Genomic DNA, 71,472 nt, shown 5'->3' on the forward strand with positions numbered 1-71,472 from the left:
TGAGGTGGGGGAAGAGGAGGAGGTGTGATCTACTGCTAACAGTGGGAACAGTTTTGACAAGATCAGCAAGCTGAGGGAAGAGGGCCTGTAAACACTGACAGGGCACGAGGTGTGTGGCCCAATGAGAAGGAGGTCCAACTCTTCATTGTCAGATCTGAGGAGGCACTCACGCCAATATCGCACACAAGGAAACCCAAAACAAAACTTTTAGACAGGACTTGGAGCCCAGGAACCTGCTCTGGGCAGGTCCAGCGGAGCAGGCTCAAGGAATTTCTCCAGCTCCTGTATCTGATGTTCTTGTGTCTTTCAGATGTTATACTGAGACCCAGGCTTGCCTCTCTAATGGATGTAAAAGATCATCGGGCATTATTTCAAAGATGAGCATGAAAGTGTCCTGGTCAAAGTTTATCCCTCACCCAACATCACTGACAACAGATTATCTGCCGGTCATTATGGCATTGTTGTTTGTGGGATCTTGCTGTGCGCAAACTGGCTGCCGTGTTTCCTCCATTACAACAGTGACCACACTTCAAAATGTCTTCATTGGCTGGAAAGGTCCCAAAGTTATGAAAGGCACTATAGAAATACAAGCTTCCCTTTCGGTGCCAACCCGCACCCTTCTTCCCTCCACACGTCTCCCTCCCCCCGACAAATCCATCTAGTTTCTGCCAAGCGGGGGCCGTTAAAATCAGGACTGCAGTGTCCCGTCACAGCCCCTCATATTCAGAGAATCCCTACAGTGCAGAAGGAGACCATTCAGCCCATCGAGTCTGCACCGACCCTCTGAAGGAGCGTTCTATCTAGACCCATTCCCTCGCCCTTTTCCCACCTAACCTGCACGCTAAGGGGCAATTTTAACATGGCCAATCCATCTAACCTGCACATCTTTGAATTGTGGGAGGAAACCGGAACTCCGGGAGGACAGACAGATATTCAAATGGTAATAACTTCTTGTTCCCTAATGATGCTGTTTACAAATTGGTGACAGATGAACAATGAAAATTAATTCCACTGGTTCGCTCAGCATCATTGTATCTCTTTAGGTTTAAAGAAAATGAAATCTATATTTACACCAAAATCACGCAAGCTCTGAAATTGAAGCTTCCAGGTAACGTCACAAGTCACGCTGTCTGTACGTTCTTCAGCAGAGTTTATTAAAGTAATTTACAACCTACTATTTATAGAATAATGCTGTGAGGAGATCGGCCCGATATTGAGATGAAGACTGAGAATTACTTTAGCTCTTCGGCCCTCAGTTGGAAATGTGTCACAGTTCTTCCATCATCAGTTACTGAAAACAAAATAGGGCGGCAAAATGCGAATTTTTATTGAACAAATGCTTTTCCAGCCTTTTGCTGGGCAAATGCGCTAATTATTGAGGAACAATCTAGCTTGCGTGCAATGTCACAGTCGACATTAAGCAGGTGGAGATCCTTCAAATGCCCTTGTCCCAGAGCTGAACTGTGGGCGTTCTTTACCTGCTTCAACATGTTGAAAGCGAGTTCACCTGGAGTCACTGATGCAGGAAAACTGACAGAAATATGCAATGCAATTCTGATATTAGGAAACACCCAGAGTCCAATTTGGGGTATTTCTTGAAGCAATCCCTTTGGCTGCCAATCCAGAGAAGAGTGTTTTAATTCTGAGGACTTTATAGAATCATAGAATTTACAGTGTAGAAGGAGGCCATTTGACCCATTGAGTCTGCACCGGTCCTTGGAAAGAGCACCCTTCCCAAGCCCACAGCCCCACCCTATCCCCGTAACCCAACCCAACCTTTTAGCACACTAAGGGCAATTTAGCATGGCCAATCCACCTAACCTGCACATCTTTGGGCTGTGGGAGGAAACCGGAGGAAAGCCACGCAGACACGGGGAGAACGTACACAACAGACAGTGACCCAGCCGGCAATCGAACCTGGGACTCTGGCGCTGTGAAGCAATTGTGCTAACCACTGTGCTACCATGCCGTCGTTGAAAAACTATCCATTGTAAAGAGTTACTGCGAATGAACAGTACGATAACCTCAACCATGTGCTAGCTCTGTTGCCTTAACGTAAAAACGTACTGATACCTGTAGTGATCTTTACATCTGTACATACATCTGCACATACACCAGGGATTGCAGACAGATGTAACAGCCACAGCATCACTAGAGGGCATCAGAGACGGATATAAAGGGTAATCAGAGACGGATATAAAGGGTCCAGCCCAAGGTAGGATCCGCCTCTCTTTCGGAAGGACAGGGCTAGTGAGCAGCAGCAGACAGAGACAGCTCAGCATAGGCAGTTTACCTTAGTTTCACTGGTCATACCTCTTGACTGTATTATATCTAGTTAAGCTCTGGAAACAGAACAAACCCATTGAATAAAGTATTTGTGTTAACTGGAAGTCTACAATCTTTATTCAGACTTAGAGAATAACATAATACCATCCTTCACCCCCCGATACGATAGGCTCTGCAGACGCTGCCTGATATACAATATGGTACAGCAAAATGTACTTTATTTTCCTATATTGTTTTCTCATGCACATAAGAACACTTGTCAAATGCCAAAGAATTAACAAGTGGCCAAATTTTAAGCCCCCTTTGACCCATGCCAAAGGCCCTCTTACTCTGACCACCTCCCTCCCCCCCGCCCCCTCCCAACTCTGATTGAGCCTGCTTGTTGGAACGACTTCACCACACTGAGTGCAGAGGTTCAAGCGTCTCAAGGTGGAACTCAAGCTGAGCACCAGATAGATGGTGGCCGAGGCAGCCATGCCCGTATGCTGAGATTATTATTTTCTAGACCAGTGGAAGCAGTTTAACCCCTGGCTTTCCTGGTCACAGTACCTGGGCCGATAATGTGGATCCGAACTATGGTTCTGTAAAATCAGCTGTCAACTGCAGTTAGATACAGATTGAACAACAAAGGATTAATTTGAGTTATTTTAGAGAGCCAGTATGAGCACAAACGGCCCAATGGCCTCCCGTTCTGTATCTATTCGGTGGTTAGCTGATTGTGGGAAAAGGGCAATATAATGTTGGCCATTAAAGTCGAGTCTTCCTTCCTTCCCCTTTGCTTATCAAGAATCTATCTACCTCTGACTTGAAAATATTCAAAATGACTGCTTCCAATGCCCTTTGAGGAAAAGAAAAACACATGACCATCTGAGAGACTTTTCCCCCTTTGTCTCTGTCTTTAATAAGAATAAAAGCTCAGGAGGTCCGAGAAGGTGAATTCAAATGGTTATTTATTCTAAGCCAAAGAAAAGGTCGCAATGCGGCGTGCAGCACAAAGGTCCCAGCTGGGCCTATCGATCATGCCGGTCCCAATCTGGGCCAGCTTTTATGAGATCATTTCTACAAGTCCCAGCTGATGGGCCTCTGCCCTATAGCGGTGGTGCTCATAGTCCACAGGTTCCCCCAGGGAGATCAAGCGGGTCGTCCCGTGGGCCTTGTAAGGGTCCTTCCTGTTTATTCCCTGATGTCCGCTTTCTTTTATTTTGCGGTTGCCATTTCTGATCCATGGAAGATTAATGGACATACATCTTTAAGTCAAGCAGCAGAATTCAGATGTTACAGGAGAGAGGTCTGCTATTTGCTGCTGGTTTGAACAAGAGCTGTAGCCTCATCGGCATCAGTGAGTGAGACGGGGTGGGATTCAGTTTGATTGATTGACTGGTGACCAATGAATTGGCCCAAAAGGCCGTACTCTGCCCGGTAACAGGTGGTGATTGAATCCTATCCACTGGAATGATTTTTAGAGGCCCAAGGAGTTTCAATTTTGGTTCCTGAAGGCACAGGAAGAAGACCCCTCTCTCTCTTCTCCGTATCTCTCTCCAAAAAGACTACGATTGCTGCATTTCTGAACTTGCAGAGAACCTGAATGAATCTATCTACAGGGAAACCATTACAGGCTGCAAAACAAAGATAAGGACCTTCAGTGTCTCTCCAGAAAGTGTGTAAGTACTTTCTGAAACTACAGAGGTCTGAACAAATCTATAATAAACACTTCGAACTGACAGTATAGTTTGAAGAACGGTAAGGTGCTAAACAACCACCTTCTGAAACAAAGGCTCTTTTTCCCTTTTACTTATGATTTATTTTTACCCCTCTATTCCCCTCTGTGTTTGTCTGTCTGGTGTGTGTGTGTGCGTATCGAGGGTGTGGGACAAGTTAAAGTGGAGAATTAGGAATTAGATAATAGTTAACCAGTTGTATTTGCTGAATATTTCATTACAGTTCTTGTTATAAATAAACAGTAATTGTGTTTACATTTACAAACCTGGTGACTGTAATTATTGGGCGGCCAAGGGCCAAAGACTTTGGGTATTTTTATAAGAATTAATTCACTTTGTTAGATCTACCTTGCAGATTTAGCGGCACTTTGCGATCACTAGAACTCAGTAGAAATTTGAGTTAAAACTTCTCAGGTGCAAATAAGCATCTGTTTTATTTATCTCTATTGATTACAATTGAGAATCATTTAAAGTCTTATTCTCTAATAAGCCCAGCTAGCAAAGGACTCAATAGATGCAATCTTGTAGACAATTCAACTTTCAAGTAATACAGAAATGATTTTCTTGCTTACGGCAAACAGCTTGCAATAACCTCAAAAGGTCAAAGTCAGAAAATGAAATGTGAAAGATAGAGAGACAGCGAGTAAGTTAGACCAAAGTGTAGATCATTCATGAAGTAAAAAATGGCCGCACGATCTATCACAGTTATACTAAATCATATCAGACTTTAGCCATCTAGCTGTACCCCGATGTAATCCTAATTGGTTTGGGTTAGAATCAAATAAGTTTGATTCGATGTTTTAGCTGTCTGTCATTTAATATGCAACATTAACTTAAATGTATTCTTGTATGAGCTATGGAATGCGATTCTGCTTCCTTATCGCATAAACTTGCTTGTTAGGACAATGGTCTCTATGCTGTTGCCATGGAGCTTGCCTTGTCCTTGGGTTACTTTATCTTGGAATTTTTTTATTAGCTACATAGGAATTCTGCTGTTCTGTGTTCTGTTGAAGCTATGTTCTGAAATGCAGAATGTGAGAGACCGATTCATCCGGCGGGGTATCCTCTGGAGTGGGCTCCCTGCCCTTGAGGTGGTCCATTTGCTTATGTACAGTCCTTTCTCTGGTTTTGACTGTATAGAGATTTGCCCCGTTTTCTCCACTATGGTCCCCGTAATCACCGGGCTCCGTCTGCAAAACTCTGGGCATAGACTGGGTCCCCTGGTTTGAATCCTCTGTCCTGCTCCCGGTGGTTGTGAGACCTCTTCAGGAAGTCTTGTTCCATTTCCACCTTCCCGCCAAGGTTTGGAAATGTCAAACTCAGGCGGATCCGGAGATGTGGTCCCATCAGTATCTCCGCCAGTGCTACGCCGGTCATAACATGTGGCGTCGTCCGATAATTGAATTAAAAATGTGCCAGTTTTATTTCAACTGACCCCATAGTCTGTTTCTTCATTCCCCGCTTACAGGTTTGCCCTGCCCGCTCAGACAGATCATGCGAAGAGCAGTGATACGGGACGTTCGAATGTGCTTCACCCCATTAGTTTGCATAAACCCCTGAAATTCTTCACTGGAGAAGGGGTTGCCGTTATCGGTGACAAGCACCTCTGGAATACTGTGGATGCTGAAACATTGGCATAGTTCCTCTTTGGTGATTCATGGGTGGTAGGAGGAGTCCGGTGTAAATCCATCCACTTTGACTGGGCGTCAATCAGGAGCAAAAACATTGACTCCAGGAAGAGGCCCGGCGAAGTTGGCATGTGAACATACCCAACGGTGTCCCGACCACTCCCAAAGGTGGAGCGAGGCTGGAAGGAGCTTCTGATGCTCCTGGAAGCTGTACACTCCCCTCCCATTTGATCAATCGAGCTCCAGCCACCAACCATGTACCTCCTGACGAGAAATTTCATTTTGGAACCCCGGATATCCGCTGTGCAAGTCCTGCAGGATGGTTTCCTGACCTGGCCACACGGGATGGGCACACGGGCTCCACACAGGAGGATGCCGTCCTTTACCCTGACCTTCTGCTGTTTTGTTGCAAAGGCCCACAGTTCCTCTGGGAGCTTCCCTATCAGTCCACCACGTGCTGCAGTTTTGCCAACGTGGGGTCCTTTTGAGTCCATGTGCTGATTCGTGCGGCCGTAACGGGTAACATGTCCATGAAATTTAGTGCCAACACAATTTTGTCCGCTTCTGGCGGGGACGGTGAGCATACAGGCATCGGGATTTGACCGAGAGCATCCGTGTGGGCAATCTGTGCACCTGGATGGTACACAATGGTATGCCCATCTGCTACCAACAGCAGCGCCCATTGCTGGATCCTGGCCAATGTTATCGGCGGTATCATTTTATCCTCCTTGAAAAGGCCAAGTAAGGGCTTGTGGTCTTCACGAATAAGGGCAGGGAGTCATGTTTGGGTAGTTAGGGTTTAGGGCTGGGGGAGTTGGGTGTGTTATTGCGGGGTTTTTGCGGTGTTGGAACTCTGTTGTTTGAAATGTTAAAATGTTAAAATTATAAATGCCTCAATAAAATATTTTCTAAAAAAATAGGGCTTGTGGTCTGTGTTTATCGAAAAATTACGTCCATAGACGTATTGGTGAAACCCATTGACTGCAACGATCATGGCCAGTCTTTCCTTTTCAATTTGTGTGTAGTGGCGCTCCGTGTCAGCCAAGGTTCTTGATGCACAGGCTATCAGCCGCTCTGTTCCAGCGTCCCACCAATGGGACCAAACTACCCCAATGCCAGATGGGGAGGTGTCACACATGAGGATAAGTGGTTTCATAGAGTCATAATGCGTCAGCAGTCTGGAGGATAGTAGCTGCCACTTCACTCTGCCAAATGCTGCTACTTGTGGAATCTGCCACACCCACCTTTGATGGATTGAGTGCAGGCATGCCAGTATGGTAGCCAGATCAGAACAAATTTTCTGTAATATGTTATTGCCCAGGGTTTAGAGAATCCCAAAGTGTATCAGGGAGTTCACCTGACCCACAAGTTTTAATAGATTGTGGTATGGGGAGCACACGGCTCACTCTGCAGGTGTGGTCCAGCAGGAAATGGACCAGTGGTTTATAAAACAAAACAATGTTTATTCTATGAACTCAAGTTAGCCTTTTTAAAACAAAGTGAATATCTTAGCAACCATTAATCCAAATACCCCACCCCCAAAGACTACAACACTAAGTAACCTGTATGCTGTCCTTTTATCATCCAAAAGACTGAACAAACCTTCAAACAGGAACACATTAGGGTTTACATTCAAGACTGAAAACATTTATAATTCTTCTGAATTCACCAAATGATTAAGAGCTAGTCCTTCGTGGCAGAGATCAACAGCAGTGTAGCTCACAGACACATCCAAGCCTTCTCAAACTGAAACTAAAAAAGCCGAAGTAGAGCTCAGCTCCACCCACACTCTGACATCGCTCCAGTAACATGAGCAGCTCCATTTCTTAAAGGTACATTTCGTAAACACCCATTTCTTAAAGGGTACTCTCACGTGACAAATAATTGACATGCCCCAGGAACTACCTTAACTCTGTCGTGTTCTTGGGTGTCGGGGACGCTTGATGGTTCGGAATTTCTCCTTCACTGGGTGCAACCCGTCTTTGTCAACCTGGTATCCCAGGTATAAACTTCTTTCACCTGAAAGACCCTCTTCAGGCAGACACCTACCTCTGAAAATTGACAAAGGACGTCTTCCAGATTGTCCAGGTGTTCATTCTTGGTGGCCCCTGTAATGAGCACATCACCCAGGTAATAATAATAATAACCTTTTATTGTCACAAGTATGAAGTTACTGTGAAAAGACCCTAGTCGCCACATTCTGGCACCTGGTAAACAGCCACCCTGGCGAGCCCTTGGAGGGTGCCTTCCATTACCCACTGGAAAATTGCACATGCAGACGACACCCCAAATGGGAGCTGGATGTACTCACACAATCTCCTGTGGGTCTTCATGGTTACCTATTTTCTGGATGCTGTGTCTAACTCCAACTGGAGGTACACGTGGCTAATGTCCAGCTTCGTGAATGAGTGGCCCCCGCTCGTGAGTGAGCGCTGCCCACTCTGTGAACTGGACCGGGCTTTCAATGCCCAGGTTCTCCGGTTTATTAGTCCAGTGACAATACCACTGTGCCACCACCTCTCTGGCCGGTACACAGTACTCCAGGAGTGGTCTCACCAGTGTCCTCGACCACTGAAGCATAACCTCTCTACTTTTGTGTTGAATTCCCGTCACAGCGAACAATAACATTCTATCAGCTTTGCTAATTACATGCTGCACTGGCATACTAACCTTTTGCGATTCATGCATTGTTTAAAATTACAGATGTGTTAGCTTTGTAGTTAGCTGAGTTACTGGACCAGTCCTCCAGAGTCCTGGATTTGTAAACTGGAGATTTGGGTACAAATTCTACCAGGGAAGTGGGGAATTTGAATTCAATTATTTCCCCTCTGTACAGCTCTGAAGTTTAATCGTACGATGATACTGAGGATTTTTGCTTGGGTATTTTTTAACCCTAATGCGAGGTACTGCTACACAGCATCTTGTATCATTTTGTATGTGTCAGTGTGTGTGGCTTCACATTCAATTTGATACATTCCAGTCACCAGCGATCCATGCAATCGACTACTGATAACCTTTTCTACCAGGGAGCCGCAGCTGCCTTATTTTGGAGCCTTTAAACAAACAATGCATGAGGCCAAATAGTTTTGTGAAGGAAAGGCAAAGCAATGTTTTCAATCAGATTAATAGCTGCACTCTCAGCTGTGACTAAAACTTCTAAAATGATCACTTTCATCGTGTGAAATACACTGGTAGATTTTTATTCCATTTGCGTCCTTGTGTTCACAGTCCCTCCATGGCATTGGGCCTCCCTATCTCTGTAATCCCCTTGGCACGCAACCCTCCGAGATATTTCCTTCAACACTGGTCCCTTGAGCATCCCTGGCTTCTATCGTTCCACCATTGGTGGCCCTGTCTTCAGCTCTCTAGGCCCCAAACTATAGAATTTTGTCCTTAAACCTCCCTACCTTCCTCTCCTCCTTCCAGGTGTTACTTAAAACTTACTTATTTGACCATATCTCCTTATGAGACTGACTATTAAATTGTTTCATAATGCTCCTGCAAATCACCTTTGGCCATTATATGATGTCAAAGTTGAGGCTGTTTAGCACAGGGCTAAATCGCTGGCTTTGAAAGCAGACCAAGGCAGGCCAGCAGCACGGTTCAATTCCTGTACCAGCCTCCCCGAACAGGCACTGAAATGTGGCGACTCGGGGCTTTTCACAGTAACTTCATTTGAAGCCTACTTGTGACAATAAGCGATTTTCATTTCATTTCAAGTTGCAATGTGAACGCAGGGTTGTTGGCGATTGTCACTGACTTTGGTGAGATTACTGGGCTCACGAAATGTGAAGCAAATATTGCCACTTGCGCGTCTCGGGTAACAGTCAATTTACCCTGAGTGTAAAACTATCAGTGCTGGTCAGACAGAATTATAAAAACCACTGGATTTTCCTTACTATCCTCCCCCCATCCCTCGCTCATTATTTCCTGCAAAACGTATGCCACGTGATATTGGCCCAAATTTTCCTTCAATGGAGCATCTCACGGTGTGTCGCATTAGCTAGACTTTGGGCAGGATACTACACCCCCCCGCCCCCCCCCCCCACCCCCACCCCCCTCCCGCCCCCCCCAGCCGCGAGTTTCTCAGCGGCGCACCGTTCGCTGGAGGCGTGATTCGACCTTCCCACCATTTGTCAATGGGATTGCCCATTGTACCCAGCCCACGCCACCACCAGGGTGGGGGTGCGTGCCGGCAGGAAAAGTGAATGGCAACGAGCGGGAAACTCTGGCCTTTCTCTCTCACCTGCACCGTAAGTGGCTGGAAGTGTGAGCCAAGAACACAAACCTCAGTGAATGCCAGGACCAACGGTCTGTCATCTAAAGAGATTGGGACTGGAGATCGAGAAAGGGACGGAAGAATGACGGAGAAGGAAATTGGGTGAATTACAGTGTGAAAGAATTACAAGCAATGTACATCGCGGAAATAGACCATTTGGAATAATCAGTCTGTGCTGGCTTGCGGAAGAGACAGAATGTGGAAAAGAGTTAAAACTTTTTAAATGTGTAACCTTTAAAGCCACTTGGGGCGATTAATTACCCATCTTAGTGGGCAGCATGGTAGCACAGTGGTTAGCACAATTGTTTCACAGCTCCAGGGTCCCAGGTTCGATTCCCGGCTTGGGTCACTGTCTGTGCGGAGTCTGCACGTTCTCCCCCTGTGTGCGTGGGTTCCCTCCGGGTGCTCCGGTTTCCTCCCACAGTCCAAAGATGTGCGGGTTAGATGGATTAGCCGTGCTAAATTATCCTTGGTGTCCAGCAAGGTTAAGTGGGGTTACTGGGTTACGGGGACAGGGGGGAGGCATGGGCTTGAGTAGGGTGCTCTTTCCAAGGGGCCAGTGCAGACTCGATGGGCTGAATGGCCTCCTTCTACACTGTAAATTCTATGATTCTAAACAAGAGTCCACATTTCAATTTTTTCTTGTCTGGGCAAAAGAGATTAAGTTGTGTTGTAGGATCATAATTCTGCCCTTTAAAAAGGTACTTACGCTCTTATGTGCCAGCCCTAACTTTCTGTGGAAAGTTTCACAAGTAATTAATGTTAGTGCAACAACTTCCCAAAACACATGGTGAGGCTAATGGCAACTGGCGCAAATTGTTCTGAAACTTGGGTGATACCCAATTCATGGGACAACACTCCCTCGCCTCAAGATGCTGGACAATTTGCTACTGAGCAGTACTACACTCCGTATGCTTCACCCGATGCCTGTATCTATGTATTTACATTGTGTATTTATTGTAAGTCCTATGGGGGGCGATTCTCCAATATGGAGCCCAAGTATTCGCGCCGTCGTGAACGCCGTTGCGTTTCACGATGGCGCAAACCTGGGCCCGGGTATGACCGATTATGGCCCCCGCCGGCAGCGACCGGGGTGAACGGCGCCAGCGGGACTCTGTCGGATCCGCGCGGCCGCTCGGCCCATCCGGGACGGGGAATCGGGGGCGACGCGCCGACGCAAATAGCGCCGATTCTCCGCACCTCAGAGAATCGCGCGCCGGCGTCGTGGCGCGGTTGCTCTGATTCTCCGGCCCGGCGCGGGGCTCGGAGAATCGCCTCCTATGTTTTTCTTTTTTTTTACGCTTTCAAATCGATCGCCTTTATTTTTTTCTCTCTAAACTATACGCAAGTGTAGGCGAAACTACAAATGGCTGTCTTTTCCAATCACTATTGCACTTATCTCGTTTATCTCTAGGTGGAATTAATACCCGTTGGGTACTTTCAAACTGGAAGAATGCAGGCTTTAACGTTAGATTCTGTTTAACTTTTCTTTCTGTTGGTATCCCATGTGTTTGACCAAATCTGCAGCACATACGACTCTGCCATTCTCTCCTGCTTGGCCGTGGTGTCTCTGCCCCACCCTGGAGGTGACTGAAGGACGAGGTGGAAAGGCCACTCTCCACTTGCTCTATGTTTTTCATGTATGGGGCGATCTGTCTGGACTGTACGCAGAAGAATACTTTTCCATTGTACCTCGGTACACATGACAATAAATTCAAATCTAAATCATTAATAATGGCAAACGTTTCTAATCTCACCATTTCTCTGGCAGCAAAATCTGATGAAGATGTTGCCCCTTTAAGATTAGAAATGCTCTTTGCTACATTTCTGAACATGCTGTCATCAGGTAAGAAACTGTCAACATGGAGGGCAGTATGTGACTCACAACAGACACATCAATGCTTGCAATCTACTGTTGTGGATTAGTGATTCATAGCACAGGAGATTGCAAGCATACTGCATCTGTGCAGAAATATCACACCAGTCACTCTGCAGGCATTTTCCCGTCCATTATGTCTCATTGCCTTATCACAGAGGTATTCCCATTTAGCATTTTGTACGTACCGTCCGCACCACTTACACCATCCGCCTTGATCATCTGTTCGCGAATGAGGTGCTACAGAATGTGCCGCTTTAATCCGCTGGCAAGCAACAATGAGCTTGTTGTATTCTTCCTGCCTCCCAAGACTTGCCCCCTGCTTCATAGAACATAGAACATTACAGCGCAACACTAAGGGCATTTAAATGGTCATTGGATAGACATATAGACGATAAAGGAATAGTGTAGATGGGCTTTCGAGAGGTTTCGCAGGTCGGCACAACATCGAGGGCCGAAGGGCCTGTCCTGCGCTGTAATGTTCTATTGCCCTCTCCCCCTGTGAACTTGTTTGGAGTGAGATTCTGAGGACCAAGCAGGCTCCCTTTTCACATTCAAGGTAAGTGAATTCGGCCGGTTGTGAAGGTCGGCCAGTTCGCAAAAGTGGTTCCCGGGAAAAACGCTGGTTGAAACTTTCAAGAAATGGTGACTGTCCTTCCCTCCTCTGTTGAAAGATCAAAATACAACAACAAGTCCAATTGGAAGTGCATTGCAAACCGACGTGGCCCGCTACGATACTGGCTAACATTGCCAGTCAGAATCATACAGCTGTGCATCATGGAATGAGGCCATTTGACCCAGCACATCTGTGCCAGCTCTTTCAGAGGACCATCAGACTAACCTTTTTTCTGCTGAAATGCTATTCTCTCTCAAGTATTTATCCAATTCTCTTTTGAAATCTACTATTCAATCTGTATCTGCCAATCAGGCAGCGTATTCCAAAACTAATCTACTTGTAGCATAAAAAGGTTTCCCCACGATTGCCTCTGATTCTTTTGCCAATCATCTTAAATTCTGATGAACTGAATCTGATAAGTTATTGATTACAATAAATGCTCTTAAAGACCAAAGTTCCTTTGACAGTACCTTCCAAATCTGTGACCTCTACCATCGAGAAGGAAAGGGCAGATGATGATGGGGACACCACCACCCTCCAAGCCACTCACCATCCAGACTTGGAAATATATCTGCTGTTCCTCCCATTGTCACTGGGTCAAAATCCTGGAACTCCCTTCCTAACAGCATTGTGGGTGTACCTACACCACCTGGACTGCAGCGGTTCAAGGAGGCAGTTCAGCACCACCTTCTCAGGGGGCAAGGAGGGATGGGCAATAAACAGTGGCCTAGCCAGTGAACGAATACATTTTAAAACTCTAACAAATGGCTACAATTGTTCCTCGTTACCCTTAACTGTGCGATTTGATGGGCCATTTCTGAGGGCAGTTAATAGACAACCATGCTGGTGCGGGCATTATATATAGACCAGAGTGGGTATTAACGAGCAATCTTAAACTAGATGGGTTTTAAAAAGACAATTGGGAACTTTAAAGATGCTTCACTGACCCTAGTTCTTAAATTTCATGGGTGGGATTCTCCATTGCCCGCTGCCGAAATCATAATTGGCGATTGGGGCGGAGAATCAATACCGACCCTGGATTCGGGGCCGGCACCGATTGGACGGCAATTCTCCGCCCATCCCAAACGGCGTCATCGTGACGCACGCTGCGCGCCGCTGCTTGGCCGTTGGCGCCTCACCGGCCAGCCCACCTGCGATGCTCCGCCCCCAATGGGCCGAATTCCTGAGGGTGCGGGACATGTGTGGTCTGAGCCGGCAGACTGTGTCCAGCGTCGCCACACCCGGCCAGGATCCGTGCCACTGGCCGGGGGGAGGGGGGGGGGCGCTGCTAGGGCTGGGGGGGCTGGTGGGGGGGTGGGCTGTGGGGTTGCGGTTTGCGGGTTAGGATACGCGCACGGCCAGCGCCACGCTTTAAGGCGCGACCGGTGCAGGTCATCAGCCATGCGCATTGGCGGCCCGGGACCAGGCCATTCTCTGGCCGCTTTCAGCGTGAACCGCGGGTGTTTCACTCGCCGCTGGTGTTCAGCTCCTCACCGGTACCAGAATCGGTGAGAGGTTTGCTCCAATTGGCGGGTCGTGAAACACCACGGGCTGGATTCTTCGATCCCCGATGCCGAAATCGTGTTCGGCGATGGGGCGGAGAATCCCCGATGACGCCAAAATCGGGGGTGCCGCCGCCTGAAAAGCGACGTACTCACAGATTACGTCGCACGCCGTATCCACGGCCTCCATACGTTACCTGAGGCCCGCCCCCCCCCGATGCTCTGCCCCCGACTCTCCGAGTTCCCGACGGCATGGGACACGCGTGGTCTCACCCTATTTTGCGGGCCGGGTCCGTGAGCGGCCTCCGCCATGAAGCACGGCGCGGCGCCGCCGCCTTGTGGACGCGCGGCCACTGACCCGGCACTACTCCAGGCTGTATCGCCAGCTGGAGCCGGGTGCTCTACGCTGCCTCCCTGCTAGCCCCTCCGGAATGGAGATTCGGTTGCTGTCTCACGACGATATTTCCATCGTGAAACGCCACCGTTTTCACGGGGGAGTGGGGACGTAGTCTCCAGAACGGACAATCCAGCCCGACGGGCCTCACGCCGGCATCGGCACTTAGCCGCAGAAACGGAAAATTCCGCCCCTTTGAAAAGCTTTTCATTCAAATACCCAAATGTCTTGATCGGATATAAACTTAAATCCTCTCGATTATTAGTTTAAAACTCAGGATTACTGGTCGGGTAATATGACTACCAGATTGGCGTACTATATTAGCCCGGTATACTTTCTTTCTCTGTTGTGGTGTTTATTTACTCTCAATAACAGCCCTTCAATCTTGAATTGATTAGATCAGATAGTCTGCGCTATTCAGGCCCCCTCCACCTGTCACTTCAATATGGAATGTAAGACGGCAGTGTGACATATTTTTGCATGTTCTGGAGCACAGCCAAGTCTTCAGAGTGAAAGCTTATCTATGATGAGTACATTTCCATGTGTGCGAGTTAAACAGGACCAACGGCTTGTCCTGAAACAGAAATGCCACTCGTGCTTTAGAAATACCTTCCAGCCAACGTTCTATATAAAGCACCTTCATTCAGCCTTTGGGTTAAACGGCGACAAGGCTGAACTTTCAGTCCCTCACTCTCGGTGCTCCCCACACAATGATGAACACTGAGCCCAGGTCTCCAAGACCAGTCAGCAAAGCCATCAAGAAATTCAGGTGTGTCTCTTTGGTGGGCAGCTTGACCAGGAATTGGCAGAAATGGGCAAATGAGCATTCGCATAAACAGAAAGCAGAGCCTCAAGGCTGGTTACCTGACGGATTTAAAGATGAGGATTCTGTCAAGCAAGACACAAGCAGAGTCACCAAGGAGCCATGCTCAGTAAAGGTGGCCACGTGTAAATCACAGAACACCTTCAGCTGTGGAAATGCGGATTCCAGCCAGGGACTGAATGGATCTCAAGGAACTGAATCGACCATCAGAACCATTCCAGTCACTAAAACAGTTGGCACCAAATCCAGTTCAGGGAGAAATGAGATGGTGAGTTTCATGGCCGACCGGTTCAATCAGACGGTGCCAGATGTGGCGCCAAAACCGTTCTTGAGCAACAGGTCACCAACCAGAAGGCGGTTGTGTCAGAACAAGGCGTCAGAGATCTCGCAATCATGGGAGAAAGAAGGGGAAGATCTGTTCAACTTCAACTGCAGTGTGGCCAACAATGCTGAAAGCAAAGAGCAAGAGAAGAGGAAAGAGGGGAATGAGGAAGAGCCCAAGGAGAAGGATGGAACGTCCGACCCGGGGAAGAAGAAGAGGTCAGTCCCGCGCATCCAGGTGCGCACAATGCACGACCTGAAGAAGGCCTGGCTGAGGTGGGCCGAGGATCACGTCGAGAGGCAAAAGACCAACCCTTTCAGTGACGACTTTGACTATGATTACGCCAAGGGGCTCCGGTTAAAGAAGGGAGATGAGGGCTACGGGCAGCCGAAGGAGGGAACCAAGACAGCAGAGAGAGGTCAGCGAGCTCAGAAACATGTGCAGAAAGAGATGCAAGAAATGTGCTTCATTATCAGGAGCATGGGGATCGAGGGAGGGGACGGTAAGATCAGGGTTACCTTTGGCAGACTGTTTGACAGATACGTCACTGTCTCAGATAAAGTGGTTGGGATTTTGATGAGGGCTCGGAAACATGCACTGCTGGATTTCCAGGGTGAAATGTTGTGGAAGGGAGAGCACGATGATGTCGTTATCACCCTTAATTAATGACGAACGATGGGCCAGTGATTTGGAATCAAATGCATTGCATTTGCACTGCGTGGTTCTTTAAAATTTCTTTCAAAATGAAAGCACGTTATCTCCTTGGAGTAGTCTGATTGGGTTGAAGCTCCAACCATGGAGACAGTTTTGTATCTTCTTTCAATGCTTGTTTTTCTGATTTCCGATGTCAGTGTTTCAATCAAAATAAAGATGTATCGTGTTGAAGATTCGATTTAATACACTGTCCGTCATGCCTGACAAATGGATTCGTTTGAAGTAGACCGGGAGGGAAGTTTAAGGAGGGGATTCCAGAGCTGGGGACCCAGGCAGCTGGAGGTACAGCTGTCAGTCATGGAGTGATTAATATCGGGGATATTCAAGAGGCCAGAATGTCTGGAGTGTTGCATGGTTGGAGGAAGTTACATAGGTTTAGAGAGATCCCATGGAAGGATTTGAAAATAATACAAAGCACTCTCCCCATCCCAACACTCCCACAGAAAAGCAGGATCATATTATCCGATATTTGTAAATTATTGGCACAGAGATAGAGGTGGATTGGGAAGCCAGGAAGGCACAAGGCAGCAACATAACTCAATGTGGGTCAATTTTCAAATGTGGGTAGACTTCAATGAGCAGCAGTAGAAGTCTACAAACCTATTCACCAAACAGAAATCTCAGTAGCTTTTTCCATAAGCTGGTTAAGGTTAATTTTCCTTCACAATGCTCTGCTTAGATTTAATGAACGTACATCTTTCATATGGGTCGCTGATGTTGCCACGAATATGAATGTTGGGTGAACACTGTGGCCTGCAAGAGGCAAGAGAGCCAACACCATGGGTTAAATTGTGAATCCGGCAGATATCTCGGGAATTTGTTCACGCAACACCTGTTTTCAGACAATATTTATATTCTGTTTATTTTTAAACAGACACATGTGTAAGAGGAATTAGAAGCATGATAGAATGCCTTGATCATTCTGCTCCAAGTATTCCTCCATCCCACCTCCCTCACCGCTGACCCCCACCTCTTCCCACCCGAGCTCCCCACGCACCTTCCCCCACCCCCGATCTAACCCATCACTTCTCCACCCACTCCGCCCCTCCCTCTTCCCCTTTTCTACCCTCTCGTTCCCTCCCAGCTTCCCCCCCTGTTCACTCTCATCTCCGCTCCCCTACCTTTCTCCACGCTCCCTCAACTCTTCCACCCCCCCTTACTATTCCTGTCCTCCTCCTTCTCCACCTCTCTTCTCCCCCTTCAACCTCATTCCCCCCTTCCCACCCGACTTCACCAGCACCCCCCATGCTTGCCTCTTCCTCCTCCCTCCCCCCTCCCATCCCTCCTCAACCCCTCCTCCAAGCACTCTTACCCCTCCCCCACCCCAATGCCTCTTTGTCCTCCCCCAACCACATGCCCTCTCCCCCACAGTACCCCGGCCATTCTCCCCCTTCCCAATGATTCTTCAACCTCCCCCAAGCCCAATTCCCCCTCACCTAACTCATCCCTCCTCCACAATGCCTCTTCTTCCTGCCCCTCATCTCCCTGGACCTTCCACCAACCCTTCTTCAACATTCTCCAACTTCTCCCCTCCCCAATCCTTTACCCCTCCCCATCTTCCCAACTCCCCTAAACCATCTAAACTCCTCTCCATCTTCCCACCTGCCCCCAACCCTTCCACTAACACTTCTACCCCAACCCCACTTCCAACAATCCCTCTTTACCTGCTCCTTCCAACACCTCTTGTTCCTCCCTCTCTTCCCCAACCCTTTCCCCCAGATCCACCTCCTGATCAACTCGCCCTCCCAAATCCCTTAGCCCTCCTCTCAAGCCATCTTTCCCCAACTCATCTTCCCCTTCCCCATCCCCTCCCTTCTTCCTGCCTTCTTAACCTCTATTCCCCTCTCCTCCCGCCTCTGCACCAATCTCCCCCTCAAACTCCTTCTCCCCAACCCTCCCCCCACCCATCCTCCCCCAACAATTCTTTCCCCTACCCCTCTTCCATCCTCCCTTCCCCCTGCCCACTCACTCCCCCTCACGCCTCCGCCCTTCACAACCTTCTCCCTCCACTCCCCCTTCCTTTCCCCATCCCTCGTCCCTCTTTTCCCTTCCCCCCTCCTCCCCCTCTCCACCCTTTCCTCCCCTTCTTCCCTCTTCTCTTCTCCTGCTCCCTTCTCCCCCGCCCCCTTACACACTCCTCTCCCCCTCCTGCTCCTCATAAGACCATAAGACATAGGAGCGGAAGTAAGGCCATTCGGCCCATCGAGTCCACTCCACCATTCAATCATGGCTGATTTCAACTCCATTTACCCGCTCTCTCTCCATAGCCCTTAATTCCTCGAGAAATCAAGAATTTATCAACTTCTGTCTTAAAGACACTCAACGTCCCGGCCTCCACCGCCCTCTGTGGCAATGAATTCCACAGACCCACCACTCTCTTGCTGAAGAAATTTCTCCTCATCTCTGTTCTAAAGTGACTCCCTTTTAATCTAAGGCTGTGCCCCCGGGTCCTAGTCTCCCCTGCTAATGGAAACAACTTCCCTACGTCCACCCTATCTAAGCCATTCATTATCTTGTAAGTTTCTATTAGATCTCTCCTCAACCTCCTAAACTCCAATGAATATAATCCCAGGATCCTCAGACGTTCATCGTATGTTAGGCCTACCATTCCTGGGATCATCCGTGTGAATCTCTGCTGGACCCGCTCCAGTCCCAGTATGTCCTTCCTGAGGTGTGGGGCCCAAAATTGCTCACAGTATTCTAAATGGAGCCTAATTAATGCTTTATAAAGCTTCAGAAGTACATCCCTGCTTTTATATTCCAAGCCTCTTGAGATAAATGACAACATTGCATTTGCTTTCTTAATTACGGACTCAACCTGCAAGTTTACCTTTAGAGAATCCTGGACTAGGACTCCCAAGTCCCTTTGCACTTCAGCATTATGAATTTTGTCACCGTTTAGAAAATCCTCACTCGCCCCCCTCTTCCCCGATCCCCCCCCTCAACAGAAACAGGAGAAAGGAAGGCAATGATGGAGTTCAGAGGTACAGGATGGTGAAAGATTCAGTGGAGGAATAGCTGGAGCAATCAATACTCAGTCATGCCCAGGCTCGTGCAGACTCTCAGCTGAGATCAAGCATCAGATCACGTCCAAAATCAGGTCTGATGCCTTTTCTTTTCAGCTTGGGTCTAGTTTCTCCCTCTTGTGGGGACCAGGAGTTGGATTCAAATTGAATTGGTTCCTTCCAATTCTTTTGTTCCCCCTTCAACCCCACTCCCACCCTTCCCCCACTTTCCTATCACTCCCCCATGCTTGCATCATCCCCCTCCATCCCACTGTTCCCCTAATCCCCCTCCCCAGCAACCCCTCTCCCCAACGCCTATTACCTCAACCCATCTTAGAATCATAGAATCCTTACAGTACAGAAGGAGGCCATTCGGCCCATCGAGTCTGCACCGACCCTCCGAACGATCACCCTACCTAGGACCACACCCTCTCCCTATCCCCGTAACCCCACCTAACCCTTGGACAATTAGGGGCATTTGATCATGACCAATCCACCTAACCTGCACGTCTTTGGACTGTGGGAGGAAACTGGAGCACCCGGAGGAAACCCACGCAGACACGGGGAGAAAATGCAAACTCCACACCCAAGACCGGAATCAAACCCGGGTCCCTGGTGCTGTGATGCAGCAGTGCTAACCACTGTGCCGCCCATCTTCCCCCAACCTCCTACTGAACACCTCCCACCACCCTTCCACCCCCTCCCCAACTTCTTTCCCTTGACCTGCCCTCCCCTCTGTCCATCCTTCTTCGCCCCCTCCCCTACACCCTCACCACCCCCTCTCTCCTCCCCTCATCCCATCCGCTCCCCCCTCGCATTACCCCTTCGCCTTTCTCCCTCTAACCTTCCACTATCACCTTCCCCTCCCTCCTATCCCCCATCTCCCCCCAACACCCTCCCCTCTTCTCCTACTCCCTCCTCACCCCCTCTACCTCTCACCACCCCTCCTCCTCCACCTCTTCTACCCGTCCTTTTCTCTCCCTCCACTTTTCTCCCCCTCCCCCATCTCCAACCCCTTCTCACCATCTTACACCCCCTCCCCAGTTTCCCCACCTCACTCCCCTCCTCCTTCTCTACTCCTCACACTCCCTCCCTCCCCCTCTACCACCCCTTCTCCCCCCACCCCTCTACACTCTCATGCATCCCCCTCCCCTCTTCCACCTTCCCCCATCTCCCTCCCGTGCCACCTCCCCCCACAGAATCCCTACATTGCAGAAGGAGGCCATTCGGCCCATTGAGTCTCACCAACTCCGAAAGAGCACCCACCTAGGCCCACTCCCCCGCCCTATTCCCGCAGCCTCACCCAACCCGAACACCTTTGGACACTTAAGGGGTAATTTAGCACGGCCAATCCACCTACTCTGCACATCTTTGAACCGTGGGAGGAAACCGGAACACCCAGAGGAAACCGACGCAGACACAGGGAGAATGTGCAAACTCCACACAGTCACCCAAGGCCAGAATTGAACCCGGTTCCTGGCGCTGAGAGGCAGCAGTGATAACCATTGTGCTGCCCTCCCCTCTCCCTTCCTCCTCTTCCCCATGACCCCTCCCCACCATCCTGCCCCACTCTTACGTCCCCTCCTTCTCCCCCTCCCCGCACATAGTCCTGGGCTTTGGAATGTGGCAGTCTGCAAAACTCAGTCAGGGACAACACTTTGCGCTGGAGACAAACAAGTTTCGGGCAGACCAAAGAGCATCTTTCGCCAAGCTGATGATCCTCCAGTAATAGCTGAAGTTCGTCTCAGTGTATGTCCCTGGGAGCAGCCCATAGAGCAGAGTCCTGCGTCACGGAGCTGCTCGGGATGAACCTTGACAAAAACCACCTCATCCCTCTCCAGACCTTCTTTGCAAAGCCACATTCCAGAAGGAAGTGGACAACTATCTGCCCCACCACAGTCACGTCAAAGGTAAGATGCAGATTGCAGGAGACTCTGGGCATGTAGGAAAGATCGGAAGGAGAGGACCTTTCTCACCACCTGCCAAGCTAGATCTTGGTGCTTGTTTGAAAGTTCTGGTGATGAAGCATTCTACCAAATAACCTGACAGTCTGCTCAGGGAACCATCTGGCTCAATCCGCCATCTCCTTTTCCCACAGGGCCTTCAGGCCGTTTTATACAGACTGATGGACTAATAATCAAAGGGGATTCTCTGCATTACCACGAGAGACAGGTGGTACGGCACGGTCCAGCTACTTAGAACATAGAACATACAACATTACAGCGCAGTACAGGCCCTTCGGCCCTCGATGTTGCGCCGACCTGTGAAACCACTCTAAAGCCCATCGACACTATTCCCTTATCGTCCATATGTCTATCCAATGACCACTTGAATGCCCTTAGTGTTGGCGAGTCCACTACTGTTGCAGGCAGGGCATTCGACGCCCTTACTACTCGCTGAGTACAGAACCTACCTCTGACATTTGTCCTATATCTATCTCCCCTCAATTTAAAGCTATATCCCCTCGTGCTAGACATCACCATCCGAGGAAAAAGGCTCTCACTGTCCACCCTATCTAATCCTCTGATCATCTTGTATGCCTCAATTAATTCACCTCTTAACCTTCTTCTCTCTAACGAAAACAGCCTCAAGTCCCTCAGCCTTTCCTCATAAGATCTTCCCTCCATACCAGACAACATACTGGTAAATCTCCTCTGCACCCTTTCCAATGCTTCCACATCCTTCCTATAATGCAGTGACCAGAATTGCACGCAATACTCCAAATGCGGCCGCACCAGAGTTTTGTACAGCTGCAACATGACCTCATGGCTCCGAAACTCAATCCCTCTACCAATAAAAGCTAACACACCGTATGCCTTCTTAACAACCCTCTCAACCTGGGTGGCAACTTTCAGGGATCTATGTACATGGACACCGAGATCTCTCTGCTCATCCACACTGCCAAGAATCTTACCATTAGCCCAGTACTCTGTCTTCCTGTTATTCCTTCCAAAATGAATCACCTCACACTTTTCTGCATTAAACTCCATTTGCCACCTCTCAGCCCAGCGCTGCAGCTTATCTATGTCCCTCTGTAACTTGTAACATCCTTCCGCACTGTCCACAACTCCACCGACTTTAGTGTCATCGGCAATTTTACTCACACATCCTTCTACGCCCTCTTCCAGGTCATTTATAAATATGACAAATAGCAGTGGCCCCAAAACAGATCCTTGTGGTACACCACTTGTAACTGGACTCCAGTCTGAACATTTCCCATCAACCACCACCCTTTGCCTTCTTCCAGCTAGCCAATTTCTGATCCAAACTGCTAAATCACCCTGAATCCCATGCCTCCGTATATTCTGCAGTAGCCTACCATGGGGAACCTTATCAAGCGCTTTACTGAAATCCATATACACCACTTCAACTGCTTTACCCTCGTCCACCTGTTTGGTCACCTTCTCAAAGAGCTCAATAAGGTTTGTGAGGCACAACCTACCCCTCACAAAACCGTGTTGACTATCTCTAATCAAATTATTCATTTCCAGATGATTATACATCCTATCTCTTATAAACCTTTCCAAGATTTTGCCCACAACAGAAGTAAGGCTCACTGGTCTATAGTTATCGGGGTTGTGTCTACTCCCCTTCTTGAACAAGGGGACAACATTTGCTATCCTCCAGTCTTCTGGCACTATTCCTGTAGACAAAGATGACTTAAAGATCAAAGCCAAAGGCTCAGCAATCTCCTCCCTAGCTTCCCAGAGAATCCTAGGATAAATCCCGTCCGGCCCAGGGGACTTATCTATTTTCACACTTTCCAGAATTGCTTACACCTCCTCCTTATGAACCTCAAGCCCTTCTAGTCTAGTAGCCTGAATCTCAGTATTCTCCTCAACAACATTGTCTTTTTCCTGTGTGAATACTGACGAAAAATATTCATTTAGCACCTCTCCTATCTCCTCGGACACCAAGCACAACTTCCCACTACTGTCCTTGACTGGCCCTACTCTTACCCTAGTCATTCGTTTATTCCTGACATATCGATAGAAAGCTTTAGGGTTATCCTTGATCCTACCTGCCAAAGACTTCTCATGTCCCCTCCTGGCTCTTCTTAGCTCTCTCTTTAGGTCCTTCCTAGCTAACGTATATCTCTCGAGCGCCCTAACTGAACCTTCATGTCTCATCTTTACATAAGCCTCCTTCTTCCTCTTGACAAGTGTTTCGACTGGTTAGTAAACCACGGTTCCCTTGCTCGACCACTTCCTCCCTGCCTGACAGGTACATACTTATCAAGGACACGCAGTAGCTGTCCCTTGAACAAGCTCCACATTTCCATTGTGCCCATCCCCTGCAGTTTTCCTCTCCATCCGATGCATCAAAGTCTTGCCTCATCGCATCATAATTGCCTTTCCCCCAGATATAACTCTTGCCCTGAGGTATATACCTATCCCTTTCCATCACTAAAGTAAACGTAATCGAATTGTGGTTACTATCACCAAAGTGAAATGAAAATCGCTTATTGTCACAAGTAGGCTTCAAATGAAGTTACTGTGATAGCCCCTAGTCGCCACATTCCAGCACCTGTTCGGGGAGGCTGATACGGGAATTGAACCGTGCTGCTGGCCTGCCTTAGTTGCTTTCAAAGCCAGCGATTTAGTCCTGTGCTAAACAGCCCCTGTGTTCACCTACCTCCAAATCTAACACCTGTCTTGGTTCATTACCCAGTACCAAATCCAATATGGCCTCGCCTCTCGTTGGTCTATCTACATACTGTGTCAGGAAACCCTCCTGCACACATTGGACAAAAACGGACCCATCTAAAGTACTCGAACTATAGCGTTTCCAGTCAATATTTGGAAAGTTAAAGTCCCCCATAACAACTATCCTGTTGCTTTCGCTCCTATCCAGAATCATCTTTGCAATCCTTTCCTCTACATCTCTGGAACTTTTCGGAGGCCTATAGAAAACCCCTAACAGGGTGACCTCTCCTTTCCTGTTTCTAACCTCAGCCCATACTACCTCAGTCGACGAGTACTCATCAAAAGTCCTTTCTGCCACCGTAATACTGTCCTTGACTAACAATGCCACCCCTCCCCCTCTTTTACCACTTTCCCTGAGCTTACTGAAATATCTAAACCCAGGCACCTGCAACAACCATTCCTGTCCCTGCTCTATCCATGTCTCCGAAATGGCCACAACATTGAAGTCCCAGGTACCAACCCATGCCGCAAGTTCACCCACCTTATTCCGGATGCTCCTGGCATTGAAGAAGACACACTTTAAACCACCTTCCTGCCTGCCGGTACACTCCTGAAACCTCACTCATAACATTGAAACATCACTCATAACCTCCATACTCTCAACCTCCTGTATACTGGAGCTACAATTCAGGGTCCCAAGCCCCTGTTGAACCAGTTTAAACCCTCCCGAAGAGCATTAGCAACTTTCCCCCCCAGGATATTGGTACCCCTCTGGTCCAGGTGTAGACCATCCCGTTTGTAGAGGTCCCACCTACCCCAGAATGAGCCCCAATTATCCAGAAATCTGAAACCCTCCCTCCTGCACCATCCTGTAGCCACGTGTTCAACTCCTCTCTCTCCCTATTCCTCGTCTTGCTATCGCGTGGCACGGGTAACAACCCAGAGATAATAACTCTGTTTGTCCTAGATCTAAGTTTCCACCCTAGCTCCCTGAATTCCTGCCTTACATCCTTATCCCTTTTCCTACCTATGTTGTTGGTACCTATGTGGACCACGACTTGGGGCTGCTCCCCCTCCCCCTGAAGGATCCCGAAAACACGATCCGAGACATCACGCACCCTGACACCTGGGAGGCAACACACCAACCGCGAGTCTCTCTCGTTCCCACAGAATCTCCTATCTATCCCCCTAACTATGGAGTCTCCAATGACTATTGCTCTACTCCTCTCCCCCCTTCCCTTCTGAGCAACAAGGACAGACTCTGTGCCAGAGACCTGTACCCCATGGCTTACCCCTAGTAAGTCCCTCCCCCCCCCCCCCCCACAACAGTATCCAAAGCAGTATACTTGGTACTAAGGGGAGTGACCACAGGGTATCCCTGTACTGACTGGTTCCTCCCAGCCCCTCTCACCGTCACCCATCTATCTTTATTCTTCAGAGTAAATACATCCCTGAAGCTTCTATCTATAACCACCTCTGCCTCCCGAATGATCCGAAGTTCATCCAGCTCCAGCTCCAGTTCCCTAATGCGGTTTCTGAGGAGATGGAGATGGGTGCACTTCCCACAGATGAAATCAGCAGGGACACTGACGGCGTCCCTCACCTCAAACATTCTGCAGGGGGAACATTGCACTACCTTCCCTGCCATCACCTCTAGATTAAAAAAATAAAAAGAAAGAGCTTACCTGTTATTCACTCCCCTTCGCAGCAAGCACTCACTCAGCAACCTCTGCGCCCCGCATGATAACACCTGAGGGAAAAGAAAAGAAAAACTACTTACCAGTCACCAGCCAGTCCCTTACCTGCAGGCTGTGATGTCACGGTTCAACGTCTTTCGACTTCTACCTGCCCTCGAGCCTTCCTCTTGATCTTTACAGCGGTTGGTTTTTTTTGGTTAGAGGAGGGGGTAGGGAGGGAAACGCTGAAGAAGTGTTTCGGGTTTAAGTGTCACTTGATAACAGCTCCTCCACACACCTTCAAGTTAGGGTGAGCACACGGACGTATGCAAATTTCCCCCGCAACAGCCAATCAGCAGCTCCGCTCTACTGCCCTCTACTTGGAGCGTAGCGCAGCCAGATCCGTCGCAACACCGCGGACAGGAAGAACCTCCGCACATGGTGACGCTTGGTGTTTGCCAACCCGGATCTACGCAGCCACACACAGAGGTGGCCATCAGGATTAGGGTGACACTGGGCCCACGCAGACTGTTAGCTCAGATTGAGCAGCAACTCAAGCCCAAGCTCAGGTGTCATGCCTTGTCCTCTCAGTTTGGGTCTTATGGGGTCCGGGGGTCCGCGCCTGCGCAGACTCTCAGCCCTGCCGGTAACGGCGCCTGCGCAGACTCTCAGCCTTGCCGGGAACGGCGCCTGCGCAGACTCTGAGCCCTGCCGGGAACGGCGCCTGCGCAGATTCTGAGCCTTGCCGGGAACGTCGCCTGCGCAGACTCTCAGCCCTGCCGGGAACGGCGCCTGCGCAAACTTTCAGCTTTGCCGGGAACTGCGCCTGCGCGGACTCTCAGCCGCCGGGGACGGCGCCTGGGCATTCGCATCCTTGCTGAGGTAAGCGGCTGGCGGGGGGCGCGAACTGGACCCGGGCCGCTGCTGTCACCTTGGTGGGTCTGAGCTGCTGCTGGGTCGGGAATGGGGAGCTCGAGTGTAAGCCGGGGTAGAGAGGCAGCTGCATTTCTGTGGCGCCTCCCTGGACGCCCCAAAGGCGCTACTGAAATGTAGCCACTTCAGAGACAGGCAGTGAGAGTGAAGAGGAGGAGGATGGGGTAGTGGGGGGGGTAGCGAGTGGGGGGGGGGGGGTAGTGAGGTGGGGGGGTTAGGAGGGGGGTAGTGGGGGGGGGGGGTAGTGAGGAGGGGCGGTAGTGAGGTGAGGGGGGTAGGACATAGAACATTCCAGCGCAGTACAGGCCCTTCAGCCCTCGATGTTGCGCCGACCTGTGAAACCACTCTAAAGCCCATCTACACTATTCCCTTATTGTCCATATGTCTATCCAATGACCATTTAAATGCCCTTAGTGTTGGCGAGTCCACTACTGTTGCAGGCAGGGCATTCCACGCCCTTACTACTCTCTGAGTAAAGAACCTAACTCTGACATCTGTCCTATATCTATCTCCCCTCAATTTAAAGCTATGTCCCCCCGTGCTCGACATCACCATCCGAGGAAAAAGGCTCTCACTGTCCACCCTATCTAATCCTCTGATCATCTTGTATGTGTCAATTAAGTCACCTCTTAACCTTTCTAAAGAAAATAACCTCAAGTCCCTCAGCCTTCCCTCATAAGATCTTCCCTCCAGACCAGGCAACATCCTGGTAAATCTCTGCACCCTTTCCAATGCTTCCATATCCTTCCTATAGTGCGGCGAACAGAACTGCACGCAATACTCCAAATGCGGCCGCACCAGAGTTTTGTACAGCTGCAACATGACCTCATGGCTCCGAAACTCAATCCCTCTACCAATAACAGCTAACACACCGTACGCCTTCTTAACAACCCTATCAACCTGGGTGGCAACTTTCAGGGATCTATGTACATGGACACTGAGATCTCTCTGCTCATCCACAGTACCAAGAATCTTACCATTTGCCCAGTACTCTGTCTTCCTGTTATTCATTCCAAAATGAATTACATCACATTTTACTGCATTAAACTCCATTTGCCACCTCTCAGCCCAGCTCTGCAGCTTATTTATGTCCCTCTGTAATGTGTTACATCCTTCTGCACTGTCCACAACTCCACCGACTTTAGTGTCATCGGCACATTTACTCACCGAGTCTTCTACGCCATCCTCCAGGTAATTTATAAAAATTACAAACAGCAGTGGCCCCAAAACAGATCCTTGCGGTACACCACTAATAACTGGACTCCAGGTTGAACCTTTCCCATCAACCACCACCCTTTGCTTTCTTCCAGCTAGCCAATTTCTGATCCAAACTGCTAATCTCCCTGAATCCCATGCCTCCGTATTTTCTGCAATAGCCTACCGTGGGGAACCTTATCAAACGCTTTACTGAAATCCATATACACCACATCAACTGCTTTACCCTCGTCCACCTGTTTAGTCACCTTCTCAAAGAACTCAATAAAGTTTGTGAGGCACGACCTATCCTTCACAAAACCGTGTTGACTATCTCTAATTAAATTATTCCTTTCCTGATGATTGTACATCCTATCTCTTATCAACCTTTTCAAGACTTTGCCCACAACAGAAGTAAGGCTCACTGGTCTATAGTTACCGGGGTTGTCTCTACTCCCCTTCTTGAACAAGGGGACAACATTTGCTATCCTCCAGTCTTCTGGCACTATTCCTGTAGACAATGATGACATAAAGATCAAAGCCAAAGGCTCAGCAATCTCCCTAGCTTCCCATAGAATCCTTGGATAAATCCCATCCGGCCCAGGGGACTGACCTATTTTCACACTTTCCAGAATTGCTAACACCTCCTCCTTATGAACCTCAAGCCCTTCTAGTCTAGTAGCCTGTATCTCCGTATTCTCCTCAGCAACATTGTCTTTTTCCTGTGTGAATACTGACGAAAAATATTCATTTAGCACCTCTCCTATCTCCTCAGACTCCACGCACAACTTCCCACTACTGTCCTTCACTGGCCCCACTCTTACCCTAGTCATTCTTTTATTCCTGACATATCTATAGAAAGCTTTAGGGTTATCCTTGATCCTACCTGCCAAAGACTTCTCATGTCCCCTCCTGGCTCTTCTTAGCTCTCTCTTTAGGTCATTCCTAGCTAACTTGTAACTTTCGAGCACCTTAACTGAACCTTCACATCTCATCTTTACATAAGCCTCCTTCTTCCCCTTAACAAGTGATTCAACTACTTTAGTAAACCATGGTTCCCTCGCTCGACCACTTCCACCCTGCCTGACAGGGACATACTTATCAAGGACACGCAGTAGCTGTTCCTTGAACCAGCTCCACATTACAATTGTGCCCATCCCCTGCAGTTTCCCTCCCCATCCTAGTGAGTAGTGAGGAGAGGGAGTAGTGAGGAGGGGGAGTAGTGAGGAGAGGGAGTAGTGAGGAGGGGGGTAGTGGGTAGTGAGGTGGGGCGTAGTGGGTAGTGAGGAGGGGGGTAGTGAGGAGGGGGGTAGTGAGGAGGGGGGGTAGTGAGGAGGGGTGGTAATGCGTAGTGAGGAAGGGGGTAGTGAGGAGGAGGAGGAGGGGGTAGTGAGGGGGAGGGGGGGTAGTGAGGAGGAGGTGAGCAGAGTTATTGAGCTGGGGGATGACACGGAGATGAAGCCATGAAGGGATCTGAAAACAAGAATGAGAATTTTTAAATCAAGATATGGTTTAACCGGAGGCGGTTGTAGTTCAGCCAGCCCAGGGGTGATGGACGGACAGGATGGTGAGAGTTGGGACACAGACAGCAGGGTCTAGATCATCTCAGGCTGACAGAGACTGGCCAAGGTGTGTTGGAAAAATACCAAAGCCAGGAAATGATGTTAAACCTCCTAAATCACTGGTTAGCCTTCAGCTGGAGCATTGTGTCCTATTCAACACCACAGTCGAGGATGGGCGCAGAGGAGATTTATTCACTTCAGAGTTGAGGGACTTCAAGAGAAGCTGGAATTGTTCCCCTCAGAGCAGAAAAGATTAAATAGAGGTATGTAAAATTAGCAGCAGTTTTGATTAAAAATAAATCGGAAGAAACTGTTTCTAGTGGCAGGAGTCAGTAACCAGAGGGACACAGGTTTAAAATAATTGGGAGAAAACACAGAGGAGCTGAGTATTGTGCACAGATTTGGTCCCCTTATTTGAGGAAAGATGTAGTGGCTTTGGAGGCAGTTCAGAGGAGGTTCCAGAGATGAGGGGTTTGTCGTATGAGGAGAGATGGAGCAGTTTAGGTTTATACTCTCTAAAGTGTAGAAGAATGAGAGGAGATCTAATTGAGGTATACAAGATGCTAAAATATTTGGATAAAGTAGACATGGAGCTGATGCTTCCTCTTGTGGGGCATTCACGGCCGCAGCAGCTAACCTGGACGAGTACGCAACCACCGTCACAGACTTCATCAGTAAATATGTCGAGGACTGCGTACCAAAGAAGACAATACAGGTATTCCCCAATCGGAAACCCTGGCTCAACCAAAAGCTTCACTACCTGCCAAAGTTCCGGACAGAAGCGTTCAAGTATGACGACCCTGACCTATATAAGAAATCCAGGTATGACGTACGGAAATCCATCAGGGTTGCAAAAAGACAATAACGCTTCAAACTAGAGTCCCAGGCCAACAACACTAACCCACGGCGACTATGGCAGGGCCTACACAAGATCACAGGCTATAAAGCAAGGCCAGGCGGAATATCTGGGGCTGGAGCATCCCTACCCGATGATCTGAACAAATTCTATGCCCCCTTTGAGCAGTCAGCCAATGTATCAGTGTCACCCGCCCCAACAGACCTGGACACACTCATATCCACTATTACAGCCTCCGAGGTAAGAGCTGCCTTCTTGAAAATGAATCCGCGGAAAGCGACGGGCCCTGACACTCCTCCGCTCTGAGGTCCCCACCTCCTTCAAGAAGACCACCATAATACCAGTACCAAAAAAGAACAAGGTAGCCTGTCTCAGCGACTACCAACAGGTGGCCCTAACATCTGTTATCATGAAATGCTTCGAGCGGCTAGTCATGAGATGGATCACTGCCACCCTCCCAGGCAGTCTCGATCCACTGCAGTTTGCAATCGGTCCACAGCAGACGCTATCTCACTGGCTCTGCAATCAACACTCGAACACCTCGACAACAAGGACACCTATGTAAGACTGCTGTTCATAGATTACAGCTCCGCCTTCAACATCATTATCCCAACAAGACTAATAATCAAATTCCACAATTTTGGATTTGACCCCTCCCTGTGCAGCTGGATCCTCGACTTCCTCACCAACAGACCGCAATCTGTCACAATAGGCAACAGCACCTCCTCCACAATAGTCCTTAACACCGGGGCCCCACAAGGATGTGTGCTCAGTCCTCTACTGTACTCCCTATACACACATGACTGTGTGGCAAGATTTAACTCTAACTCAATCTATAAGTTTGCGGATGATACGACTGTGGTGGGCCGTATCTCAAACAACGACGAATCAGACTACAGGAGGGAGATAAATCACTTGGTTGCATGGTGTACCGAAAACAACCTCTCTAAATGTTGGAAATACCAAGGATCTGATCATCGCTTCAGGAAGCGCAGCACGACACACACGCCCGTCTGCATCAATGGCTCCAAAGTGGAGATGGTTGATAGCTTTAAGTTCCTGGGGGTCACCAACACCAACAGTCTGTCCTGGTCTACTCATGTTGATGCAACAGTCAAGAAACCCAACAACCTATGGAAGTTAAAGAGATTTGGCAAGTCTGCATCGACTCTCACAAACTTCTACAGATGTGCGATAGAGAGCATCCTATCCGGCTGCATCACAGCCTGGTATGGCAACTGCTCAGTCCAAGATCGCAAGAAACTGCAGAGTGTGGTGAACTCAGCCCAACGCATCACACAAACTTGCCACCCCCACATTCATTCTGTGCACACCTCCTGCTGCCTCAGGAAGGCAGACCGCATTATCAGAGCTCCCTCCCACCCAGGCATTGCCTTCTTCCAGACCCTTCCATCAGGCAGAAGGTACTGAAGTCTGAAGACTCGCACATCCAGACATAGGAACAGCTTCTTCCCCACAGCTACAAGACTCCTTAACGACTTCCCCTCGGACTGATCTGTTCCCTGTAAGAACACTATTCACGACGCCCTATGCTGCTCTTGCTCATGTATTTGCTTTGTTTACCACCTTGTTCCGCACTGTAACCAATCACTGTTTGTCGATGTACCATTTGTCAATGTTCTCTGTTGATTATTCTTGTGTCTACTGTGTACGTTCCTCGGCCGCAGAAAAATACTTTTCACTGTACTTCGGTACATGTGACAATAAATCAAATCAAATCAAATTCTAAAATCAGAGGTCATAATCTTAGAATAAAACAGATTTGAGGAAAACTACTTCTCCCAAACGGTTGTGAATCTGTGGAATTCCCTACCCCAGAGTGCGGTGGATACTGGAACAGTGAGTAAATTTAAGGAGGAGATAGACTGGTTTTTAATTGGTAATGGGTTGAAGGGTTATGGAGAACAGGCAGGACAGTGGAGTTGAGGCCAGGATGGGATCAGCCACAATCACATTGAGGGTGTTAGGCTCGGGAAGCTAAATTGCCGACTACCGCTCCTAGGTTCGAGGGAGGAGATGACCTGGCTGATTTTGCAATCCAGCTCTTGGCCTGTAACATTGTAGGTAGTCAGAGATACGTTCAGAGACTATTTCCTCGGGTGGATGTAGCTGTTTCAAGGGGACATAACTATAAGGTTCATGGTGGAAGATATAGGAGGGATGTCAGAGGTAGGTTCTTTACTCGGAGAGTTGTTGGGGCGTGGAATGCACTCCCAGCTATGGTAGTGGAGTCGGACACTTTAGGAACTTTCAAGCGGTTATCGGATAGGCATATGGAGTGCATTAGAATGATTGGAAGTAGGTTGATTTGATCTTAGTTTCAGACTAGTTCAGCACAACATCGTGGGCCGAAGGGCCGGTACTGCGCTGCACAGTTTCCTAATTCTGCTCCCAAATCTTACAAACGTATGAATGAAAGGGTGATGGAAGCAGATTCAATAATAAGCTTCCAAAGACAGCTGGATAAATACTTGAGAAAAGTTTCAGGGATGTGGGGAAACAGCTGGGCGGTGGCATTAGCTGGATAGCTATTTCAAAAGAGCTGGTACAGGAAGGATGGACTTAACTGTAAAATCCTGTAAGTATGCAGTTTTGGCATCCTGTAACTGACTGAAGGTATCTTGCATATATTTACCTTTTAGTTTTGGAGGTGAAAATCTGACTTGAGATTAAACAAGGTGCATTGTATTTTCCATATGTAATTATTTTTAATTTCCTACATACGTACCTGATGCCAATTTTCCAAACACTGAATCAGATCATGGCTCTCAGCGCAGGCAGTAGCAGGGGCCGGATTCTCTGTTTTTGAGGCAGTAGCAGGGGTCGGATTCTCTGTTTTTGAGGCAGTAGCAGGGGCCGGATTCTCTGTTTTTGAGGCAGTAGCAGGGGCTGGATTCTCTGTTTTTGAGGAAGTAGCAGGGGCCGGATTCTCTGTTTTTGAGGCAGTAGCAGGGGCCGGATTCTCTGTTTTTGAGGCAGTAGCAGGGGCCGGATTCTCTGTTTTTGAGGCAGTAGCAGGGGCCGGATTCTCTGTTTTTGAGGGAGTAGCACGGGCCAGATTCTCTGTTTTTGAGACAGTAGCAGGGGCCGGTTTCTCTGTTTTTGAGGAAGTAGCAGGGGCCGGATTCTCTGTTTTTGAGGCAGTAGCAGGGGCCGGATTCTCTGTTTTTGAGGCAGTAGCAGGGGCCGGATTCTCTGTTTTTGAGGAAGTAGCAGGGGCCGGATTCTCTGTTTTTGAGGCAGTAGCAGGGGCCGGATTCTCTGTTTTTGAGGCAGTAGCAGGGGCCGGATTCTCTGTTTTTGAGGCAGTAGCAGGGGCCGGATTCTCTGTTTTTGAGGGAGTAGCACGGGCCAGATTCTCTGTTTTTGAGACAGTAGCAGGGGCCGGTTTCTCTGTTTTTGAGGAAGTAGCAGGGGCCGGATTCTCTGTTTTTGAGGCAGTAGCAGGGGCCGGATTCTCTGTTTTTGAGGCAGTAGCAGGGGCCGGTTTCTCTGTTTTTGAGGCAGTAGCAGGGGCCGGATTCTCTGTTTTTGAGGCAGTAGCAGGGGCCGGATTCTCTGTTTTTGAGGCAGTAGCAGGGGCCGGATTCTCTGTTTTTGAGGCAGTAGCAGGGGCCGGATTCTCTGTTTTTGAGGCAGTAGCAGGGGCCGGATTCTCTGTTTTTGAGGCAGTAGCAGGGGCTGGATTCTCTGTTTTTGGGACTACGTCCCCGCGCTGTCGTCAAAACAACTTTCACGGCAGTAAAGGGCCACATATTCCTCGCTCTGCAGGAGGCGAGCAGAGACCCAGCGTAAATCTAGCAGCTTTTGTTCAGACACAGGGGCCCCCGCACTTCAGGATCGGAGGCCGCACATTGCCACGGCGGCGGCCTCCAGCGACCGCGCCTTGCTCCCTGGCGGACTCAGACCACGCAGCTGGACTCTTAAAAATAGGCCCCCCCCCCCCACCGATTGGCCACGTGCCCGACCGCCTGCCTGAACATTGCCTGGCCGCGTATAAGGCCCCCCCCCCCCCCCCTCTGATCAGCCCGCCCCTAACGAGGGCGGACGTGGACTGAGTCCGCAACCGCCACGTTAGTATCCCGACCGAAGGACCATGTTAGATCCACGCTGTCGGGACTTTGGCCTGACGGGGGCGGGGTGGGCCTCCATCAATGGCCTCCGATAGGTGCTTTGCGGCGCAAGTACGCCGCTTTTCGGGGCCCGGAGAATCGGGGAACTGGTGCCGGGCCCAATTTCATGCGCCAAAATGGATTCTCTGCCCCGGCGCCAGCTGCGGTTTTCATATCCGGATGCGGAGAATCCAGCTCCAGGTTACTAGCAAACAAGACAATAAAGACCAGCAGCATCTAATGGAAGGTTGGGGTACTGTAGGAAGAGCAATCCTTTACAGCACATTACTGTTTCATTTAGAAAGTATTAGCAGACTGACGCATAGTGTGTTATGTGAGCATTTGTTCTATATTTGTAATTCTCGCTTCTGATTTCTCAAAAGCTAGCTTTGTAATTATCTCCCACCCTGCACCCCTCTGAGTCAGGGTGACCGGGAGCTGCTCCCATAAGTTAACCCCGAGATTGCCCGTAAAGAAGGTTGAACTGATGCCACCAGTGCAACCTAGTTGTTTGGTGGTGGGTGGCTATAAATGGAGAATAAGATTTGGCTAATTCCTGTTGTCAATTTGCAGTGGGACGTTGCAGGCAAGGATGAAAGATGAAGGAAGAGGAATGGTTGAGACCAATGCATCAGACTGCAAACTTGCACGTACGACATGGAATTGTCAGGCAGTGCGTTTTCTACAGATCTATCAGAACTGCTCTTTGAGAGAAATGGTTCACTTCCCTCGAGTGCATGCAGCAGAAGATGTGGGAAGGCAACCTGAAAAGCTCCCTAAGTATGTCGGCAGTCCCCAGGCACCAGAAACAGGGTGGGACAGAATCCGGGAGCTATTTGATCGCGAGTGAGTATGAATTCACCGAGTTAATGTGTCGATTAAGCCAGAGAAAATGTCATATTTTTCATATAAAAGTCTTGGAAAGGTATGTGACAACGAGGCAAGAACAGCATGCGCGGTTTCGAACCTCTGAGCATCATGAAAAATAATCTCTCATCCACTATTCTCTCATGGAATGTTGTTCTTATGAGGTTTGCTGCCTGTGTGTATTCTGCATTATTGTTGCCTGCCTCGTGCTCTTCACTGTGCCAGCAAGATTGAATTTTTTGTGCCTTGTATTGTGCTGTTGCCATTTCCTTAGACTATGTTCTGCGTTTGCCCTTTATTCTTGTATGATTGCCTTGTCTTGTGATCTCACTTCCACTCTGGCTCAAGATCGAAACCTTGCAACTTTTTTGGGATTATTGGATACGGATTCCAGCTCTGGTCACCATACTTTGGGAAGGATGCTTGAGAGAGTCCTGAAGAGATTTACCAGCTTGGCTCCAGGACTTTAGTTGCAAGGTTATATTTGAGAAGTCGGGGCTGTTCTTTTTGCGAGGGTATCTGGAGAGTTGTGAAAGCTTATGCCAGGTTTGGATAAGGCAGATAGGCAAAAACCGTTCCCGTAAATTGATAGTACAATGACTGGGGGACACAGAATATTGGGCCAGGGATACACGGGAGGAAGAACTTTTTTAATGCAGCAAATGGATTTTCACAGTAACTTCATTGCGATGTTAATGTAAGCATACTTGTGATGGTGGAAGTGGAAACAGTAACGGTTTCAACAGGAAATTGGATGGACACCTGAAGGAAATAAATCTGTAGGGATACGGGGATCGAGCAGGGGAGTGGGCCATATTAGATTCCTCCCCGGGGAGCCAGCATGGACTTGATGGGCTGAATGGCCTCCTAAACTATAATTGACTCTGACTCCGTTGATTTCCTTCCAATTGAGTCAACGACCCGTCCGGCCCCCATCAGAGCAGCTGTAGGATGGCTGAAGTGGGAATGGGAAAATGACACATTGGTGCACAAGGAGCATTTGGTGAGGTACATTGCTTGGACAGTGTCGAGAGAGATGTATTATGTCCCTAATAAGCTGGTGTTTGTTGCTGAGATTAGATGCCTGATCCATAGAAACGCAGGGCATACAAATATAGAACGATTTACAATACAGGAGATCATTCGACCCAATGTCCATGATGGCTGCAAAAGAACAATCTAGTCTAATCCCACCTTCCAGCTCTTTCTCTGTAGGTTTACAGCACTTCAAGTTGCATATCCAAGTGTTTTTTAAATGCAACGGGGGTTTCTGCCTCTTGCACTCTTTCAGGCAGTGAGTTCCATTTTGCCATCCTCCAGGTAAAAGTATTACTCCTCAACCCTTCCCCCTAATCCTTCCAACAATTATTGACCTCTCTGCAAGTGGGAATAAATCCTGCCTTCCCACTGTATCCCTGCCGCTGTAATGTTTTACACCTCAATTGAATCTTCCCTCAGCCTCCTCCGCTCTAGCGAAAACAAACCCAGCCCATGTAATCTTTCCTTATCGCGAAGTTCCTCCATTCCGGGAACCATCCTCCCAAATCTCTTCTGTACTGTCTGCGGTGTGGTCACATCCTTCCTGTAATGTGGTGACCAGAACTGTGTGAAGCACTCTCGCTGGAGTCTAATTGCTGTTTACACAATTCTAGCGTAACCTTCCTGCTGCTGCTATACTCGGGGTCTGGCTAACGAGGGAAGATATCCCTTAACCCCACTTTGTCCACTTTATCTACCTGCCCTGCTACCTTTAGGGATCAGGAGACATTCACGCCAGGGGCTCTCAGTGGCTGTACACTTTTCAGAATCCTACTATCCACAATTAGCCATAGCCCTCAAGGGACCCCTAGACATCTCGCTGTTTCAGCGAGAGCTTGAGGGTTACTACTCTGCATCGGGCTGACCAGGAATCTTTCCCCCTCTCACCGCCTGCCATGGGTTAGTAGGTTGAATGTCTATTTAGCTATATCATGAACATTCCTCCCTTGGCCAGCATGTCCTGGCGGGCGCCTTGAACCCAGAGCTTCTGGTTCAGAGGCAATGCCATTGCACCAGAAGAGCTCTACTCACCAAAATCCAACAATTCATTGTGCATTCCCTTGCCTTTGTCCTCAACAAATATATTCTTGTTTAATAAATGTTTAATTTTCCAGCGATAGCATTCTCGTTTGGCAATCATAAAGTTCGCAACAAATAGCATCTTTAAAACCACAATGCTTTTGACGGGGCACTGGGTAGGTGCTTTAAAATGACAGCGTGCAACTGAATCCATGTACTATGCACACAGTGAGCTGAAGAGGTATCCGGAGGAAATAACCAACATCTGGAAGAGTGTTATCGTAGCTGCATGTGTTGGGATGTTGTACGGTGGCATTCCCGCTGCCAAACATGCTAAAATCCGTTACATCGAGCAGAGTCAAGCTGAGGTGTACAAAAATCGTTTGGAGGCTGTGGTGAGTTTGCTGGGTTAGAAATTGAGTTACGCAAGAAATCAGGAGGTGACTTTTATTTTGGAAGGAATTGTCCTGGGGAGGAGGGGCATTGATAGCAGCAGAAAGTAGCTCCAGCACATCTGTCAGGCCCATTTTCTGCTGTGACTTTAGGTGGTGCCCAAGCAGGAGTGAATAGAAGCCGATCACAGGCGCCAGTATTTCTTTAGGAAGATGATGCATCCTTGCTCCTCTGAACTGAGGCGAAGTGAGTGAGAGAGATAACTTCTCTCTGAGAAAGCTGTCTGCTTACTCTGCAATGGGGCTAAGAAACCTCTGCAATTGAAACAGGATAAATCTCCAAGCTCTTTGTGAGCTACATTCTAACCTAAACCACAGGCCATCTCATGGACGCTTGCCCTCCTGCTTGCATATATCCTTTTATATCCCTTTTACACACAATCAGTTCTCTTTCAATAAAATTTATGTGCCTTACTTCAATAATGGACAATTTTCACATCCTAATCTCCCCATTAATTATTTTACTGACCACCAAGGTGTGCGCACACATTTCCACATGATTGAGCAGTCAAAACTATCATGTGTGTGTGTACAAGAGTTGTACAGAGGCATTTTTCCAGATGGAGTGGGGATTCCTGTTGATTTTATTTGGCTGAATCCTTCAAAGTCTGCCTCATCCAATCTGCATCCCCCTTCCCACAAGCTTCCTAACAATTGAGTCAGGCCGACTCTGGTAATGCAAGTTTAACTGTTCTCAGGATGGAGGAAGCCACCCTCACTAAGGATGCCTCCACACAGCTCCACAAGACCCCTTGCCTTCAAATTCATACCGGGGATTGTATTTGCCACCTATCCAACCAGCCGACCAACCTGCTGTTTATCCTCGTACTCCAGAAGGTTTGCCAGATGCCATCACTTCGCATATCCATCAATCTTTGATATCACCCAAATCATGGATATAAATGGAAAAGGATCTCAGCAAGAATCCCCGTGATACACACAGGCACACACACACCTTCCCAATCCCCGTGACACACACACACCTCCCCAATCCTCGTGACACACACACACCTCCCCAGTCCCCGTGACACACGCATGCACTCCCCAATCCCCGTGACACACACACTCCCCAATCCCCGTGACACACCCACACACTTCCCAATCCCTGTGACACACACACACCTCCCCAATCCCATTGACACACACCGACCTCCCCAATCCCTGTGACACACACACCTCCCCAATCCCCGTGTCACACACACACCTCCCCAATCCCCGTGACACACACACACTCTCCCCAATCCCCGTGATACACACACCTCCCGAATATCCGTGACACACACACACTCCCCAATCCCCGTGACACACACACACTCCCCAATCCCCGTGACACACACACACCTCCCCAATCCCCGTGACACAGACACACACTCCCCACTCCCTGTGACACACACACCTCCCAATCCCCGTGACACACACACACTCCCCAATCCCCGTGACACACACACACTCCCCAATCCCCGTGACACACGCACTCCCCAATCCCCGTGACACACGCATGCACTCCCCAATCCCCGTGACACACACACTCCCCAATCCCCGTGACACACCCACACACTTCCCAATCCCTGTGACACACACACACCTCCCCAATCCCATTGACACACACCGACCTCCCCAATCCCTGTGACACACACACCTCCCCAATCCCCGTGTCACACACACACCTCCCCAATCCCCGTGACACACACACACTCTCCCCAATCCCCGTGATACACACACCTCCCGAATATCCGTGACACACACACACTCCCCAATCCCCGTGACACACACACACTCCCCAATCCCCGTGACACACACACACCTCCCCAACCCCCGTGACACAGACACACACTCCCCACTCCCTGTGACACACACACCTCCCAATCCCCGTGACACACACACACTCCCCAATCCCCGTGACACACACACACCTCCCCAATCCCCGTGACACACACACACACCTCCCCAATCCCCGTGACACACACACACCTCCCCAATCCCCGTGACACACACACACACTCCTCAATCCCTGTGACTCACACACCATCCCAATCCCTGTGGCACCACACACACACACACACGCACTGCACACAGACACACGTACATCACACAGAGGCACACGCACTGTACACACGCACTGCGCACACAGACATATGCACCGCACACAGATTTGCACCGCACGCACACATATGCACACAGCCAAATGCACTGCACACAGACACACTTTTCCCTCCCAAACCACAGAATAATTAATTTTCACAGATTTTTATTTTCTGTGTACACTGCACTGCGTTCAAATACCATTGATACGGTTACTGCTGGCAGTGTCCAAACCTGGCAGTGAGATCTGTTTATGGAAATCATGGAGATATTTATAGATATAATGCACTACACCATCAAAGTTACTATTTGAAGCTTATTTGGATCATGAGAATATCACAAGTTCAACGTTGCTGACTTAAAGGTTATTAATGTGCTGAATAATCTTAGACACTAATCAATTCAAAGAGCAGGGTAATTATTATTTAACCTCAGAGGTCTTCCATGTGTTTATTTATTTCCAAAGGTTTGGGAGAGTCCACAGTAGCTGACATTGCACATGGCCTGTTAGACTGCGGTATTGGCTGAAGGGCCTTTACTTCTGTCAGTTTCCAAGTGCTGGGCCCAAGTGGAGCAGAGCCTGTGATAGCTGTTCAATAAGCCAATCAGAGTAGAGCTGGGAATCCTGTAATCTGTGTGAGTGTAATGGGAATATGCCTGTTTTGTAACATTACGCTGAGTAACAGGCTGCAAAAGTTTTCCTTTACTTCAGATTGATTTGAAAAGAATAGCTTCCCATCATTCTAGTCTGTCTGGTATACGTCCCAGTATAACCCATGGTTTCAAAAAGACAATACCACAGGGAAAAAATAACTACAGCTCATGCAGTGTGTCGCAATGTAGTATAGAATGCACTTGCTCTGTGGGAACCTGGGGAATTCCTGTGTGTGGGACAGTGGCTAGTTTGTGTAGCCGAAGTGACTGAGGATCTCGGATTCCCTACATCATTACTGCATCTTTTTGTCGAACAGAGGTCTGCACAGGATGCTGCAGTCCGGGGCTTCGTCCGATATGGGTGGCGGTGGAGCTGGAGAGTCGCTGCATTTGTGGCAATATTCAAGTGCGTGAAATTTTAAATAATCATTGTAGCTTTTACAGGTGTTTGTAGTGTATTGGGTACAGTGTGGGCTGCCTTTATGGGCAGTATGGGTTAGAACTGTGCTTGTATTTCTCATTTGCAAACAAAGCATGCCAAATAAGGAAAGGAATTACATTTACACAGCATCCTCAACCTCCGAAGATCCCAGTGCATTACAGCCAATGAAGAACTTCAGAAATGAAGTCATTGTTGCAATGTTGGAATCACAACAACCAATTAGCAACCAGCAAAGTCCTATAATCAGCATTGAGATACATAACCAGGTTGTCTTGTATTAGTATTGTTAGTTGAATGACAAGTATTGGCCAGGACACCCTGTTCATTTTCAAGTAACACCATTTGCATCTATCTCAAAGCCTTGGGATAATATCTCCAAAAGATGGCTCCTCTGACGGTGCAGCACTTTCATAGAATTTACAGTGCAGAAGGAGGCCATTCAGCCCATCGAGTCTGCACTGGCTCTTGGAAAGAGCACCCTACTTCAGCCCACGTCTCCATCCTATCCCCGTAACCCCAGCAAACCTTTCTGGACACTAAGGGGAAATTTAGCCAGTCCACCTAACCTGCACATCTTTGGACTGTGGGAGGAAACCGGAGCACCCGGAGGAAACCCACGCAGACACGGGGAGAACGTGCAGACTCCGCACAGACAATACTGCAGTGAAGTGTCAGCCTGGAGTAACTGCTCAAGTCTCTGCAGTGCTAATTGAACCCATGAGTTTGTGACTCTGGGGTGTGTTAGCACTACTGTGGGGGGGGGGGGGGGGGGGGGGGTCAGTTTAGCTCAGTTGGCTGGATAGCTGGTTTGTGATGCAGAGCAAGGCCAACAGCGGGGGTTCAATTCCCGTACCGGCTGAGGTTATTCGTGATGGAATGTATGTTTGGAAAGGGTGATTACAGTGCCTTTGCTTGGTTGAAATATTTTAGAGATGACCTGCTTTTACTGTTGTTATGGGCCAGGGTTTAGAGAACCCCAAAAGTGTATCATGGGGTTCACCTGACCCACAACCTTTAATAGATTGTGGTATGGGGAGCACACGGCCCACTCTACAGGTGTGGTACAGCAGAAATGCAGAAATGGAAAAGTATTTTTTAAAGCAAAACAATGTTTATTCTATGAAATCAAATTAACCGTTTTAAAACATACAGTGAACATCTTAGCAACCATCAATTCAAATGCAACCCCCAAAGAATACAACACTAAGTAATCCTTAATCACTTCCCAAACAACATCCAGAAGACAAAAGAAACACCTTATAACAGAAGCACATTAGGTTTACATTCACAACTGAGAACATTTATAATTCTGAATTCACCAAATGATCAAGAGATAGTCTTTTGATGGCAGAGAGAACAGCAGTACTCCTGCTTGGTCTGTCTTCAGCTCCAACACTGAAAACTAAACTAAAACACACCCTGCAGCAAACAGCCTAAAACGAAAGTGAAAAGCTGACAGACTGCCCAGCTCCACCCACACTCTGACATCACTGATAAACACCTATTTTTAAAAGATACATTTCTTAAGCACCCATTTCTTAAAGGTACTCTCACTACAGATACTTATATACACACCGATTTATAAATATCCATTTCTTAAAGGTACTCTCACATGACACTGTTAAGGGTGTTTGTCCTGTGTTGGCTAATTCCTTGTGTGTATCTGCAGTGTTTTCCCTCTTTGCTTGTGGGGGAGGGGATGTTGGGGCGCTGACTTTACTGTGAAATAGATCTTCGGATTGATCTGTGGGCCAATCGAGGTGAAACAGCTACTGATTACAGAATCTGCCGTGGTAGCCAGTGGTTTATTCCTTGTTTCAGTCAAAAGTGTTCATTTTTATCACATTAAATGGGCTATTCCTGTAACTTCTGTAATACGAGTAGTGGGGTGGGGGGGGCAGATCAGAGAACTAACTTGTTGGTCTCCGTGCAGCTAAAAATAAGCTGGAAAGTCAACACGTCCTAGAGGGTGGTAAATAGCATTGCATGCGCTTTTTCAAGATGTTCCTGAAAATTCCCACAGTCCTGGCGTCACCGATCTCCAGAGAGTCACTTGATGAACAAGTAATCTCCGTGAGCTCAAATGGTCTCATAAACTGTTCATTGGCAGCCTGTTGTTAAACTTTAAGCAGCTCTTTGCAAGTTTAATACGAGGCCACTTCAGTGCAATAAGCCAGGAAGATCCGGTGTTCTTCAATTTCACCTGGTGATTTCAGTGGCGTGATTAGGTCAAACAATATACCTTGTGACCTGATTAGCGAAAGAGCTGGCTTTGAGATCCTATCTTCAGCCAGTCTGGAGCCATGAATCAATGATTTTGATCCCAGCTCTCAAAACGGAGACCAGATCTGTGGAGAATGAGTTAAGCTTAGACTTTGTGAATAAGCAGGAAAGTGAAATGTGAAGCAAAGGACGCAGTAAAGGTGAGATAATACAAAAAGAGATAACTAATGCTGAGAGAGTAAGTAAAAGAGTTGAGAAGCATCATAGAATTCAAAAATATGATTTGGTTCTGTATAATTCGGTAATTAAACTGCCCACAGAAGGTATATCTGTGCTGCAGTTCTGCTATTATTATGGTATTTGATTGAAACATTGATTTTCTTGATGGGGTTGCAGAGATGTGATTGCACAAATTCTGTTTATTAATTTACTGTTGTTTTTCCAAACAGTACGGTTAGCACAGGTCTGTCTGTGTATCATGATCGGAATTTGCTGAGGCATTACTCTGCAGCTGGAGGTGAGAGCCTGCTTCGAAGTTACCCTGTAGACGTTACTAAGTTAATCTACTTCGCAGTATTCCAACCCTGGGAGTGCATATATTTTTGTTAAACAGTCATTCAGGTCAACTGATCCATACGTGAGCCTCTCCCATTTATCTTCACCTTGACCTGTCAACATAACCTATTCCTTTCTCCCTTATCAAGCTTCGCCTAAAATGCCTCAATTACATGGGTGGCACGGTAGCACAGTGGCTGGCACTGTTGCTTCACAGCGCCAGCGTCCCAGGTTCGATTCCCGGCTCGGGTCACTGTCTGTGCGGAGTCTGTACGTTCTCCCCGTGTCTGCGTGGGTTTCCTCCGGGTGCTCCGGTTTCCGCCCACAAATCCCGAAAGACGTGCTGTTAGGTGAATTGGACATTCTGAATTCTCCCTCTGTATACCCGAACAGGCACCGGAATGTGGCGACTAGGGGCTTTTCACAGTAACTTCATTACAGTGTTAATGTAAGCCTACTTGTGACAATAATAAAGATTATTATTATTATGTGGCAGCAAGTTCCACACTCTAACCACTCTCTGTGCAAAGTGTTTCCTGATTTTCTTTTACTTCTTTGTTAGTGACTTTCTTGTATCTATGGCCCCCTAGTTCTGCTGTTTCCACAAATGGAAACGTCTTCTGTTTTGTCTATCTGCCTCTCTGTTCATTAACTGGCTTTCACCCCACTCCCTGAAGGAGTTGGCCCAACTGGCGATCCTTCATATGTGAGGCTGAACAGAGAATTCCAATGCAACATTCAACCGTGGGAGTATCGCCGTGTCCTACCACAGACATGCACACATCGTCCTAAAGGATCCAGGTGCAGGTTTCTTGGCTGCATCATCAGCCAATTTTAACAGACTTTTCCTCCCATCGCCACTGGCACCAATTGTTCTATTTCATAAAGCCAGGCAGTGAATGATCGAACTGGAGCCTAATCTTTACAACTTTTATTCACATTTATTTACAGAGGTGCACATTACAAGCACGCAATTCCTAACCCAACCACCAGAGTTCTAGTGTATTCCTATGTATAGGATCACAAATGAATCCCCATCACAATTAATATACAATTAACACCAACCAGTTAACTCGCTGCAGTTTCTGAATTGAACCATCTTGTCAGTGTGGCTCGGTTATGAAACCAGAGTTCATTCACACTATATATATGAGCTTTATAATAGGGATTGCAGTTATGTTTTGTCTGTTGAAACCATCCTAATGCTGATTTATCTACATGAGCTAATATGAAAGGATTTTTACATTTTTAGCAGTCACGGGAGGAGTATTCCGGATGAATCTTGGAGTGGGTGGATTCTTAGCCGGCACAGCCATCGGTGCATTAATGGGGTGAGTTCATAAACCTTTATTCAAGGCCATTGAAGGCTAGTAATTGTTATTATGTAATAACATTTAATATTAGTGTTTTTAAAATACATCGATCCTCACAAGCCTTGTGTCCAAGAACATTAGAAACAGGAGACCATTCTGCTGCTTAAATAAATTCGGTTAGATCAAGGCCGATTTATATCTCAACTCCATTTACCTGCTTCTGATTCTTCGATGTCCTTACTTAATAAAATATATCACTCTGTCTTGAAAATTTCAACTGATACCACGGGACTCAATAAAAATCAGGAATCGAAAGTCTAATGACGACCATGAAACAAACCATTGTCGATTGTTGCAAAAACCCATCTGGGTCACTAGTGTCCTTTAGGGAAGGAAATCTGCCGTCCTTACCTGGTCTGGCTTACCTGTGACTCCAGACCCACAGCGATGTGGTCGACTCTTAAGTGCCCCTCTGAAATGGCCGAGCTCTCAGTTCAAACTGGCCGAGCCACCGACTCCCACATCCGCAAAACGAAAAAATAAACAATCTGCAGCTTTTTGGGTGGATGGTTCCATATTTCCACTCCCCTTTTTTGTGAGAAAGGTCCTCATCATTTCACTCATCAGCAGCCTAACTTTGAGACTGTGTCTACTTGAAGAAAACGGCAGAATTCAACTATAAACTACACAGATATACAAATCGCTGCTGAAATGACTTCTACCTAGGTGCAAGCCATGGTTCTCGCTTCTGAGTCAGAAGCTTGTGGGTTCAAGTCCCACTCTAGAGATTTGAGCACAAAATCTAGGCTGACCCTCTAGCCCAGTACTGAGGGAGTGCCGCACTCTCAGAGGCCCTGTCTTTTAAACTGAGGTTCTGTCTTCCCCTTCAGGTAAATGTAAAAGACCCCGCAGCACAGATTTCAAGACTATTTCTAGAGTAAATTTTCACTCTAAATTGGCGTTGATTTGGATTGTGGACTGTGAGTAACTTGTGCTAACAGCTGTATCCGAATCTGGCTGCTGGATTTGTCTTTCAGGGTTCCGGCTGGGGCTTTGATTCTGGCAATGCAGAAAGTTGGTGGAGAGACCGTCAGGGAAAGGCGACGTAGAGAGCGACGAGAGATTTACGAACTAAAGTTAGAAGAATGGTATGAAGTGGCAATTCTGTGATCACAAATAAATCACTGAAATCAGAATAGCATACAGGGGAAATGTTCGAAAGTATCTTCTACAAGTTTAATGGCTTTGATCTATTGAATTCCACCTGAAACATATCAACCCAATTTTCTTCTCAGTGCTGAGCAGACTGATGCACCCTGTATTGATTTTCAATATCGATTACCCGGTTCAAACCCAAGTAAAGCATACAACGCCTTCCTTTAAATCTCCCTCTTACCAGCCATTTCTTTCTTTTTTAATTTAGAGTATCCAATTCATTTTTTCCAATTAAGGGGCAATTTAGCATGTTCAATCCACCTACCCTGCACATCTTTTGGGTTGTGGGGGTGAAACCCACGCAAATACGGGGAGAATGTGCAAACTCCACACGGACCGTAACCCAGGGCTGGGATAGAACCTGGGACCTCAGTGCTGTGAGGCTGCAGTGCTAACCACTGTGCCACCGTGCTGCCCACTTACCTGCCATTTCTTAATGCCGTTAAGTTGTTTTTTTGTTGAGTGTTCTTGCGTTTGTGTCACCTCCCCAGGAAAGCCAGGCTCCACGTGACAGAAGGTTTAGTTGATGAAATTACTGGAAAAGATTCCATGGAAAGCGATTTGGTGAAATTGGAAGAGCTGTTGAATCAGCCCAGAAATTCAGAGTTATCGGTTGGAGAGAAAATCTGACTAAATTGGAGAATTAAGAGGAAGGGGGTTTGCACAGATTGTACCCACTGCAATAGACTTCTTGAGAAAATATTGTACGTGTCTGAGCCCGTTACGGAAATTACACCCTTGACTGTTATTGAAGGACAGTGCAGTCGAGGTAAATTCCAGGATCGGATTTATTGGAACGATATCATCTGGAACGTCTGGCTTGTAGCTTCGCCTGTGATTGTGAATATATGGGACTACTTGCTTTTCAAGATGTCCAGTGTGATTTGTGTTTGTAACATTCCCTCCAACTGCATCATTTTGAAGAGTGAGGGGAGTATTTGAAAATGGTGACTCTTTCGAATGAAGTTTGCATCTCAGTTGATTTCATTGTTCTAATCTGTGTCTCTTCTCTTGCTGACTTGTGAGAGTGGATGAAATTGGCAATTAAACTGTGTTCAGTGCTCGTTCCCAACTGCTCGGCAAATTAACTTGGCTGAGAGCGGGGCAGTTCCCTCCACAACAAACGTGCGAACCATCTCTCAGGGCCACACCTCAACAGAGTGACCAAGATTAGAATCTTGCCTGATGATTCTTCCAAAACAAGCGCATCGAAGCTCCTGATACCACCGGGAACTCGTTTTCTGATAGTCGCAGTTTAGTTTTCTGTTTTGTTATATTTTTAATACAGTTTAACATCATGACATTAATTCCCGAGTGCAGCATTTTAAGGCAAAGTTTATGAGTTAATGCAGCAAGAGATGAGTTTGTACAACCATGTTTAAACCAGTGTGCTGGACTGGAATGCAGTGTAAATGAAACACACATCCATTTAATTTGGGCTACAGTAGGATGTATTTTTAAAACCTGTGTTTAAAAACACATTCTGATCTTATAACAAAATGTTATCATTGTACTAGAAATCAATATATGAAATATAAATGATAAAAGATTTTTCTTGAAGGCAGGTCAATGCAAGGTAGATTCTGCTCAAGACTGAATGTGGTTTGTGGTTACAATAAAGTATTTAAAATTTGTGCGACATTGCAGCAAACAAAGTTCTACAAAGCAGCAGATTAGGAAATGGTTTTGATTAATAAACCATTATTTATTTTTGAGAGTTAGAACAGCTTCTCAAAGCGAAGTTATTTGTACCGAGTGCAACATTTTTCACAAAAATATTGTTTTTGCAAAAAACGAAAGAGTTAAAGTTTAACTAAATCATTTTGAAAAGAGCAGGGCTGTAGCATGGTGAGACCTACAAAATACAACATGTAATAATAATCTATAATAATCTTTATTGTCACAAGTAGGCTTACATTAACACTGCAATTAAGTTACTGTGTAAATACCCCAGGTACAACACTCTGGCACCTGTTCGGGTACACTGAAGGAGAATTCAGAATGTTCAATTCACCTAATTATGTATACTTGGGCAAGGCACAGGATGGGTAAAAATTACTTGCATTCGAACCATTGCATTTAAGCAGGTCGGCTGTTGAACTTGAGCATCATTACATCTGACGCAGGTTTGGAAGACAGTTTTAAAACAAGTACTTGTGGCATAGGTAAGCCAGGAGGGGAATGGAAGCGTTGGGAAAAAGATGACAAAATGAAAGGAGCCAGAATCATAGAATTCCTACAGTGCAGGAGGAGGCATTCAGCCCATCGAGTCTGCACCGACTCCACGAAAGAGCACCCTACCTGAACCCAATCCCTCACCCCATGCCCGCAACCCCACCTCGGCCCAGGACCGCAAGAAACTTGAGAGAGTTGTGAACACCGCCCAGTCCATCACACGAACCTGCCTCCCATCCATTGACTCCATCTACACCTCCCGCTGCCTGGGGAAAGTGGGTAGCATAATCAAAGATCCCTCCCACCCGGCTTACTCACTCTTCCAACTTCTTCCATCGGGCAGGAGATACAGAAGTCTGAGAACATGCACGAACAGACTCAAAAACAGCTTCTTCCCCACTGTCACCAGACTCCTAAATGACCCTCTTATGGACTGACCTCATTAACACTACACCCTGTATGCTTCATCCGATGCCAGTGCTTATGTAGTTACATTGTATATGTTGTATTGCCCTATTATGTATTTTCTTTTATTTCCTTTTCATGTATTTAATGATCTGTTGAGCTGCTCGCAGAAAAATACTTTTCACTGTACCTCGGTACACGTGACAATAAACAAATCCAATCCAAAGGGGCAATTTAGCATAGCCAATCCACCTAACCTGCACATCTTTGGACTGTGGGAGGAAACCAGAGCACCCGGAAGAAACCCACGCACACACGGGGAGTACGTGCAAACTCCACACAGTCACCTGGGGTCAGAATTGAACCCGGGTTCCTGGCGCTGTGAGGCAGCAGTGCTACCCACTGTGCCATGGTGTCGCTCCTAAGGTGGAGTCAGGTGCCGGGCAGCCAGAGAGGGAGCTCAGATTAAACTCAGCTGATTCTCGTGAGGTTTGAAGATCAATCAGAAACCAGTTTCTGAAGCAATCAAGGAGTTTGTGCCCATGGAGCATTGTGTGATCAGGAAGGTCAGTGAGCGTAGGAGTCGGCTGTTAATGACTGGGGGACAGAATCCTGTATCTTTGAGCGTATCACAACTGAAGAATGACGAGCAGAACCTTTTTGAACCCCCCTCTGCCATTGCAATTTCAGACTATTAAAGAGATGTTGCACCATTGCAATTGTCTGCTTTGTGATCTTATTCTGCCCTCCCAAGTCTGAGAATTTTCACACCCAAAATCTATCTTTTTAAAATAGAAGTAATTTTTTACCTTCACTACTTCCTTGATTTAAAACTAATATTCTTTCTGATTTGGGTACTGACTGAGCTAACGTTTATGGTTTCACATAGTTTTCATCAACAGCAAAATAATTATCAGGCCTCAAGTCATGATTATAACCCCAGAGACACCTATTGTTGCCAATTCTCCAGGGAACAACTTGGAGACTCCAGGAAATGGAATTGAAGATTTTGTTTTTCAATTAAGGGGCAGTTTAGCATGACCAATCCACCTACCCTGCACATCTTTTGGGTTGTGAGGGTGAGACCCACTCGGACATGGGGAGAATGTGCAAACTCCACACGGACAGTGACCCGGGGATGGGATCGAACCCGGGTCCTCAGTGCCGTGAGGCAGCAGTGCTAGCCACTGTGTCGCCCGGATTTGAAGATTAATCTCTGGGACACTGCAGTGAGTAATTGCCTGAACTATGGACGGAGGCAGAAAAACAAAGGAACCTTCAATTATGATGTGCCAGATTCCGGGAGTCAGCCCTCCCAAACCTACAATTCTACCACTGGGCGGCGAGCGAATAAGGGGATGGATCAAGGAGCCAGAAGCCGAATGGTTGCGCGCAGAGGAGGCCTCCTGCAGGGGGACCTCCCTCCGGGCCCTCGCCACGGTGGCGGTGGCACTCCCATCCCCACCCAAAAAACACTCCAGCAGCCCGGTGGTAATAGCCACCCTCCAGTCCTGGAACCAACTACGGCAGCAATTTGGCCTGACCAAAATGTCGGGTAAAGCTCCCATCTGCAACAACCATAGGTTCACGCCAGCACTGACTGACACCACCTTCAAAAGGTGGGGACAGGGCAGAGGGACACTGACAGTCAGGGCCCTATACACGGACGGCAGGATCGCATAATTGGCGATCTGACAGGAATTCCAGCTAGCCAGGGGGAACGAGCTAAGGTACTTGCAACTAAAGAACTTCCTACGAAAGGAGACAAGGACATACCCACAACCACCACAACAGACACTACTGGAAGATTTACTGGACGCAAGCATACTAGATAAAGAAAGCACGTATGACCAACTGGTAGAAAGGGCCGACACCGTACTGGCGCAACAAGAATGAAGTGGGAGGAGGACCTGGGGATCGAAATAGGGTTGGGACTCTGGAGCGAAGCACTGTATAGGGTCAACTCCACCTCCACGTGTGCAAGGCTCAGCCTGACGCAACTAAAGGTGGTACATAGAGCCCACTTAACAAGGACCCGTATGAATAGGTTCTTCCCGGAGGTGGAGGATAGATGTGAATGGTGCCAAGGAGGCCGGGCCGACCACGCCCACATGTTCTGGTCTTACCCAGACTTGTGGAGTACTGGACAGCCTTCTTCGAGGCCATGTCCAAAGTGGTGGGGGTGAGGGTGGAGCCATGCCCGAAAGTGGCGGTCTTCGGGGTCTCAGACCGGTCAGATCTATTCCTGGGGAGGAGGGCGGACGCCCTTGCCTTTGCCTCCCTGATCGCCCGCCGTAGAATCCTGTTCGGCTGGCGGTCAGCAGCACCACCCAAAGCTGCAGACTGGCTGTCCGACCTCTCGGAATCTCTCCAAATGGAGAAAATCAAATTCGCCATCCGAGGGTCAGACGACGGCTTCCACAGAACGTGGGAGCCATTCACCCAATTGTTCCTGTTCCGGGACCTGTTTGTGGCCAACAAACAAATAGAAGAATAGCCAGGTAGCCAAGAAACAGGGGAGAGTAGCCAAAGCATGAAATGAAAATGAAATGAAAATCGCTTATTGTCACAAGTAGGCTTCAAATGAAGTTACTGTGAAACGCCCCTAGTCGCCACATTCCGGCACCTGTTCGGGGAGGCTGGTACGGGAATTGAACCATGCTGCTGGCCTGCCTTGGTCTGCATTAAAAGCCAGCGATTTAGCCCAGTGTGCTAAACCAGCCCCTGGGAGAGGGAGACCGGTAGAGGGCAGGGGGGGGGGGAGGGGCGGACAGCTAAATCTAAGGAGGGGGCAGAAGCAAAGGGAGAGGGGGGTAGAGGGAAGAGACAGGGAACAATAGAGGAGGGCAGGGAAACATTAACAAACTTGGCATCCACATAAGCAGAGAAGACGGGAGGGCCGCAGAAGCGGAAGTGCGCACAAGACGACAACGGCAGAGAACTCCGTCCGGGAGAAGTAAGGAACAACACCACGAACAGATGCCTACTTATGTGTGAATAATTTTGCCAAGTGTACAGAGCTGCTGCTGTTGAGCGGGGGCATAATACCGTCCGCCGACTTCGCGGGGAAAATTAAAATTAAAACGTCAGCAGGAGCGATCCATGGCGGGGGGGGGGGTGAGTGCTCCGTTGGGAGGGTGTGGGAAGACGTCTAGTTAATTGCTATTGTATACTCTCCTTCTGCACTATGTTCTCTCTATTTTGTTGTGTTAGGATTATTACTATTTATTATGGACCGGTGGATTGGCCTTGCTAAATTGCCCCTGAGTGTTGGAAGGTTAGGTGGGGTTACGGGGATGAGGCGGGGTGAGGGTGCTCTTCCAGAGGGTCAGTACAGACTCAATGGGCCGAAAGGCCTCCTCCTGCACGGTAGATTCTAAACTGCTGGAGACTCCGGTCAGTCCGGCTGGAGCCCTCACACTGACCACTTTCCAAACTGTCTCAGGGACAAAGTGGTTTCCATCCCTGAGGGGGCGGGGCCGAGGGAGGGGCGGGGCAGGAGAGGGGGCGGGCTGAGGGAGGGGCGGGGCCGGATAAGGGGGTGGGGCTGCGGGAGGGGCGGGGCCGGAGAAGGGGGTAGGGCTGAGGGAGGGGCAGGGCCAGCCAGAGAAAGGGGAGGGGCTCGTCCTCTGCGTCATCTCCATGGGGACGGGCGGCCAGGCTGTGCGCAGGCGCAGTGCGCCATGGCGCTAAGATGGCGGCTGTTAGCGGCGGCTCTCTGCGCTCCGACTCTGTGGGCGGCCGCCAGCCGCTCCCCCGCAGGTAAAGCGGCTCCCGGCCTGGCCGAGGCACCGATCGCAGACCCCTAGGCCGGCGGCGGCTCCTCACAGCCGGCCGTCTGGGCCAAAGGAGATCCGGAGGCAGATTAGGGAAATCATAGGGGGAGGGGTCAGAGGTTGTTGGGAGGTCAGAGGTTGCTGGAGGGAGATCAGAGGTTATGGGGGAAGGGTCTGGGTTCAGAGGTTGTGGGGGTCAGCGGTTGGGAAGATCAGAGGTTATGAGGGGATAGGTTCAGAGGTGGTTGGGGGGTCAGAGGTTGGGAAGATCAGAGGTTATGAGGGGATGGGTTCAGAGGTTGTTGGGGGGTCAGAGGTTGGGAAGATCAGAGGTTATGGGGGAGTGGGGTGGGATCAGAGGTTATAGGGAGGGGGGAACGAGAGGTTACAGAGTGGACGTAGGGTACAGTGTGGGGGAGGCGGGGGGGAAACCAGGGATACAACATGGGGGAGGATGGAAATGGGCCAGGGGCACAACACGGGAATCCAGGGGTTACAGGATTGGGGGGGGGGACGTTTGGTAATGGTTAGGGGCAAAACTATAATATTGGGGAGGTACCAATCCACAAAAAGGTGGCTCGAGGGGATACAGAATGGAGATAGGGGTTAACCGAGGACCTGGTGCAGCAGCTTCGATGTAAAGTAGTATTGCACAAGGTGATGAGCCTGGTCGATGAGACGTAACTCCATCATCAGAGAACCTATTAAATCAGATTTGACCAGTATCAGAATTGCCTGATGGTGGCACTGCAGCTCTGCAGGGCATGCTGAGTGAGAACCACTATTCATTCATTGAAATCATTCGAAACTGCTGGCTTTTCAATGATATCAGCATTAGGAGTAGGCCAATTATCTCTTCGCCAGTCAATTAGATATTTTCTGATTCGTACTTTAATTCCTTTTACCTGTGTTTGCTACAAATCGATTGACAACCTTACTGAACAAAAATCTTGTGCCATATTGCAAGTGCTGATTAATCGCTCCGAACCTTTTTTCTGGACACTAAGGGCAATTCGGCATGGCCAATCCACCTAACCTGCACGTCTTTGGGAGGAAACTGGAGCACCCGGAGGAAACCCACGCAGACACGGGGAGAACATGCAGACTCTGCACAGACAGTGACCCAGCAGGGAATCGAACCTGGGACCCTGGCGCTTTGAAGCCACCGTTTTAATGACTTGTGCTGCCCGTTCAGGTGCACTGAGTGAGAATTCAGAATGTCCAATTCACCTATTGGCGGGAGACAACCTTTTGTATATACCCGATCAAATCCTTTTAACATTTTACATAACTCCAATCTTCTAAATTTAATAAAATGCAAGGTAGTTTTATGAAATCTATCAGAATTTAACCCTCTAGGCTCTGATAATATGACAAAGTTACATTGCAGAGATAATAAATAGATGCTTTGAATATAATTTTCCCAAACTGCATAGATTCTGGAACAGACCCCGCAAATTGTAAGTTAGCAAATGTATCACTGCTATTCAAGAAAGGATGTGGAGATGCCGGCGTTGGACTGGGGTGAGCACAGTACGAAGTCTTACAACACCAGGTTAAAGTCCAACAGGTTTGTTTCGATGTCACTAGCTTTCGGAGCGCTGCTCCTTTGAATTTGTCTATATATGTGTTTCTGGATCAGACCTCTTCATTCACCTGAGGAAGGAGCAGCGCTCCGAAAACTAGTGACATCGAAACAAACCTGTTGGACTTTAACCTGGTGTTGTAAGACTTCGTACTGTATTCAAGAAAGGGAGAGAGAAAACCTGAAACCTCAGGCCAGTTAGTTTGAACATAGTCGATGGGACTATGGAATCTTATTCAGGAAGTCTGAACAGTTAACTTTGAAAATCATAGTTGATCAAAGACAACATCATTTTACGAAAGCGAATTCACACTTGATAAATGTATTGAGAGATTTTTGAGGATGTAACTAGTAATGTAGGTAAATGGGATGTGGTAGATGGATTGGTTAACGGATAGGAAGCAAGGAGTAGGCATAAATGGGCATTTTCAAGTTGGCAGACTGACTAGTGGAGTGTCATAAGTATCCGTGCTGAAAAATGAAAATGAATTAAATGAAAATCGCTTATTGTCACAAGTAGGCTTCAGTGAAGTTACTGTGAAAAGCCCCTAGTCGCCACATTCCGGCACCTGTTCGGGGAGGCTGGTATAGGAATTGAACCGTGCTGCTGGCCTGCCTCGGGCTGCTTTCAAAGCCAGCGATTTAGCCCTGTGCTAAACCAGACCCTGGGGCTGGGGCTTCAGCTGTTTACAATCCATATCAATGACTTGGACAAAGCAACATAGAGTAATTTAATAAAAACAGAAAATGCTGCACTCAGCAAGTCTGGCAGCATCTGTGGAGAGAGAAATAGAATTAACATTTTGAGTCCATATGACTCCTCTTCCAAGTTTGGAGGTTTACTGACGATGCAAAGCTAGGTGGAAATGTAAGAGAGGCTGCAAAGAGATATAGACAGGTTCAGTGACCGGGCAACAGGATGACATGGAGTATTAAGTGAGGAAGTGTCAGGCAGTTCACTTTGGTTGCAAGAGTGGGAAAGCAGAAGTATTTTGAGGAGGCCTGAAATGTTGATACTCAGAGACTTAGATGTACTTGTACAAGAAGCTCAGAAATTTAACATGCAGGTACAGCAAACAATTAGAAAGGCAAGTGGCATGTTGGCCTTTATTGCAAGGGGATTCATAGAATCCATACAGTGTAGAACAGGTCATTCAGCCCATCAATTCTGCACCGTCCTTCTGAAAGAGTGCCCTACCTAGGCCCACTCCCCCATCCTATCCCCATAAACTCTGCAGTCATCCAAGGTTAGAATCAAACTCGGGTGCCTGTGAGGCAACTGTGCTAACTGCTGTGCCACCGTGCTGCCTGGAGTACAGGAATAAAGAAATATTGCTACAATTGATGAGACCACACCTGGTGTACTGTATTCGGTTTTGGTCTCCATATTTAAGGCAGGATATATTTGGACTGGAGGCAGTACAGCAAAGCTTCACTAGATTGGGGACAGGGATGAGAAGGTAGTCTACTGATGAGAGGTGGAGTAAATTGGGGCCTATGCCCTCTGGAGTTTTGAAGAACAAGAGGTGATCTCATTGAAACAGCTGCCAAGATTTTGAAGGGACTTGACGGGGTCGACATAGGTTGTTTCCCCTGGATGGGGAATCTAGAACACAAGGCACAGCCTCAGAATAAGGGATTGATCATTTAGGACTAAGATGAGGAGAAAGGTCTTCACTCAATGGGTTATAAATCTTTGACATCTGTGGAAGCTCCTTCGTTGATTATTTTTAAGGCTGGGATAGACAGATTTTTGGTGTCTCGGAATGAAGGGATATGGGGAGCGGTGAGAAAGTGGGTTTGAAGTTCGGGGTGAGACATGATTGGATTAAATGGCGGAGCAGGCTCGGTGGGCCATGTGCTCTATTCTTGTTCCTATCTCTTGTGCACTGGTCATTTTGGAAAAACTGCAAACATGATATTTTGGACTGGTGAGTTACCTAGTACGGTGATGGTAACTCATTTCTGAGCATTAACTATGTAACTCTGACCTGTTAGACTCTTCCTGCTCCACGGCCAAGGTCACCTGTTAATATTTGTGCTTTTGGAGTTTGGGTTGTCAGTCCTTCCTTCGAAATACAACATTTTCCACTGGGTGTCAGGACCACCGACTCCCAGCTGAGGCACAGGACATGCAATGCAGAGTTAAGCTCCCTCTTCTCTTTTGCTAATCCAAATGTCATTTTGCAATCAGCATTACTCTGTGACTGGATAAGGTTATTAGGTCACATCCTTGTCTGACGTTGCTTTTGCAATCTGGAGTTTCCAAAGTTAATTTTTTTTTTAATTAACATATTAAACATTTACACAGGTGGTTTGCATATTTGATTCATTAGATTTACAGAAAATGGGTCCCTTTACTATCACACAGCAGTGAGGGGACTGAATGGTATTACTGGCACCTCTCTTAATTCAGCCGGAATCAAGCTGTTAAACATTCTCAATATGTGTTGATTATGACTCCATTTCTAACTGTGTGGTCTTCATTTTCTAGATGAAAGTTGGCACAAATACAAGGACAGGATATTGGCAGCTGTGGGATCTTACCAACCCTGCACCCAGCACAATTGCAGCTGTCACCTAAGGTGTGGGATTACCCTTTAGTATTTTAAATATTTTTAAAGTGCATTATGGTTTGTGAATCATGACTTAATGTTATCACTTTCCTCTAGCTGTGAGCGGCAGTGGCTTCAGCTACCTCGCACTCTCCTGCAATCAGGGAGCAGATGAGGGTCCGTCCTACCCCGACCTCTGCCCATAAAGCGCGTGGTGGCAGATATCAGATTGAAGCCACATGCATGGGGTAGAGGTTGAACGCACAATTTTATATTGTTGTAACTCTTCTATAGTGGAAGACTGTACTTGGCAGTCAGGTTGCACTTCCCCAGAGCGCTGGAGGAAATGACTCCCTCTGCCACACACAAATTAACATATCCCTTGCGGCTATCTGCACCTTTTTAACCCTGGTACTGGGCAGCAATCACAAGTCAGGAGTTAAAATCCCACCAGGGCATGTCGTGAAATTACTTCATTAAATCTGTGTGCTGGCTGTGTCTATGAAAGCTACCATTGAAAGGCCAGAGCAGGTAAGGATGGCAGATTGCTTTCTCTATATTCGTGAACCAAATGGGTTTTTACGACAATCAACAATAGTTTGATGTTTGCCATTACTGAGATTAACTTTCAAATCCAGATTTTTCCAATTAAATTTATTAACTAAATGTAATTTCCACCAGTTGCCATGGTTAAACCCCTGTTGTCATAGCTTTAGCCTGGGCCACTAGGTTACGAGCCCAGTGACATTACCATGATGCCACCATCTCCCCCACATAGGACATGTCTGACATCATTATTGCTTCACTTTTCTTGAAATCCAGTCAGATGAAGTCAAACATCGAGTCTGACTTCCTGTCTGCAATGAATTGGATGTTTCTCCATTCTTGAATTATCAATGTTCTTTCAACAGCAGCAAGGGGGCTGAAGAAGGATTTGGACAAGCCAGGAGAGTGGGCAAAAGTGGCAAATGAAATACAATGTGGAAAAGTGTGAGGTTATGCACTTTGGAAGGAGGAATCTCGGCATAGACAATTTTCTAAATGGGAAAATGCTTCGGAAAGCACAAGCACGAAGGGACTTGGGAGTCCTTGTTCACAATTCTCTTAAGGTTAATGTGCAGGTTCAGTCGGCAGTTAAGAAGGCAAATGCAATGTTAGCATTCATTCAAGAGGGCTAGAATACAAGACCAGGGATGTACTTCTGAGGCTGTATAAGGCTCTGGTCAGACCCCATTTGGAGTATTGTGAGTAGTTTTGGGCCCCACATCTAAGGAAGGACGTGCTGGCCTTCGAAAGGGTCCAGAGGAGGTTCACAAGACTGTTCTCTGGAATGAAGAACTTGTCGTATGAGGAACGTTTGAGGACTCTGGGTCTGTACTCGTTGGATTTTAGAAGGATGAGAGGGGATCTTATTGAAACTTACAGGATACTGCGAGGCCTGGATAGAGTGGATGTGGAGAGGATGTTTCCACTTGTAGGAAAAACTAGAAACAGAGGACACCACCTCAGACTAAAGGGACAATCCTTTAAAACAGAGATGAGGAGGAATTTCTTCAGCCAGAGGGTGGTGAATCTGTGGAACTCTGCCGCAGAAGGCTGTGGAGGCCAATTCACTGTGTCTTTAAGACAGAGATAGGTAGGTTTTTGATCAATAATAGGATCAGGGGTTATGGGGAGAAGGCAGGAGAATGGGGATGTGAAAATATCAGCCATGATTGAATGGCGGAGCAGACTCGATGGGCCAAGTGGCCTAATTGTGCTCCTATGTCTTATGGTCTAAGAATTGGATAATATCTAGGCTTGGGCTAGTGAGTAACATTTACACTACACAAGTGCCAGACAGTGACCATCTCCAACAAGAGGAAATCTAACCATTGACATTACAATGGCATTACCATCGCTAAATCCCCCACAATCAACATCCTGGGGGTTACCATTGATAAGAAAATGAATTGGACTAGCCATATTAATACCGTGACTACAGAGCAGTTCAGAGGCTGGGAATTGTGCGGTAAGTAACTCACCTCCTGACCCCCCCCCCCAATGCCTGTTCACTATCACTATCTACAAGACACAAGCCATGTGTGATGGAATACTACCCACTTGCCTGGATGAGTGCAGGTCCAACAACACTCAAGAAGCACAACATCATCCAGGACAAAGCAGCCCGCTTGATTGCTCCTTCTTCCACAAACATTCAAACCCTCCACCACCGACAAACTATCGCAACCGATTATTATTATTATTATTATTAAAGATGCACTGCAGGAACTCACCAAGATTCCTTAAACAGCACCTTCCAAACCCATGACCACTACCATCTAGAGGGACAAGAGCAGCAGATACCCGGAAACCCCACCACCTGGAGCTTCCCCTCCCAAGTCACTCACCATCCTGACTTGGAAATATATAATAATCGCTTATTGTCACAAGTAGGCTTCACTGAAGTTACTGTGAAAAGCCCCCAGTCGCCACATTCCGGCCCCTGTTCGGGAGGCCGGTACAGGAATTGAACCCATGCTGCTAGCATTGTTCTGCATTACAAGCCAGCTGTTTAGCCCACTGTGCTAAACCAGCCCCCGGCATTCTTTCATTGTTGCTGGGTCAAAATCCTGGAACTCTTCCCCCCCCCTCTCTATCAGCACTGTAGGTGTACCTATAGCGAAGCCTACACCCCTTGAATGAATAAATACGATGTGATGCTTGTGAATTGTGTGTGAATCATATCCCTCAAACATTGGTGTAGAGCCTCATTGATTATTCAGATTCCACAGGCCGCAAATGCATTAATTAACTTTTTTTCTGTGAAAATAATAACATGGACTGGAAAAATATAAATGTATGTCTTTGACCAGAGAGCCTTTTCTCAGGACCGTTTTTCACATTTTATTCAGTGTCCTAGAAGATGACCTTTCACACTTCAAGCAAGGAATCTCCAGTAACATGATGGCAGACACTGTGGGTCAAAATGTCGGAACTCACTACCAGATAATAAAGGGCAAGCTGTATCGCCAGGAGGACTGCATGTTTCCTGCCAGGTGGGACAACAACCAGGCCTACGGGCATTGGGCACATTTATAATGTGGAACTCAAATTAACCTAAGAGGTAGAGAGTTTTCCTTGTGGGGTTTCTGACCATGAAATTGTCCCAACATCTGTTAACCACAGGAAACCTGAGTCTACCATCCACAATGCTGCATGTTCAGACAGACACTCCAGTGAAGTGAAGAACAAGTAAAACCGTTGCTACGATAGCCTAGATGGGAATCACACAATGGGATAAGGAAAAACAAGTCAAAAGATCAGCAAATCAAGGGGCAGCACAGTGGCGCAGTGGTTAGCACTGCTGCCTCATGGCGGCGAAGTCCCAGGTTCGTTCCCGGCCCCGGGCCACTGTCCGTGTGGAGTTTGCACGTTCTCCCCGTGTTTGCGCGGGTTTCGCCCCCACAACCCAAAAGATGTGCAGGCTAGGTGGATTGGCCACGCTAAATTGCCCCTTAATTGGAAAAAAAGTAATTGGGTACTCTAAATTTTACAAAAGGATCAGCAAATCATCTTGAATTCATTCCCTGGTGTTTACTCCTAAACTGAACTTTTTATACCTGACATCCAGATTATTGCCAGTTGTGCCTCCTTCACATTTAGAACATTGCCCCCAACATGCTATCTCCCCCACTCTATTGCTGTAACACAAATCCATTCAGCTCTAAGATTCATTTCTCAAAAGGCTTCCTTCCTGGTTTCCCTGCTACTACTGTCCTGAAGTTTTGGTTAATCCAGAATTCTACAGCCAAAGTCACCTTAACATACAAACTCCTCCACGCAGTTTGGGCCTTTGCTCCAGTAAATTCACTTCAACACCCTCATCCTGTCCCTTGGTAAATCCCTCCTTGGCCAATCTGAATGATCTCTTCAAGCCATAAGTGTTAATTCCACCCTCGGTGATGCTCAGACTCTGGGTTCCTGTTTGATCGCTGCTGCACAAGTGGAGGTCAATCCTTTGATTATTCTGCTCCAGCCCTCGGGATCTCGCAGCTCCAAAAGGATTTTGCTAAACTGCCCCTTTCTTTGCCTTCCCAAACATTGCCCTCCCAAACCATTGAAAACTTCACCTGTAACACAGGTTTACTGAATTAATTCCTGGGATGGAGGGATTGTCCGAGGAGGAATGATTACATAGACTGGGCCTTCATCCTCTGGAGTTTAGAAGAATTCAAACATTCACAAATCTTACAGTGCTCCATAGGGTAGATGGAGATAGGATGCTCTCCCTGTTTGGAGGGTCTAAAACCAGAGGATGTGGTCTCAGAATAAGGGGCAGGCCATGTACAACTGATGGGAGAAGGAATTTTTTCACTCGAGGGTGGTGACTCTCTGGAATTCTCTGTTCCAGCAGGCTGTGGGGGCTCAGTTGGTGACCATGTTGAAAACTGAGATGGATAGATTTCTACAAATTAAAAACATTAAGAGATATGGCGACAGTGCAGGAAAATGGTGTTGGAGTCCATTAGCCACAATCTCATTGAATGGTGGAGCGGACCCGGAGGGCTGAATGATCTCCTCATCCTATTATGACTTTAACGTATCTCTCTCCATCCCTCCTGTTCACCTCCTTGTTGAACAAGCATTCTGAGCTGACTTGTTACACAAGTTCTGCACAAACACCGGTGGTTGATAGAGCACCCAAACATTTTCAAATCCTTGTGTGGGTAGTTAGGACAATTTAAATTTTTGGTTACCTCATATGAAAATGAAATGAAATGAAATTAGTAAAATGATTTAAAATTTGAAAGATCTGGACAGAGTTGATTTAGAGAAACTGTTCCCATTGGAAGAAGGGTCAAAACCAGAGGACGCGGTGCGAAGATAATTAGCAAAAGAAGCAATGCTGACGTGGGGGAAATCTTTTTTGCGCAGCGAGTGGTTAGAAACATGGAAACTAGGGTCTGGAATACCCTGCCTCAGAGTGTGGCGGCTTCAACAGAGAATTGGATAAGCATCCAAAGAGGAAAGCTGTGCAAGGTACAGGGAAAGGGCCTGAGAGTGGAACTAGCTAAATTGCCCGTGTAGAAAGTTGGCAGAGACTTGATGGGCCAAATGGCCTCTTACGCTGCAACATTCAATGATTCCATGTCAGTTGAGCATTCAAAATGATATTAATGCTATCTGAGCACGCGGTTTAATAACATACAAAACCAGGGTCATTTTCAAGGTACTCATTTTTAGGAGATGTTAACAATTTTCAAACTAGGTGACGGACAGTCACCTAAACAGACACTTCTCTTTTTGATTGCGTTCAATCGCCCTTTGGGTGAAAAAGTTACAGCTAATTTTACTCATTTCTGTGTCTCTGGTGTTTGAATGCTTTTGGAACTATTTATTCCCTACCCTTTTCCTATAGCATTTAATATCTTCCATCTTCAATTGTTTGTACAATTTTCTGTTAACCACTGTGATTGAGACATTGCACTGGCTACTTACAAGTGTACGCATTGTATTGACCAAGAATTCCTATGTCCAAAAGATTCTTCTTTACCTTTCAGTGCTAAAACTGCATTGATGGTCCCTTCGTTATTAATTCAGTGAGCATTGAATATAACATTGCTTTGTTTATCTTCGAATCCTTTTAAAGTTTTGAAACGGATTGCCTAGAAGTTCAGATACTCTATCGAACGCATTGGTGGCATTCCCACTGGGACCATTGGAATATCACTGAGTTTGTAAGGATAAAGTAAATTAGGCTGCACTGTCAACATGATACTCTTGTTAACTGGCTGGGGAATTTACTGGGAAGAAATTTCTCACTGGTAGAATGCAGTCAGACTCCTCAGAAGGTTCAGTCATTTAGAGACTGTTCATTCAGGGCTCAAACACAAAACACTGGATAATCTCAGCAGGTCTGACAGCATCTGTGGAGAGAGAAGTGAGCGAACGTTTCCAGTCTGGATGACTCTTTGTCAAAGCTGTCTGTGGCAATATGCTGTGGGGCGCTACAATGCAGCACATTTTTCCCCCTCTGCTTCTCTTTATATCTCTGTTTGTAGTTCAAACACTGTTGGTTTTTGACTAGTTACTGAGCCAACAGATCACTTGTTTTGTTTTGAGTTTAGGTGCAGTGGGGTAGAGCATTTTATTCTGGAAATAATCGACGATCTCCCTGACATGGAATTTGTGCTCAATGTCCGAGACTATCCTCAGGTTCCAAACTGGATGAAGCCCGTTAGGCCTGTTTTGTCATTCAGTAAGGTGAGTGTTAAAGAAACTCTGAACAATGTCCAGCTTTCAAGCTGGTCTTTGCAGTGGATTAAAAAATGCTGTAACTTATTTCTCCCTTACAGACATCAGAATATTATGACATCATGTACCCCGCATGGACCTTCTGGGAGGGAGGCCCAGCAGTTTGGCCCATTTACCCCACAGGACTTGGGCGCTGGGATCTAATGAGAGAGGAGTTAAAAACGTGAGTCATATTTGCCGAATAGAATTGGTGCGAAGAGAACTCTTAGAGAGACTCTAACCGTACGGCTGGTGGGAGCAGCCCTGCTCTGTCTCTCACTGGGTTATTTATGCCTGAGATCGGGTGATCGGGATCACGCTTGGAAGACCTGAAGAAGGCAGGCAGATTGGTCTCGCTGAGTCATGTTGCTGCTGTTGCTGATACTGAGATGTGTGGCTCAACATGCTTGTGTCAGTCAATGATATCATTAGAAGCTACAATAATCACAGCAAATACACGTTGAACTGAAAGGAAATGTAGAATTTGATTTATTTCACTCTCAGTCTTTGTTTACGAACCGCACCACACTTATCCACTGCAGAGAAAGAAAAGAACATGTATTCCTGTAACACCTTTCACAGTCTCAGAACACCCCAAAGCACCATTCCACCAATGAAATACTTTCAAAGTGTAGTCACTGTTCCCTATATTCCAATATATCCTGAGGACAGGAAACATGCCTTGGAGGGTGAGTCTTTCTTGAAGGTTTACAGGAGAATTGTTAAGGTAGTGACTTTGTCACAGTAGTTTGCATGTGGAGAGAATGGACACAAAGAACATTTCTTCTTTTTCCTTTTTAAATGGGGCATGCTACAAATCCAACAGTCTATAAAGAAGTCATGGAATCCTGAGTTTGTGTAATGTAACAAAGGGGCCAGAGGGTCCACAATGAATAGCACCTGTACCCATTACTTACAAATTTCATTGGTTCTTTTTTTGTTCCCTCCGCTAGATCGGCTGAAAAGTGGCCTTGGCAGAAGAAAGTTTCACAAGGTTTCTTTCGAGGATCAAGGTAAGGCTAATCATTAAAACTGGTTACATATGGTGGCTGGGTATCAATATAAAATTAGATGACTAAGGCTCATCTCCCTGAACTCCCTGCATTTTGCTCTTAGCATTCGGAGCACAGGGATTGATCCCACAATTTTGCTTTGTAAGATCCGCAGTGGAAATAGGTTAGATCAATGCAATCTGGATTCATAGAATGACTGTCGTGGAAAGTGGAAAAATAAATACTTGTGCAGCTGTAGTGGTCCTTCCTATTTATTCTCTTATTTCTCCTTTCTCTTATTTTGCCATAATTATTTCTGATCCATGGATGATTAACGGACATGTATCTTTGAGGCAAGCAGCAGAATTCAGAAGTTACAGGAGAGAACACTCTCTGCTGGTTTAAACAGGCTCCAGAGAGAGATGGAGTGGGACTCGGTTTAATTGATTGGCTGGTGGTCCACGAATTGGCACAAAAGGCAGTACTCCGCCCGGTAACATGTGACGACTGGATCATATCTCAGTTGAATGATTTTCAGAGTCTGAAGGAGTTTCAGTTTGATCCTGGCAGCGCAGACATAAGGTCCTGCTACTCTTTCTACTCCATCTTTTATACGGAAGAGATGTGAGTGCTGTATTTCTGAACTTGCAGAGGACCTAAATGAAACTATCTGCAGGAAAACCACTGCAGGCTGCAAACAAACAAAGACCAGCACCTGCTAGCTCTCTCCAGAAAGGCTGTGACTACTGTATTTCTGAAATTGCAGAGAACCTGAATGAATGATAATTACAGGCTACAGACAAATGAGCAAAGATAATTACAGGCTACAAACAGAGACTGTAATCTGCAAGCTGGCTGTGAAGAAAGGTGTGCTAAAAAACACCATCTGAAACAAATACTTTTTCCTTTCACTTATGTTTTTTTTTAACCCCCTCGTTCCCCTCTGTTTGTCTGTCTTGTGTGTGTATACAGGGTGGGGAGAACAAGTTAACGCAGGGAATTAGGAATTAGATAAGAGTTAACCAGTTATATTTTCTGCACTTTTTATTATAACTCTTGTTATAAATAAACAGTAATTGTATTTACATTTGCAAACCTGGTGACTGTAATTATTGGGCAGCCAAGGGACAAAGACTTTGGGCATTTTTCTAAGAATGATTAGTGAATCCACTTGTGTTGTGACTCCGGGTCAAGTGGGGCTGGAATTTACCGCGCACTAGCCCAGTGCGTTGTAACACAGTAGAATGCAGTGATTTGAGGTTGGATCACTTGGAGAAGCACCTAAATGTGACTCCAGACCCAAGGCAAATTTGGTTGACTCTTAACTGTCTTCTGAAATTGCCTAGCAAGCCACTCAGTTATATGCTGGAAGGTGACGGACCATAATCTTTTCAAGGGCAATTATGGAGCGTAATAAATACTGGACCTGACAGCGATGCTCTCCATCATATGAATGAATAAAACAATGAATAGTGTCTTACCATTCTCAAACATGCATGCTCACACATAACCACAGCGGGGCTCCCCTTTCTCACTCTCTCGCTGCCTCTCATGCACGCGTGTGTACTGATGGAATGAAATGACCTTGTTTCACTTTCAGGACAAGTTCTGAACGAGATCCTCTTATTCTGCTTTCTCGGGAAGAACCTTTGTTGGTAGATGCGGAATACACGAAAAATCAAGCCTGGAAGTCTGAAAAGGTAAAATCCTGGAGTTAGTTGCAGAATTGAAGTCCCTCGACTATGGAAGAAGTCTCACGTGAAGCGAGATTGGGCATTCTCAACCCAATTGATCGTGTGTGGAGTCACTGTATAAAAATACTCCTAACTGGAACAAACGCATTGCATGAGGATCTTTACTCAATGTGCACTTTTCTCATTCCCGACTTTCTTCACCATACCATTGGCAACCTTGTCAGCAGTCATCTCGACCATACGCTTGGGAACTCGCATCTAAAACCTCTCAATCTTTCTCTCCTCCTTACCACCAAGCTCTTAGATCGAGTCCTGTCCTAAAGTCTCATCCTTTGATTGCTGTTGATTCTTTTTGTCTGATTACGCTCCTGTGGGATGTATTACAACATTAAAGGTGTTGTGGAAATGCAGTAGTTGTCTTGCTCATCCCCAATTTTCACCCCTCGGCCCTTCCTCCAGCTGCTTAAACCTTAAGATCTGGAATTCTCTCCCTAAACCTTTCCACCCCTGTCTTCCGTTAAGATGCTTCATAAAACCTATTGCGGTGACCAAGCTTTTCGTAATTTCTCCTCACACTTCATTATGTGGCTCCCTGCCACACCTGTTTGATGAAGCTCCTTGGGACGTTAAACTCTTTTAATGGTGCTATATAAATGCACATTGTTGATACACTCATTTGATTTATTTACAGGATACACTAGGAAAGCCCGCTGCTAAAGAAATTCCATTGGTGGACCATTGCAAATACAAGTACGTTGTTAGAAACCTTCTTGCTGCCAGCTTAGTGCATCCGATGTCTTCCTGTTCTCACACTCTCCCCTTAGCATTGGGATAATGACAAAATGATGTGAGCACACATCTAGCCAGTCAGCACCTGAAGAAGAAAAGACAGGTTGGCATCTGTGTTGGGTCACTTCATCAAAATTCAATGAGCGTAAATCATTAGCCCATCATCTTTCTTTCTCATGGTAAGGGCTGTTCTGCGTATTCCTGGAAATTCTTGTCTCTAATTAGCAACCTGCTTGCTGTGGAATCAACTCAGATGGGCAGCAGGGTAGCACAAGTGGATAGCACTGTGGCTTCACAGCGCCAGGGTCCCAGGTTCAATTCCCCGCTGGTCACTGTGCGGAGTCTGCACGTTCTCCCCGTGTCTGCGTGGGTTTCCTCCGGGTGCTCCGGTTTCCTCCCACAGCCTAAAGACGTGCAGGTTAGGTGGATTGGCCATGCTAAATTGCCCTGAGTGTCCAAAAAGGATTAGGAGGGGTTGTTGCGTTACGGGGATAGGGTGGAAGTGAGGGCTTAAGTGGGTCGGTGTAGACTCAATGGGCCGAATGGCCTCCTTCTGCACTGTATGTTCTATGTTCTATTATAGGTGAGGGAAGGGGAGAGAGATTTAAACATAAACCCGTAAAGGGAAAGAGCTATGTAATGAAACAAGCTTTAGGAGTGTGTCAGGGTCGTGGTGTGTTATGGTCAAGGTTAGTTGTAATTGTCACTACGCTCTGCTGGTATAAGATCTATTGTAGAGGTTGCGTTCGGTTCATGGGAACATAGGTCCTACGTTGCAGCTAACCCCCAAATATCTTGATTTTAAAATGTTCATATTTGTATTTAATCCCTGCATGATACCCATCCCTAGGCATGATTCATGCTATCAGCTACAGAGCCTTACCATGCGTATGGTGTGGAATTCTCTCCATAAACTTTAATACTTCTCTTTTACAATGCTCTTAAACCTGCCTCATTGAACAAGCTTCACCTTTCCTAATAGATCCTCCACTGGTTTGATGTCAATATCTTTTTCTGATTACACTCACTTTATATTTCACCATGTTAAAGGCCTGAATATCCTATTGGATTTATTGGTGTGTAGGTATTGTGGCTCTGACAGGTGAATTATCAGAGTAATTAAATACACTCAGTCAGTTATCAAATTTTATTCGGTCATCCAGTTATGCATCACATTTCTCAGCTGCTGCTACCCGACAGTGACAATTAAATATTCATGAAATATAAAACAAGCAAAGTAGGGCAGCACTGTAGCACAGTGGTTAGCACTGTTGCTTCACAGCTCCAGGGTCCCAGGTTCGATGCCCGGCTTGGGCCACTGTCTGTGCAGAGTCTGCACGTTCTCCCCGTGTCTGCGTGCGTTTCCTCCGGGTTCTCCGGTTTCCTCCCACAAGTCCCGAAAGACTTGTTAGGTGAATTGTACATTCTGAATTCTCCATCCGTGTACCCGAACAGGCGCCGGAGTGTGGCGACTAGGGGCTTTTCACAGTAACTTCATTGCAGTGTTAATGTAAGCCTATTTGTGACAATAAAGATTATTATTGTTACATTCAATCACCCACACACGGTCCATGTAACCAAGTTACTCATTCCTTCCAGTTGCAAAACTGAAGTTTCATTTTATACGTTTATTTTTCAGCACCTTTATATCATTTTTGTAATATGGAGACCAAAACAGAGCAAGGCATCAAAATATGGTCCCACCGAGGTTCTCTACAATATTAACATGATTATGCTGCTTTGCAATCTGGAAAGTACCTTTGTTTGCTTTTCTTCTGACCTGATTAAACTGTGTTGCGACTCTAACTGATTTGTGTATCTGCATTCCGAGATCCCTTTGCTCCAATACGCCCATTTACACTCTCATCATGCAAGCTGCCGCCAGCTCCTATTCTTCTAAAACAAAATGCAGCACCTCACACAAATCTACAGTGAAATTAATGTGCTTTATATTGTCTTCGGAATAGAAAGGGCCTGAATTCTCAGTTTAGAAGAATGAGAGATAATTTCATTTTGGTGGGATTGACAGCGTAGGTGCAAAGAGGTTGCTTTCCCCTGACTGGGGAGTCTAAAACTGAAGGTCGTAGTTTCACGATAAGGCTCTTTCAGAGGATCGGAGCAAACTTGATGGGCCGAATTGCCTCCTTCTGCGCTGCTGTAATTCTAACCTTGCACCCCCTCCACCCAGCGCAGCCCAGGGCTGAGATGAAGCAAAATATCTTCACTCGGGTTGGTGAGGCGTTGGAATTCTCTACCCCAGAGTACGTTCAAGACTGAGCTCAAAAAAATTTTTAAACTAAGGAAATCCAAGGATTTGGGATCTGGTGGGGAGGTGGAGTTGAGGCAAAAGATGAACCATTATCTTATTAAGAGGAAGGTGATGGTGTTGTGGCATTGTCACTGGACTCGTAATCCAGAGACACAGGGGTGTGGATTCTCCGCCCTGCCACATTTCCGTTTCACCCCACCGGCGGGTTGCTCCGTTACGCCGGCTGGTCCCGGGGGTTTCCCATTGTGGGGCTGCCCCACGCCGTCTGGGAAACCCCCGGGCTGCGGGCAAAACGCAGCATCCCGCCGGCGGAGAATAAACCCCAGAGTATTGCTCGGGAACCTGGGCTCGAGTACCACCATTGTAGATTGTGAAGTTTGAATTCAATAAAAATCTGGAATTAAAAGTCTAATGATGACCATGAAATCATTGTCAATTGTTGTAGAAACTCATTTGGTTCACTAATGTCCTTTAGGAAAGGAAATCTGACGACATGTGACTGCAGACCCACAGCAAAGTGATTGACTCTTAAATATTTCAGCAAGCAATTGGTTCAAGATCAGTTATGGACAGGCAGTACTGCTGCTCTAGCCAGCAACAGCCACATTTCATGGATGAATTGAAAATATAATTAAAAAGTGGAGCAGGCTCAAGGGGCCATGCTCCTATTTCCTATGCTCTCTCAAAGAGGCTAGCTCTCTCCTTGTACCAAGGAGTTTGCTTGATTTTGTTTGTGATAAAGGCCAAGCAAGTCCTTTGGACAGAACAATCCTTCTGCTGTATGAGACCTTCCCACAGTCAACCTCCCAAGTACTGAGCTTTTCATTTTCAGTTACCCCCTGGCGCCAGTTGCGGTGGGTGGAGGGGGTGCAAGATTAAAATTACTGCAGTGCAGAAGGAGGCAATTCGGCCCATCAAGTTTGCTCCGATCCTCTGAAAGAGCCCCCTACCTAGGCCCTATCCCCATCACCCCGTAACTCCACCTAACCTACACATCCTTGGGCAATTTATCATAGCCAATCCACTAACTGCACATCTTTGGATTGTGGGAAGAAACTGGAGCACCCGGAGGAAAGCCACGCAGACAATGGGAGAAAGTGCAAACTCCACCAAGACAGTCACCCGAGGCCAGAATTGGACCCGGGTCCCTGGCACTGTGAGGCAGCAGTGCTAACCACTGTGCCACCCTGCTGGTGCTGCTTCTTCCATAAAACCCTTAGTTCTGGTTTTCAAATCACCCAGGAATAGGCCATCTTGGATGTGGTATTGGGTAATGAGGTAAATGACCTCAGAGTAAAAGGTCCCCGAGGAAGTAGTGATCATAACATGATAGAATTTAATATTCAGTTTGAGAGTGAGAAACAACTGTGTTTAACTTAAATAAAGGGAATTACAAGGAAATGAGCAAAAGTGGACAGATAGTTAATCAGGAAAGACTAAACAAACAATGGCAGACGTTTCAGGAGGTAATTCATGACTCTCAGCAAAAAATATATCCCAGAAGGAGAAAAGATTCCAAGAGAGAGATAAACCAACCACAGCTAACCAAGGATGTTAAGGAGATTATTAAGTTGAAAGAAAAAGCATATAATGAGGCAAAAGTCAGAGAGAGCACCGAAGACTGGGATAAATTCAGAATCCAGCCAAATGATAAAAAAACTGGGATAAATTCAGAATCCAGCAAAATGATAAAAAACTGGGATAAATTCAGAATCCAGCAAAATGATTTAAAAACTGGGATAAATTCAGAATCCAGCAAAATGATAAAAAAACTGGGATAAATTCAGAATCCAGCAAAATGATTTAAAAAACTGGGATAAATTCAGAATCCAGCAAAATGATTTTAAAAAACTGGGATAAATTCAGAATCCAGCAAAATGATTTAAAAAATGGAGGAGAAAATAAACTACAAGGAAAACTGTCAAGGAATATAAAAACTGACAAGAACCTTTTCAAAGATATAAAAAGAGGCGAGAGGTCCAAGTGGACATAGGCCCTTGAGAAAATGAACCTGGGGAGATAGTTATGGAGAACAAGGAAATGGCAGAGGAGTTAAACAGATATTTTGCATCAGTCTTTATGGTACTTCAAACATCCCATTAATACTAAAGAATACGGGGAAGGAATTAAATACCATCCCCACCACAAGAGAAAGTCGTATTAGAGAAACTAATGGGGCTGAAGGCAGATAGGTCTCCTGTCCCTAGTGGCTTGCCCCTGATGGCTTGCATCCTGGAATCCTAAAAGAAGTAACTGCAGAGATAGTGAATGCCTTGGTTGTAATTTTCCATAAATCCTGGATTCTGGAGACGTACCGGAGGATTGGAAAACTGCCAGTGCGACACCCCCATTCAAAAAGGGAGGGAGGCAAAGCGGGTAACTATCGGCCGATTAGCCCAACATCTATTGTTGGAAAAATGTTGGAATCAATTGTTAAGGAAGTAATAGCAGCACATTTGGAAAATCCTAATGTAATCAAGCAGAGTCAGCATGGCTTCATGAGAGGGAACGCGTGTCTGACTAATCTGTTAGAATTTTTTGAGGAAGTATCATCCAGGGTGGATAGAGGGGAACCAGTAGATGTGATGTATTGGGGCTTCCAGAATGCGTTCGACAAGGTACCTCACAAAAGGTTAAGTTATGAGATAAGAGGCCATGGTGTTGGAGATAGTGGGCGAAATTCCCCCGAAACGGCGCGATGTCCGCCGACTGGCGCCCAAAACGGCGCCAATCAGACGGGCATCGCGCCGCCCCAAAGGTGCGGAATGCTCCGCATCTTTGGGGGCCGAGCCCCAACATTGAGGGGCTAGGCCGGAGCCGGAGGAATTTCCGCCCCGCCAGCTGGCGGAAACGGCCTTTGTTGCCCCACCAGCTGGCGCGGAAATGACATCCCCGGGCGGCGCATGCGCGGGAGCGTCAGCGGCCGCTGACA

The 71,472-nt window shown here is 47.2% G+C and overlaps 3 protein-coding genes across 9 annotated transcripts in view; all 3 read left to right on the forward strand.

Annotated features, from left to right (window-relative positions):
* Positions 1 to 14,968: 14,968 nt before the first annotated feature.
* Positions 14,969 to 16,341, forward strand: abraa (actin binding Rho activating protein a). The gene has a single exon (XM_072515316.1). It carries the CDS (start codon positions 15,010 to 15,012, stop codon positions 16,108 to 16,110), a length of 1,101 nt encoding a protein of 366 aa, XP_072371417.1. The 5' UTR covers positions 14,969 to 15,009; the 3' UTR covers positions 16,111 to 16,341.
* A 9,949-nt stretch (positions 16,342 to 26,290) lies between these two features.
* On the forward strand, positions 26,291 to 49,319 carry timmdc1 (translocase of inner mitochondrial membrane domain containing 1). 5 transcript variants are annotated; one of them, XM_072515320.1, is made up of 8 exons: positions 26,291 to 26,367; positions 34,737 to 35,009; positions 37,318 to 37,483; positions 40,594 to 40,682; positions 43,391 to 43,458; positions 44,749 to 44,827; positions 45,847 to 45,957; positions 46,516 to 49,319. In XM_072515320.1, the coding sequence occupies exons 2-8, from the start codon at positions 34,756 to 34,758 to the stop codon at positions 46,652 to 46,654; spliced, it is 906 nt and encodes a 301-aa protein (XP_072371421.1). In that variant the 5' UTR covers positions 26,291 to 26,367; positions 34,737 to 34,755; the 3' UTR covers positions 46,655 to 49,319. The 5 variants fall into 5 exon arrangements, with proteins under 5 accessions (XP_072371421.1, XP_072371422.1, XP_072371423.1 ...); XM_072515321.1 differs by lacking the exon at positions 26,291 to 26,367 and adding an exon at positions 26,379 to 26,420; XM_072515318.1 differs by lacking the exon at positions 26,291 to 26,367 and adding an exon at positions 29,033 to 29,241.
* Positions 49,320 to 52,249: 2,930 nt separating this feature from the next.
* poglut1 (protein O-glucosyltransferase 1) overlaps positions 52,250 to 71,472 on the forward strand; it is a 23,625-nt gene continuing 4,402 nt past the window's right edge. The window contains exons 1-8 of one of the 3 annotated variants that reach the window (XM_072515314.1): positions 52,250 to 52,366; positions 56,460 to 56,550; positions 59,415 to 59,558; positions 62,631 to 62,766; positions 62,859 to 62,980; positions 63,750 to 63,809; positions 65,389 to 65,488; positions 66,174 to 66,232. In XM_072515314.1, coding sequence (XP_072371415.1) covers positions 52,288 to 52,366; positions 56,460 to 56,550; positions 59,415 to 59,558; positions 62,631 to 62,766; positions 62,859 to 62,980; positions 63,750 to 63,809; positions 65,389 to 65,488; positions 66,174 to 66,232 — 791 coding nt within the window. In that variant the 5' untranslated portion in view covers positions 52,250 to 52,287. Of the gene's footprint in view, positions 52,367 to 53,390; positions 53,576 to 54,167; positions 55,897 to 56,459; positions 56,551 to 59,414; positions 59,559 to 62,630; positions 62,767 to 62,858; positions 62,981 to 63,749; positions 63,810 to 65,388; positions 65,489 to 66,173; positions 66,233 to 71,472 lie in introns of those variants that run through there. The other 2 variants (XM_072515315.1, XM_072515313.1) reach the window with 2 other exon arrangements.

This window comes from Scyliorhinus torazame, chromosome 8 (assembly GCF_047496885.1).
Source record: "Scyliorhinus torazame isolate Kashiwa2021f chromosome 8, sScyTor2.1, whole genome shotgun sequence".
NCBI lineage: Eukaryota > Metazoa > Chordata > Chondrichthyes > Carcharhiniformes > Scyliorhinidae > Scyliorhinus > Scyliorhinus torazame.

What these genes read in the sequence shown, in the direction of transcription:
- abraa (XM_072515316.1), top strand. Translation starts at nt 15,010, where the DNA reads ATGATGAACACTGAGCCCAGGTCTCCAAGACCAGTCAGCAAAGCCATC.
- timmdc1 (XM_072515318.1), top strand. Translation starts at nt 29,177, where the DNA reads ATGGTGAGAGTTGGGACACAGACAGCAGGGTCTAGATCATCTCAGGCT. An exon ending in GCTGACAGAGACTGGCCAAG is followed by an intron (nt 29,242 to 34,736) that starts GTGTGTTGGAAA and finishes GTCAATTTGCAG; the next exon opens with TGGGACGTTGCAGGCAAGGA. An exon ending in GCATTTGTGGCAATATTCAA is followed by an intron (nt 40,683 to 43,390) that starts GTGCGTGAAATT and finishes TTTTCCAAACAG; the next exon opens with TACGGTTAGCACAGGTCTGT.